The sequence below is a fragment of the Furipterus horrens genome, unplaced genomic scaffold (assembly GCF_987537825.1).
Source record: "Furipterus horrens unplaced genomic scaffold, mFurHor1.1.pri manual_scaffold_1, whole genome shotgun sequence".
In the NCBI taxonomy this organism is placed as follows: domain Eukaryota; kingdom Metazoa; phylum Chordata; class Mammalia; order Chiroptera; family Furipteridae; genus Furipterus; species Furipterus horrens.
The window spans coordinates 142,263,494-142,335,582 of NW_028327171.1; the positions used below are offsets into that span (position 1 = coordinate 142,263,494).

At 36.0% G+C, this 72,089-nt stretch overlaps 1 pseudogene; it reads left to right on the forward strand.

Moving 5' to 3' along the window:
- Positions 1 to 39,499: 39,499 nt before the first annotated feature.
- LOC150021992 (nucleoplasmin-3 pseudogene) lies at positions 39,500 to 43,887 on the forward strand (annotated as a pseudogene).
- The last annotated feature ends 28,202 nt before the right edge of the window (positions 43,888 to 72,089 follow it).

A 72,089-nucleotide genomic window follows, 5' to 3' on the forward strand; every position in this document is an offset into this window, starting at 1 on the left:
TTGTACGTATCCAAAGTAGTTATTCTAGGTTAAAGACTAACTGGTCACAATGAGGGAATTTAAGCTGCCTGAGTAAAAGGAGTTTACATTTTCTTTCCCTACTCTTTTGCAAATGAAATACTGGCTTTAAGCATGCTTTTTACCAAGAAGCATTTTAATGTGATATTTTAATTAAGTAGCTCTGTTTAGCCAACAACTCAATCTGATGCTTTTCATGGGGGATTTATTTATTTATTTTTTTTTTGGTATAAATATATCTCTAGAAGCAAAGGTATATTATCATTTATGTCAGGAACTGACATGAGCTTCGTACTTGTTAATCCATAAATAAGGATGTGTCTATCACAGGCAGAGGCAATGAAGGGGTAGGGAAAGAAACAATGCCTAGCAGCAGGGATTCTGTGTGTGTGTGTGTAGCAGAGCATGAGAAAATGAAGATGATGCTGATTTAGTTTTCATTCTAGTCATCACTGAGGTTGTGGAGATAATATAAAAAAATGGATATTGTCATTCCTTTATGTCAATATAATGCACATGCACTTTATAAGGTTTATAGCTTTCCTCAGGTTTTAAGGAAAGGGTTATAGAAACTTTAGAACACTTCTGAAATCAAAAGGGAATGAAGTCCCTGAAAAAATGGAGTGCTCTAATATATGGAATTGAGGCTAAATGCATACATCCTGCTTATGCACACCTGAGTTTTGATGCAAATAATGAAATGACAGGTAGAGAAATAATTACCATGCTTGCTCAGAGTCCCTGAAATGACATCTCCTGGATAAATCGCCCTGCCAGGGGAGGAACAGGCTAACTGGTATTTTGAGAAGGAAGAGTCTATAAACACTAGAGAAAACTTGGACTTTCAGCAAATGAGAGCTTATGAGAGGGGGAAGGGACAAGGATTCCAAACAAGATTGTTTGGATGAAAAGAAGCCAATAGTAAAAAGCACTGTTGAAGAACCTAATGATGTGAGTTTTAGTTGTAGAGAGGTTGGGTAGTAGTTGGGAGCATCTTTTACTTTTATTTCTTATGCCATTAAGAAAGAATTGAATTTTTAATAAAAAGTATTGTGAATAACTTCCAATTAAGTTGTGACAGAGAAGGAAAATGAGACTTAGAATAAAAGATCTTTGTATCTCGGGAATAAAATATGCTTCATACCCCCAAATGGACTTCAGTGATTTAGGGTATCCCCCTAACTGTAGAACTTCTCTAGCTGTTGCTCATTAGGTGATGAAGGGAGAGGAAGGCAGGGGTCTGACTGAGGGTCCTACTTGAGCCTCAAGGAGGCTACAAAAGACAAAATGCTATTGTATCTTGGCAACACTAGCAGTATCTTAAATTGACAAGTTCTCATCTAATTTGCTGCATATCCTATGTCAAGTATTATTTATTAAATAAGTGATGAATATACTCAAAAATTGCAGCCACATGGGCTGCACAAATGCATTTTCATATTATTAACATGTTGCCAACTTGCAGCTCTTCGAAGTCTGAGTAAATGTTTTGACAAGAAGAGACAGCGAGGACAAATAAGAAGTAGCGGTCTTGAAGAAATTCAGCCCCACTTTTAACAGCTTTAAAGTCTTAAGAGTGTTTTCACTGGGGCCGTACCAGATAAATTGCTCTTATACGTGCATGCAAGAGGCTAAAATTCCTTTGAAAGTTTATAATTTCTCATGGGAAAACACAACATAAAAGTTACTTTTACTCATAGAAAAACAAAACCATATTTTCCTGTCAACCTTTGCTGTTGGGAATTTCAAACTTTTTGCATTTTTTCCCTGTGATTCTTAGCTGGCCCAAGGGACAGGCGTTTACAACATAATTTACTTTCAACGTGTCTCTGTAAATCATTGTACTCCTCTATTGCTTGTGCAAAGTGGGGAAAAACCTCCCATTGAGGCTCCTTGTCCCACTTTCCCTGGACTCCAAGAGCTCATACAAGAGCTGAAACTTTCCTTTTTAATGTCCAGCCTCAAAGACAGAGGCACACACCAAAAAAACATCGTACAATTAGTACAGGTAAAGTTAAAACTATGGGCAGGCTTCCAGGCAAAAGATTTTATTTTAAGATTAATTGGAAGAAGGAAGATTTGCCCAAGGTGACGTGGAAATTGTCAAAATGTTCAAGTCATTCTAGTGTAGGTGGGTTGCCCTCAGCCAAATGACTTAATCTTTTCTCATAAAGTTATTTTTTTCATATTTTTCCCCCAAGGACCTAAGCATACTTTTGCAAAGCTATTAATATCAAGGATCATTCAGTCTTACATGAGAATTTGATGACTTATACCCTGGTTGAACCTTCACCTTTTACAACCTTAATGGGGATTTATTAGCTATTTCAGAGTGTGTAAATTTGAATCCAGGTCAGATGAGAAAGAAAAATAGGGCATATCTAGGCCTGAAGAATGATCTGAAAAATGACATATCAGAACCAGAAAAGATAAGGTGAAAAATTAAACATAATTAAAAGTGTCTTAAGCAGTCTGAGATTCGAAGACAGAACCTGATTACTTAGAACTCTATAGACTATTTCAGCTCAAATTCAGGTGGCTAGTGAGCCCGGTTCCTACACAAGTGTTGAAGATTAAGGAGTTAAAATATTGTATTAACCTGCTTCTGCTAACTGTTCATAACAGGAAATGTAACCCAGGTGGGTTTGATATTCACAAGATTAAAGCGTATGTCTACCATCAAATGGTCACCACATTAAAGCTGTTTTAATGAGGCCTTGGGAGATAATGAATGAATGTCGCTAATTCACTACAGAGAAGACAGCCTGACCTTCTTCTGACCTCCTTGCCGCCAGGTATCTTAAACAACATATTAGTTCTACTTAAAGCCAAAATGGGACGGTCTGCAAGATAAAAACAAGCCAAATGCTTCGGAGAATGACTTTTGCTGGTGTTAAAGCCAGAAAAAAATGTTCTCCCTCGAGTCCTTACAAAAAGAACACTGTGTAACAGGATGAAAATCATCCTCGCTGACACCTTTATCTCACACACAGCTCTCTGCTTCATCAGGTTGTTTCCTATAGTGATCAGGCTGTTTGCTATAGGGGCCCTCAATATTGTCCAGTGACACTGTGCCAGCAAAATACCACTAGGTTAAGGCATAGGTGAAGGACTATTATTTAAGGATATAGATCTTTGCTGGTTTAACTTAATCCTGAATGAATTTTAAAGGATTTTGAGGGAGTGCTTATCTTTCAGGTAAGGCTTAATAAATATCAAGCATTTGATAGATTTAAGAGAGCAGTGTATTAGAGATTGTACTTGCTAGCAAGTACTGAAGACAAAGTTGATTTATTGTGATTCCTCTTGTTTTTCCAGGAAGCAGGAATAGGGGGTAGGTCTCTATAGGACCTAGGGAACCAGTGACAGCTTTTCCCAAATAAAAGGCAACCTATCTCTATTAACAGGTGAGCTGAAGGAATAGCTAGTTATGATTAGGGAAGAAGGAACAGGCAGGAAATGCTCTTGTGACTATTTTGCTAATTGAGTACAAAACTATCCAATAAGGTAAAATAAAACAAGTGAGAATCTATTTATTTTACAACTTGACCAACATAGATATAGTAAGCACTTTAAGTTACAATGTTTTCAGATTTTTGGGGGAGGAAACAAAACATTTGGATGGACTTTATAAGAGCCTTGTATTGGAATAGTCTTTCTCCTAAATAAACTTATCAAGAAAGTTTACGGATACATTAAACAAATATTGTGATTTGTCTATATGTGTGCAGCCTCCATTTTTAAGGCTATCTGTAGTTTAAAATATTGAAGAAAACTAAAGCAAGGGGAAAATCCTCAAAATTATTTTTCAGGCCAGATTTATTTGGCAGTCACATTCAGGAAACTATGTAGTGTATCAAGTTTTGAGTATTATATTTGGACATTAACCCATAACTGTAGTCATCAGTTTACTGACAACCATCTGCTTGGACACTACTCCCATGCTCTAATAAATGATGTTAAATTAAAATGACAACAATTTCAACAGCAAAAGTAAAAATGGTGATAGCACCCTTGATCTCATACAAAGTGCTTTAAGTCAAATAGTTATCCTATTTCATTATTATCTAAATACATTTAGGTAAAGAATGCTATCAAACTCTTTCCATTACAACATAAGATACGTGAAAGGATGATCTATGTTGGTCTTCACCTTTTTTATTTCAGTCATGTCTCTACTCACAGCAGGTTTGCCTCTTCGGTGCATTTTATTTCTGAGTACTAGTTACCAAGTCAGTATTTTAATTCAACTGAGCCTTTAGATGTTATAGAGGGGAGAAAATGGCTTAGTAAATGTTGGGCACTCTTTTCACCTTTTGATGTTTTCTAAGTCCAGTTACCATATTCATTCTAATGATTCCCCAATATCCACAGTTAGCCTAGTCCTCTTGCAGGACGTCCAGACCTACAATGTCAATGACCTACAAGGTATGGTATTTTAAATGTTTCATAGATATGTTCAAGTAAAAATTCTCAAAACCAAACATACTGTTTTCCTGTACCACCCACCCTATATAACATCCATCTGTTTAGTTTTGTCAGAATCGCAAGAAAAAGAACCAGCACACATACCAAGTTGCCCATGTTAAAAAAAACCTAGAATATGTGTTAATTTATCTTTCTCCTTTCTTTTCCATAAACCAATTAGACACAATGTCCCGCACATCAGGTAACAAGTGAATGAAAATACAACTTAAATTTGCTTCAGAAAAAAAGAACAAAAATTCATTGGATCATTTACCTGAAATGCTGAGTCCTAAGTGGGTTCTGTTGCTGGGCCTTCTTAGGAGGCTTTCCACCTCTTAAACTCTTTGTGTTGTTTTCCTTGCTGATAAGTTCTCTGTTTAGGTGGCCACAAGTCTGCAGACAGCTCTAGATTTATAGACTATCCCCTCAGCAATTCCAGCTGCGATAAAGTGTCCCTCCTCAAAACATGCAAAGAAAAAGTCTGGGAATCTAATCTTATAGTCTCTGTTCTGCCAGAATTAGATCAAGTGCTTATTCCTGAATCCAGACAGTGTGGGTAGGAGGAGACATTGATCTGATTGGTCAACCTAAATTACATATCCACACCTGGAACAGATTTGAGGTTAATGCCATCTGAGATCCATGAATGACAATAGAGAAGTGTTAAGAGCACAGAACTTAGAGGGAAGTGGGTGCTAGCACAATATTCTAAGACTGCATATTTTTGTTTTTTTTTCCTAAACATGAACAAAATAAAGAAAAGTGTGAGTGTATTAAACTGTAACCTTGATATAATGTTAATTATATAGTAGGAATTGATGAAAAGTAGGCATATTTTGGAAGTCACATAGGTTTCCTTGGAAAGCTTCTGCCTACATTTTTCTCCTGAGCATGGAGCAATTTTTTATGTATAGCATATTATTTCACTGCTTAAACACAAATTCTGGATTTTCAAAATAGGTAATTAACTTAGAATTTTCCTTATTTAAATAGTAGAATAATAGTTCAAGGGAGAAACTAAATGTAAGAGGAGAAGGTGTTTTTTAGCTTGAAGAAAAAAGCTCAGGAATGACTTAAATTATGGACATTAAGTGCATAAAGATTTTTTATACTAATATTACCCACCAGCTCTTCCTTTCCAATGCAAATTAAACAAAGAGAAAAGCTTAATGTTCAGAAAAGGAATGTATATTAGGGACAAGGAGTCTGCTGTTTCCTTGCATATTGAATGCACCTTGGCAGGAACAGAGCCTCTGGTAGCTGGGGTGAGGAGTTGAGGGTGGCTGGCTTCAAGAGCACAAAGTTGGCTTCTCACCCTATGCTCCTCTCTGATCCTTTCCCACTAAGGAAGCAGAAAAGCTCTGAGTTGGGTTCTGAAATGCACTCACCATGGGAATGAAGATATTTCTTTCTCTTCTGCTACATTTCTATTAAGCTGTGAAAGATGCTATCTTCCCAGAATGGTTTGTACTGTGCTTCTCAAAATTCAGGAATTGGAATCACCTAGAGGGCTTGTTACACCACATGGCTTGGCCCCCTTGCAGAAATTCCAATTCAATAAAGCAAGTGTGGGCCTGGGAATTTTCATTTCTAAAAAGTCCTCAGGTGATACTGAAGGTGCTGCTTCAGGCAGTCCACTTTAAGAATCACTTGTTTTAGCATTGCCCTGTTGTGGCAAAAAGGACTTTGGGAATTCTTTCAGAACTGGGTGATTTTGAAATACCAGTGTCCAGGTAGTTCCATATACTTAATGAATTAATTATAAGCTCCTATAAGAAGTATTTTCTTAGTATCTTTTAATCAAACTGGATGCATTAAAGGTGTTTTCTTACTTTTTTTTTTTTTTTTTTTTTAGTTTTAAGGGACTGGGAACCTCACTTTTAGAGAACTCTGGCTTGCGGCCTTTTTCCCTGGTGATTGAGTGTTTTCTTCTTTCTTTTGTTTCCTGTCTCCAGCCAACATATTTCCCATTCTCAACTGAAAACCACAGGCCTTATCAAAATTTCAGCAAATGAGGCCTGGGTCTTTATATAAAGACCTCACACTCAGTGAAAAAAAAAAAAAAGTGCTCAATTGGCCCAATGTTTTTGTAGTAGGTCCTGGTGATTTAGTAGAACATATTCAACAGCAGTATAATATGCATATTCAAAAGCGTTGCATCTTAAGCAACTTAGATGAAAGTGGAGATAGGGTGTCTTGGAGACCTTTCTTTCTGAAAAGTGGTTCTAGTTCTGAGGAAGATTGCAATTAAAGTACCATACAGGGAATTTGAATAAACTTGTTTGATGACTTGCGGGCATGGGTTAAAAGCAGTACTTATAAATGGACATTTTAAAGGAAAAGTGAGTTTAAATAGGCATGAATAATAGAATTATAAATAAATTAGATATCAGAAGGAGAAAACAAATTTTTTATGTGAACTCTTTCTCTTGAATTATCTGGCTCCTCAACTACCTTGAATAGTTCACTCATGAACTCAAAAACCTCAAGGTCGGTCACAAATTCCAAAGCATGTAACAATGGTATAAATTCCAGCTAGGTTTGAGAAAAAGTGAGAACCCTTCAGCTTTAAGTTGGTAAAATTCTTTCCTTACTTTCTCTGTCTGATGTGCAATGGTTAGACTTTTGTCAAAGGTGCAGAAGAAAGAAGACCGTTGAGCGATTTAACACAATGTTTTCTCTTCTCTGTTTATTGATAACACTTTAGCAGTCTTTCATCAGTTTGGAACTAACTTGTTTAAATTGGCACAAAGAGATGCCCTGCTGCCCATTTTACACATGCGGAAATTAAGGCTCTTAAGAAAAAAATCAGTGAGCTAATGTATAGAAAGCACTCATTTCAGAACCCAGCACATATTAAGCTGCTGTTATGCATAAGGCATAGTACCTCTCTTCATAAGTTTTTACAAAAGGACATATAAAAAATCCATGGTGATAAGTTCCATAACAGTTTTAAGTATCAAGTGCAAATGAAATGGAGAAAAGGAAAAAACCAACTCAGTGTGGAGAGGCTACAGATGATAGGACTCCTGAAGCCTGTGCAGGAACTCAGCACATGGTTGGAACATCATATTTATCAAACAGATACATAAGAATCTAGATGATTTCAACATGAAATTTAGATAAAAATGATGTCTCATTCTGATGCAATGTAAGTAGATTGACTTCATCAGAACCATTTTTTTTCTTTTTTTTTTTTCTTGAATTCTACTGTGTAGTCAACAGTTCCCAAAGGGTGAGTCATCAAAATAAAGGAGGAGCAAACAATTATGGGACGGGACATTTACACAATGGAATATTACTCAGCTGTAAAAAGAAGGAAATTTTACTCTTTGCGACAGCATCGATGGGACTGGGGAACAGTACGTTAAGTGAAATAAGCCAGTCAGAGAAAGACAAATACCATATGATTTTACTCATATGTGGAATCTAATGAACAAACTGAACTAGCAAGCAAAATAGAGACAGACTCATAGATAGAGAGATGGCTGACAGCTCTGGTGGGTGGGTTGGGGGTAGAAGAATTGAGCAAAAAGGAAAAAGGACTCATGAACATGAACAACAGCATAGTGATTGTATGGGGGAAGAGGGTATAAGAGGAATAAATGGTAATGGAAAAAAATACAACTAAAAATACATTTTAAAAAATGAGAAAAGGCATATCCTCCTCAGGGAGAAAGAAAAAGAAAAAGAAATACAAATGTGAAGTACTTTGATAATTCCAATTCAACTTCATAGATATAAAAGAGGGTGGAGTAGAATAACAAAGGGCTATATATACTTTTTAAATTTTCCAGGTGTTTCTGGTTGTCAGCAATTCTGGAAACCATTGGTTTAGTACAGCTGTTTTCCTCCCTGTCTGAAAACTGGAATCACCTTTTTAAAATTAACAAACCTAAGCCCTGCCCATGTCTTCCCTCCTTTATTTTTTAAGTTCTCCAGGATTGTGAGAAGGTCTGGCCAAGTCTGAGGGTCACTACTTGAAGCAGATGAGTTACTATTATGCTTAGCTAACAGACAGTGGGTGGGGGGAAGGAGGGATTAAAACAAATGGTAGAAATAGCAAGACACTTTTACACTCTTATGCAGGTTTTATTATAAATTACAAGTATTTTGAATATACTTTGTTATTATTTTTTACCCCCTCCCAAACCCCACACCTTATGAGGACATAGTGGGAAGACAGACACCAGTTCTGATACTAGTTTCCACCAAACAGTTCAATCCGAATTGTTTCTTTCAGTGAGAACTCGAATCTTGCAGTGAAGAGAAATGAAGGCATCCTTCACAGCATCCCACCCTAGAATGGAGCACAGTGTCGTGTCGTTTCCCCAGGTCTTTTAACCTACATACGACAGCGTGTACGCAATTGTCCAGTGTGTAGGCAATCCTGATTTTCACTGTGGTCAAAAACACAGCTGGGGGAAAAGATCCTAAAATTTTATGTTTTACTCACAATGAAATTTAGGTAAACTAATGCTTTATTTCTTATTATATAAGAAAATAAAAAGAAAGACAGCTAAGGTGAGAGATGATCAAGTAATCAGGTTGCAAGTTTTGAAACTCAAGAGGATGACATATTTTGGAAGGGACCATAATTCACTTATGTCAGACATTTCTATTTTAACTATATATAGATAACCAACAAAGACAGGTCTTCGAATGGGGTGAGTCCTCATTTTGTTTGGTCTCATATAGTTTATTCATGGTTCTATGTCTGTTTCTTGCCACATAGTAATCCTTCAAGGTTTTGAATAAGAAGAGATCAGACATTTTATTTAAGAGTGTTAAGACCAATATTGAATTAAGTTTGTGGTTCAAATGCTACAATGTGACAAACACATGAAAGTTGTTTTCACATAGATGTATCCTCTATAATTCTGGGAGTTGAAAGAATAACCTTATGTAAGTGATAAAATGACTTGAAGTTTTAATATTAATGGTATAGTGATGTTTGTGACACTTTTCAAAGTGAATAATATATTTAAGAATTGTGATAGTTAAACAGTGTTTCATTAATCTTTCATTAATTTAGTATAAATATTTCTTTCATTTTTTGGAGCAAATTTGTCAGTGGTTTGTTCCTGGCATTCAGCTGGCAGAGCTTCAAAGTTAGAGAACCATCAATGTGTGTGTGTGTGCATGTGTGTGCATGCATGTATGGATTAACAATATGAGTATGTATTTATGCAAGGCATTTTGTTTTTCCTCTAAGCATTCTTTTTTTTTTTTTCTGTCTTTCTATATTCTGGATAACTTAAGTTTCTATATTTACTGGTCTAATATCACTATTTTAATTCAACTAAAATCTGAGATAGAATGACATTCTTTTGGCTTTTGTCTGAACTTTATTTTCATATTTCTGCCTAATGATCACACACTTTTTAAATTTTAAACAAAGAAAATACTCTTGTGTGCATTTTGCATTAAATGCCTAAAATCTGTGATATAGGTCATAGACTTAGCCTGAGTGTAGGCCATCAGTTACTGAGCAATAATATTTATGCCATATATCATTGATTTATAATATCTAAATGTTTTATGTTACATGGAGGTACAGTAGCTGTTTCCTGGTTTATCTCTATAATTAAATTTCCTACATGGTATTATAGGGTACGGAGCACGACACAACTCAGATGAGTAGAAACAGTCATCGCAGTCATGAGTTCTGTACCACCTCACCCCACTTAAAGAGAAGGGTTGATTTATTTTGCTTTCCTCTATCTATAATAACCTTAAAAGAGGAAGGCAAGAGAGAGCTCAATTTTTCTCTTCCTTAGCAAGCCCCTCGGATGGGGAAAGTGTACTTCATATTGGTCCTAAGATGCGTCTTTTTTTTTTCTTCAGTCAGTGCAAGACAATTCTGACGTATTGCCCCACATTCATATAGATAGATACATATGCATTCATGTGCAGGTGTTTGTGTCACATATAAATGCTTTGGATTTATAGAGAAACCAAAGATGAGGTAAACCTAGCAAGCAAAATGAGATCATACCACCCTTTCTGGTATTATCAACATTTTTTCTCTCAGAGAACACATAAATGCACACATCTTATCTGCCTCATATTATTCTAGTAGTGAGAATTTACTAGAATCTTAGACTCTACTAGAATCTAAGATTCTAAGATTCAATACCATTCTATGTGTTGGTTGATTATTATTATATTTTATAACAAGTTTTAAAATAATTAACAACATATAATTAAATCACAGTATCGTATCGTATATCGTATCGGCAGCCGTCCGTCTCGAGAGACGATGGTGTAGCTTCTTAAGAGTCTATCTGCACCGCCGAGAATGGCTGTGCAGTCCGACTCGGGAGTGACACGGTATCTGTCTCCTCCCGTGTTGAATCGACATCTTGCGATGGCGCTGGAGTGTCCTCTCCAGTGAAGCTGAAGCTACAGAGCCTGGGCAGGGTGATATGGAGGGTCTGCTGTTGCCCATGCAGCAGACCCCCCCTCTCTTCGCAGCTGAAGGGTCCAAGGGAAAGACGGAGTCAATACAGCTTGGCTTCAGGTGCGCCGCAGGAGTTGCCGGTGTTGACTACAACGTCAAACCGCCTTAGGGACTCCGGCTCCGGATTTTCTGTCGGGGTTTACTCCCTTAGCCTTTCCCCTGAAGAGGTATGCCGCAAGGCAGCGGAGGTTTTTTGGAGTCAGAGTTTTCCTTCTCTGATGTGCCCTGACTGGAAGATCGAACCAGCGACACTTAGCTCGCAGGCCGACGCTCAATCCACTGAGCCAAACCAGCCAGGGTAAAATCACAGTATATTGTTAATATTTACATTATACTTTGTGTATAACCACTTGGTTCCAAAGCTTGTGAAATTTATTAAATCATTTTTTGTCTGTTTAGAGATTTACTAAAATCACCATACTTGGGGAAAATATTATTTTTGCTTTAGTTGGCTATTTATTTGTTTGTTTGTTTGTTTTTAAAATCTTCACCCAAGAATACACTTATTGATTTTAGAGAGAGAGAAAGAGAGAGAGAGAGGGAGAAGAGAGAGAAACATAAATCAGGTGTCTCCCATATGCCCTGACCAGGGATTGAACCCTCAACATTTAAGTGCATGAGATGATGCTTCAACCAACTAAGCAACCAACTAGGACTGACTTTGTTTAAAATAAGCTGTTAACCATTCATGACATTTAATACCTGAAGCTTTACCTCTTTCCTGAAGCCTTGCTGGGTATTGTTTGTTCATGCACTCATACATTTAACAAATATTTACTAAGTACTTAAGCATGAACTCTGTGTTTTCCAGGTAAAGAACTTAGTCTTCTACTACTGATCTGTATAGATACTATTGCTTCTTCAATCAAGAGTCCTGGGAAAAGCAAACCAACAAAAAAGCAATAGCTTCAACATTCCATTTGTTGATTTTTTATACTATTATTGTACTACTTCTTGTTTTCCCAAGTTAACTACCTAATTATTCCTTTGGATGTCTACCACACTGTTAACTCATCTCTCTAAGAAGTTAAGGGGATAGGAGGTCCTTTATAAAGCCTTAGGTTATTATTCTCTGTCATTTATTTGTGCCTCTCTGGAAAGTGGACCCAGAAATCCATAATAATGGAAATTCCTAGTTTTAGTTTCCTAGGGCTGCTGTAACAAAGTACCACAAAATGGGTGGTTGGAAACAAGAGACATTTATTGTGTCACAATTACAGAGGCCAGAGGTTTGAGGTGTAGATGTGTTAGGGTTGGCCCCTTTTGAGACCTATGAGGATCAATCTGTTCCATGACTCTCCCTTAGCTTCTGGTGGTTTATTGGCAATCTTTGGTATTCCTTGGCTTGCAGGTGGATCATGTCTGACCTCTGCCTTCACATTCACATGATAGTCTGTGTGTACATGTATGTGTCTAACTTTAACCTTTTTATAAGGGTGCTAGTCATATTGGATTAGCAGGTCACCCTAACTCCAGTATGACCTTATCTTAATTAATTACATAGTACAATGATCTTTTTTACAAAAAAAGCATCACATTCTCAGGTACCAGCCCTAGGACTCCCACATACAAGGTCTGTCTAGAAGTTATTCAGGCATGTAATATGAGAAATAGAGACATTTATTGAAGAAGATACAAGAAACATTGTATAAGACAATGACACCTCAGTCCCCTTCAAAATAGGCACCTTGGGACCTCACACAGTTCTCCCAATCACCATCAGCTTCCCCATTGTATTTTTATGAATCTCATCAATGGTCTGAAATTTCCACCCTTTCAAAAGTGATGTTTTTGGAAAAGCCAGTAGTTGCAGAGCACAAAATCTGGGCTGTAGGTGAGGGAAGAGACACCTACCTGGCTGATTTGATGTTTTACCAAAAACTCTGCACAGAAATATTTAAGATACAGACTTCCAGTCAAGATGGAGGCTTAGACAGACACACTGCATTTCCCTCCACAACTAAGAAGGAATACAACTACCTCAAAACTAGAGACAACCAGAAGTTACAGAAAATCAAACTGCATGGAAGTCCAAAAAAACAAAGATATAAAGAAGAAATATTCATCCAGACAGGTAGGAGGGACGGAGCCAGGGCAGAGAGGATGCGGTGTGGTGGTGGCAGCAGTGGCAGCAGTAGCAGGTCAGCAGAGAGCACAGTCACATGTTTTAAAAGTCAGGAGGGACACCAGGTATTGCATTCCCAGCTCCTCACTGGACAGCACAGCTCAATGTCCCAGCATTGGGGAAAATCAAGCCTCATTGCTTCTGACTGTGCAAACCAGTGGGGGTTGGGATGGAGGCAGAAACTGCCGGTCTCTCAGCAGAGTCCGCTTGTTTAAAGGGCCCCCACAGTCCTAGAACATCCGCAGACCCACCCACTCTGGGAACGATGGCCAGGGCAATAGCTAGAGGGGCACTGGTCCCATATGGAAGTGGGAGAAGGCCTGGAAAAGGGACGAGTATGGGGCAGGCAGTATTGTTCCCTCTCAGGCCTTTTCCCCACATACAGTGTCACAACCTGGTGAAACAGGTCACCCTGTACTAATGAATCCCTAAGGCTCCACCCCTTACAACGAAACAGGAGCAACAGCTCTACCTAAGACACAGAGGCAAACAAACGCAGGAGCCTGCCAAGATGAAGAGACAGAGAAGTATGGCCTCAAAGGTGGAATGGATCAAGGTTCCAGTGGGAGAACTAAGTGACGAGGAGTTAGCCAACCTAACATGAAGAATTCCAAACACTGGTGATAAAGATGCTCACAGGCTTGACAGATATTCTTGGTACGGCAAACGCATAAGAGAATAAGTGAAGGCTATGCTAAGTGGAACAAAGGAAAATCCACACAAAACCAATGGTGAAGGGAAGAAAACTGGTGTTCAAATCAATGATTTGGGACATAAGGAAGAAAAAAAACAATCAACCAGTACAGAATGAGGAAACAAGAATTGAAAAAAAAATGAGGAGAGGCTTGGGAACCTCTGGGACGACTTTAAACATGCCAACATCTGAATCACAGGGGTGCCAGAAGGAGAAGAGGAAGAGTAAGAAATTGAAAACTTATGTGAAAAAAATAATGGTGGAAAACTTCCCAAATTTTGTTAAAGAAATAGACACACAAGTCCAGGAATCATGGAGAGTCTCAGGCGAGCTGGACCCAGAGGGGACTACACCAAGACACATCATGATTAAAATGCCAAAGATTAAAGATAAAGAGAGAATCCTAAAAGCAGCAAGAGAGAAGTGGAGAGTTGCTTATAAAGGTGTGCCTATAAGACTATCAGCTGATTTCTTAAAAGAAACTTTTCAGGCAAGAAGGGACTGGCAAGCAGTATGCAAAGTGATGTAAAGCAAGGACTTACAACCAAGATTACTCTATCCAGCAAAGTTATCATTAAGAATGGAAAGGAAGATGAAGTGCTTCCCAGACAAGATAAAGCTAAAGGAGTTCATCATCACCAAGCCATTATCATATGAAATGTCAACGGGAGTTACTAAAGAAAAAGAAGATCAAAACTATGAACACTAAAATGACAACACACTCACAACTATCAACAACTGAATCTAAAATATAAAAACAAAATCCAACTAAGCAAACTAGAATAGGAACAGAATCATAGGTATGGGGATCATTTGGAGGGTTATCAGATGGGAGAGGGAAGGGGAAGAAATGGGGAAATGGTGCAGGGATTAAGAAGCATAATCAGTTGGTACAAAATAGACAGGGGGAAGTTAAGAATAGTATAGAAAAGGATGAAGCCAAAGAACTTATATGCATGACCCATGGACATGAACTAAGGGGCTGTGATTGATGGAGGATAGGGGGGTCCTGGGCAGAGGGGAGCAAAGGGGAAAAAATTGGAACTACTGTAACAACATAATCAATAAAATATACTTAAAATTAATAAATAAAAATTTAAAAATACTCTGCACAAGATGTGATGCATAAGTGGGTGCATTGTCTGGATGAAGCTGCCAATCACCACTTGCCCATAGCTATGGCATCTGAATAGTTTTCACAGAGTAATATTCAAGCTTAATGCAAAATCTGATGCAGATTTGTTGTTCTACTCACTCAGGCCCTTTGAATGTGTTGGCCACACAGTACACATGCTCACTGAATGACATTTGCCTCCTCTACTGACTAGTACAGTGAAGTTGTCATTCATTGTTCATGCATTTGCATTCCAGCCCACTATCCTTGGCTTCCAATTATATCAATGTTAACCTTTCTCTTTATATTAACAATGGTTGTACATCTTCTAGATAGATCTTGTATGAACTTTGAGGGGTACACAATACAACCCATAGCACCTTCCTATCAATGAATAACAGAAAAAATAGAAGAGAGAGAGATTTACAAAATGATTTCTGTGTGTTTACTCTTCATAATGTCTTCCCAGTCTTCTCCTACACCCAACTGGGTCTTATATCTCGATATATATTTCTCCATGATTTTGAAGAGAAGCACTAGGACATACTTCATTAAGAAGAAAGGTAACTAGAGGTTATAGTTTATTTGAATAATAATAGTGCAGCTTAGGAAATATTGTAATGTTGGTTAAGAAGTATAAATTTTAATTCTATAATTTATGTTTTAATATACAAATTTCTGTTGGATAGAATCTTCCTTGTTTTATAATAAAACTATATATCCATGAATTAATATGTAAGCTTACAAAAATGTGGTGGTAATATACATGCGTTGTGATTATTGTGTGAATATTTCTGCCTAATTCTCATGGTCCTAAAACCTGCATGATGGGGAGAGGATTTAGGAACTCAGGGTCATATCACTGCCTTAGTAGCTTCATAGCTATTTGGAATTATTTTTTGTGACATCAAAAACAATTCTAAAGGTTTGGTGTTTCCTTTTCTAAATTTTGTGGGAATATTGGTTTATTCTGAGTGTTCATATCCAGTTAGATTTTAACTATTTTCTTTCTTTGACTTCCTTGGAGGTTCTACCATAAATAAGTACTCATTCAATAAAAATTATGTTTATTGTAACCATATATTTATACTCTTACGTCTACTGCCTCCGGTAGCAGCTGAGCATTTTAGTACCAGCTGATTATTAAGAAAAGTCAATTTCATATGACTTTTTTGGACCTTATGGATTGCCATTAACCCGGTGTGTGGGGGTGTGGGGGGTGGGGGTGTGTGAGTATGAGATAGAGAGAGAGTCAGAGACAACAAAAGAGAAAGAAAAAGAGAGAAAGAGAAAGAAAGAGAAACTAATTTCACATGCCCGTTTATTGAGAATTGCTAAAACAACAGAAGACAATTCTTCTCTATAGATTCTTTTGCTTGCTTTTGCACAAAACTAAGTTTGGTACATTTGGGATCTGTGTTCACCCAGGACTATAATATATCTAGTATTTATAGTCTACCCTGATCATAGCCTTTCCATGTAAAAAGGAGAGAGAGAGAGAGAGAGAGAGAGAGAGAGAAGGGAAGGAAGTAAAGAAGGAAGGAAGGAAGGAAGGAAGAAAGAAGGAAGGAAGGAAGGAAGGAAGGAAGGAAGGAAGGAAGGAAGGGAAATAAAGAAACACACTCAATTTATGAATGAAGTTACAGTATAGGGATTATTTCTTGCCTTGCTATAATGCAGTGATTGAAACCTGTCTGATTGGAAACATTTCAATAGACAATAAGGCTGCAGGTTTCTGAAAAAAAATTCACAGTACTTGATGCTTGGTGTGTAACAGTGGCTGTGTTGGGTGAAGATGTTAGAAGATACATCTGCAAGCAGTTAGTTCTTTCTAATTTATCCAGACAGACTGACTCATTACATTTTTGCTGTTGGAATGATTTTGTTTCTTAAGGTAAGACCCCACCATAGTCTAATACCTTCTTTGGCAGTAAGCAATCCATTTCTTCTCAATAGCTTTGGAGTTGGTCTTATAGTTGTATTTTATAAGATGTATTAACATGAAGGGCAAGAATTAGGAGAGAACTAGGAAATACATTTTGTAATATTGCACAAGGTCTTCTGGAAGCCTAAGAAAGCTAAGATAATACTCTTGTAAAGCTTGTCTCCCTGACCCCAAACTTCCTATTTCCATCCCAGTAAGTTAAACCATCAATTCTGAACTAAGCCTGAGGTTTATCGTTTTACTTTCAGCTTTTAAGATTTGCATAGTAAGATCTCTGATTCAAACAGTGAAAGAATAGAATGCAAGCTTCTTTAAGTAAAGTGTGCTCTGGGTTTATTTCTTTGTTTGTTTGCTAGATTTATATGGTACCTTTGACCTGAGGTCTAGGGCACTTTCTTAGGTCAGCTCCTTCCTCACCGTTCTAAAATTGATCACTTGAGTTGTAATCTGTGAATCACCCCAGTGACTCCCTCTATGCTCCCACTGGCATCACATACTGGCTGCTCATGTCAGAAGCACAGAAAACTACAGCATGTCAGATCTATGCAACACCAGCTCTCCATGGAGTGACATTCATCAATGTCTTATTCCAACTGATGCCCTCTCTGGGAAATTTTTTGTTGTAAAATTGTGGCCATGAGACTAATAAAAAAAAATCTGCACATATACAAAAGGTGCAATTAGTTGTTATTTTTGTCCAATTTTACATCCATCAAAGAATACACATCTTAACAGAAAATATACATTCACTTCTCTAAAGCTAGTGCTAAAAGTCACACAAATCTTCAAGGACACAGCTGATCCAGTTGAAAGCAAGTGAAAAGAAGACAAATCAGGGGTCTGGGAAGAAGAGAGGGATGGAAAAGCCAGTGCTGATCTACTTCTCAGGGCAAAGCTACTTTTCTCATGAGTAAGCTTTTCTCCAAAGCCCCTCAGTATAAAGAAGGGAAGGATGATGGAAACTGCTTTGGTTAATTGTCAGCTCACACCTTTCTTTAATGAGTTTCCTAGAAGTTTATGGGTGAGTTACCCTGGTGACTCAGGTAGGGTTTCCGTCAACTCCAGCTGAGGCTGTCAGAGAAACAAATTGGGGGTCCATTTTCTGATTAATGAAAATAATAATTATGTACAGAGGAAAGCAAAGAGAGAAAGCAAAGGGCTTCTATGTTACTTTAAACAAAGAAGAGTTAAGGCCTTATCTTAACTATGCATTGGCACTGCAATGTAAAATGGTCATGCAAAATTAATTTTTAATGTGTTCAATTTATATTAAAAATTTCTGCAAGTGTGTGAATTTTTTTTCCAGGCTGGAGTGCTACTTCATTTACAATATTCCCTGAAGGTGTTTCTTTCTTTCTTTCTTTTTTTTTTTAAAGAGACTCTTAAACTGAAGCCATTTTAAGGGTTTTATGAGACATTATGTGAGCTTTCATATGCAAGTTAGTCGTTAAGTACCAGATATTATATTCTGTAATATGCTTAAGTGATATTAGAGGCTGTATATAGCCTGCAGTAATGGCTATTGCTGCTTTTTTAATTTATCAAGAAAATGTTGCTTAAATAAGGAGCAAATCAATGCTGGGTTGTACAAAATATAAATGTAAGGAAGTAACAATATTTTTTATATACTTTCTACTTTAAGCTTCACTGACAGGAAAGAATACAACCTACTTTCAGAGCTTATATTGACATAAATTATCAAAAAATAAAATAAAATAGCAAATGTAGAATTAGAGAGCTGCAAAGAATACAGAGAATGACATTAAAAGATGGATTCTCTTAGCTACTTCGAGCTTCATGACAGATATAAAGACAGATTTTATGCCCTTAATCATTGTTTTTTATATTCTTTCTGGCATTCAGACAAAGTAAAATATCTTACTGGATTTAAACCCGTTAAGCCTTTGACTATTCTGCTTACACTGGAAAATATTTGTATTAAGCTGGATTCATTGATCAAGCTTTGAAAAGCATGGATAAAGCCCCCACTTGGTGAGTGAAATTGACTTAAAAAAATTAAAGGCAGATTCTGTGCAATGCTCCTCCCACCCACTCTGCTCCCAGCCACAACCCCTAGCACCTATCACAGAATGCTGATAACTCTGAATATGTTTAAATAGCCTTTTAACATGGTTCTAAAATTATTTTTTATTTGGCAGAAGTAAGACATGACCAGTTATTGGCAAGCTATGTACTGTATTCAGGGGCTTATCATTATAAAAATAGAAGTTAGGCTTAAAAAAATCATGTCTAATTTTTTTAAAAATATAAAAAAAAAATAACCCTAAGGAAAATGAAGTTTCCCTCAATTTGGCATATAAAATTTACTTTAAACTTTCATTCTTATATTAAAATCAAGTGATTCCTTAGTTGAGATCATTCCCTTGAACATCTTCCTCCACTACGGGCATTATCAACATATGCTTACGTATGTATGCATATACATATGTTAAATTTCTTAAATAGTGTCTTAAATATCATCAATGTGCTGTGAACATTTCACACAATGAATTCACATTAGGCAGGATACAAAAAAGAAAGTTCAGTTAGATTTTCCTTTACACAGTGTTTCATGAGACAAATGGCTATACACAAACAGCTTTTAAAGAATATTATAGGCTAAGTACATATAATATTTAGTCCTCCATATCTAAAATATAGATTAATCATTGTTTACTGATTATTTTTTATTTTTATTCCACAAACATTTACTAAGTTGCAAGTATGCTCCTGGCCTAAAGCTCTAAGGCTGTGAGAGCTCCTAAGCTGACTCACAATCACCAACAAGAAGTATATTATAGACTTCCGGCCAAGATGGAGGCTTAGACGGACACGCTAGGTCTCCCTCTACAACTAGAGAGGAATACAACTACTTCAAAACAAAGGATAACTAGAAATTCCAGAAAATAAAACTACACGGAAGCCCAACATATGAAGTTATAAACCAGCGGTGCCATTTGGGCAGGTAAGAGTTAAAGAGGGCAGCGCTGTTTGCGGTCGCACCTGGAGCTGCGGGGCGGCGAGGAATCCCGGAGGCAGTCAAGCCCCTGGCAGTGCGCGACCCGGCGCTGGGGAGAGCGGCCGCCGCATCGCCTTGAACAGTGAGGCCCAGGGGGGCGGGAGGACGGATCCCGGTCTCCTAGCTGAATAACTGTGTGAATCCATCTTGGACCCCCGCCCCCAAAGAAAGCACCACAGGGCTGCGAGATAGGTCGCGGACAAGCAGGCGCCGGTCGCTGATTTGTGACGCGTACACAGGCACTGCCCCCCCTACAGCCGGCCCAAGAAAACAAAACGCATCTGTCAAAATGAGGCAGACAACTATAGAAATCCCGGTGACACAGCTCACCAGGCAACAGATAGAGAACCTGACAGATGAACAGATAAGAAACCTGTCAGAGGCTCAGTTCTGGGCCATTGTTATCAGGTGGCTTACAGAATTCACAAAAGAGCAGGAAAAAGATAAGAAAGAAGCGAAAAACATAACGAAAAGAACAAAACCACATACGAGACAGATGGTGAGGAAAAAAAATCCAGAGTTCATTTCAACAAACTGGAATATGGAGAAGGAACAAGCAGTCAACCAATGCAGAGAGAGGAAATGGGAAGCAACAATGAGAGGATCAGAAACCTCTGGGACAGCTATAAAAGGCCCAACATAAGAATCATTGGTTTGCCAGAGAGCGAGGAAGATGAACTAGAACTTGAAAAATTGAGTGAAAATATAATAAAAGAGAACTTCCCAGACTTGGGGAAGGGAATAGACTTGCAGGTCCAGGAAGCAAGGAGAGTTCCCAAGAGACTGGACCCAGGGAGAACCACTCCAAGACACATTATAATCAAAATGTCAAAAATTAAAGATAAAGAGAGAATCTTAAAAGCAGCAAGAGAGAAGAAAAGAATTATGTACAAAGGGGTCCCAATTAGACTATCAGCTGACTTCTCAAGAGAGACCCTACAGGCAAGAAGGGACTGGCAAGAAATATTCAAAGTAATGAAAATCCAAAACCTACAACCACGAATACTCTATCCAGCGAAATTGTCATTCAGAATAGAAGGACAGAGAAAGTGTTTCCAGGACAAAATAAAACTGAAAGAGTTCATTAGATCCAAACCACTGTTATATGAGATGTTAAAGGGACTGGTTTAAAAAAACAGAAGCTAGGGAGATGAAACAAAGGCAAACTAAACAGGCAACGAGAGTGGAAAAGGAACTGTGGGTACGGGAAGCATATTGGGGGGAGGTCGACAGGGAGGGGGAGTGGGGAGAGGGAGGGAGATGATATAGGAATTGGGGATCATGGTAGGAGGGAATGGAATAGACGGAGAGAGGTTGGGAGGAACTGTATGCACAACTAATGGACATAATCTAAAAGGGGGGGACAACTGGAGGGAGGGGGGCCACCGGGTGGAGGGGAGCAGAGGGAAGGGAAATTGGCACAAATGTAATATTTTAATCAATAAAACACATTAAATCTGAAAAATAAAATAAAATAAAAGAAGTATATTATATACACTCTCATTTCAACGGTCCATGGACTTTTGGTTTCCTAATTCTTGAAGAATGCTAATAAGTTTCTTTTACATGACAGATAATTTCAGATAGTCAGAATGTTTATTTTCATTAGAGCACTCTATGCCAACAATTTCCTAAGATTTCTGCTGCTTTTTTAATCTTGGGATGAATTTTACTCTATTTGCTAACTATCCTTATTGTCATTTATTTTTAATGTCAACATAGGCAGGCAGAGTTTTCTATTTGCAACCATTTAGAGCTGTAGAATATTTTCATATAGTCACATGTTTCCTGGTCCCACTGGGTCCCAGGAAACCCAAAGCTGCACATTTAAAAGGAAAAAACGGTTTCAACTTAGTTCTCTGCCTTTTTTGGCCAGCTGCAGATCTCTCTCCATTCTCCACTTTGCATTATGATTAAATACATTTAAAATCAAAATCATCTTTTCCACTCGCCTTCCCTCTCCCAGCTGCTGATTCCCACCCAATCCTTCTTTTGGAGTCAGAATCAATACGAACATTTAAAATCAGAATCATCTTCTGTTTCCTGGTCCTAGCTAACAGCTGCAGAATCTACTCCCTCACGTTTCTCAGTCTGTAGTTTACCAAAGTGTTTCTCAAATAAAATAAAAAATATATATAAGAAGTTGGCTTTTGCTTCCAAAACGGCTAGTACTTTCATGGCCCTCATTTTAGCCTGTTTTATTTTATAAGGACCGTGACCATAATTTTTGCCAGAAGTTAAGTGTGTCAAATTGTGAGTGTTTGTGTCAGGGGGGTAAATTTGGTTTAGATTAATTAATGTTGGTATAAGATGGCATGTGGGGCTGTCTGTGCAATTCACTCTTAGGGAACCTATTCAAACATATATGTATATACTGTACATTTTTTACCAATATAGGAAACTAGAACTGAATTGAGTTCAACTCTACCAGATCTTTAAATAAACATTCAGGAGAAATAAGGTGAATAAGCAAATAAAGTTTTTTTGGCAGAGAATTTATTTATTTAGCAACAGTGATGCAGTTGCTTACACTTTCTACAAATGTTTTATCTCTTTTTCCGTAGCACCTGTCCCTGAGTGAATAGAACCACATCTGTCTCATCTTGGCATAACAAGTACACAGCTACATCTGTGAATGATGATTCCATTTTTGAAGGAAACCGTGTATACTTTTGCATTCCTGCAGTCTAGAAAAAAAAATTACACAATGGATTTTGTGTCTTGCAGGAAGGCTTCTAAATAGTGAATAGAAAGTTTAGAGCTTGTACAAAAATATTAAATTTGTGATTTAGGAAAGCTATTAATTTTACCTATATCTGGGTATGTAAGTGTATATATTATTCAATTAACATAAAATATTAGAGAAAGAAAAGATTTGCTTCCTAGAAGTATAATGCAGAAAAGAAGATGTTTTAATAAACTTTTCAATATTTTTCAAGATGGAAATGGTTTTCATATTGCTCCAAAAATATTCTTCTAAAGAAAAAGATTAACTTTACATAAGGAAGAATTAAGAGTCTTAACCGTTGCCAACTGTAGTCACCGATAGTGATAATTTGGGGCATTTTGTATTTTGCACACTTCACTTTTAATACAAATAAGCAATCTCTATGTAGAATCCTCTGACGATTAATGAAAAAGTTAAGGAGAGGAGGAAGATCCTGAAAGAAGTAACTTCAGAGAGATCCAAAGCAGAAGCTACAGTTTAGAAGATACTTTTTCTTTCCCCCAAACCACACTAATTTCTGTGGTCTCTATTTGAAACCACAAATGCAGCCATTCCACTTTCTCTTTTTTCACTCTTTTCCCTATATTTACTACAATCTCCTAGTTCTAGTTTATTTCACTCCCTTTTCCTCTATCTTGTTGCAATTTAACATAATCTCTTTTCTGAATTCTTCAAAAGCTTCCAAACTGACTTCTCAGCTTCATGACTTTTTCCCAACCTCTGCTCCCACTGCACTAGAAAGAGCATTTGAACTCACCTTGCATCTCAGATTTCCTGTCTTAAAATCTTTCAATGGTGCCTTTTGCGCTCATAAGAAAGCCCAAACTCACCACCTCACCTTGCTTAGAAGGGCCTCTGGAATGATCGTTGTGAGGCCAGTGCGGCCTTACCCTTTTCCACCTCTCTGTGCCCAGCCCCACTACCTCCAGCCCTTCGTAAATGATTTCCAGTCCTTGAGACTCTTCCCCTGCTATCTTTGTCTCTTCCTCCCTCCTCCTCCCCACCTTTGAGGTTTTTCATATGTTAGTTCTTGTACCTGCCACAGTTACTCCTTCCACCACCTTCCTGCAGGCCCTCCACATGGCTTCACTGCCTAACAGCAGATGAGAATGTTTGGAGCTGTGTGACAGGTTTGAAGTCAGCAGTGTAGGGATTGTGAACTCAAACTTCATGACCACCCCATTTTGTTTTTGTCAATTTACTGTGTGCAGAACACTGATTTAGGCACTGTGGGGAGTATGTTTAAAAGGCTACTCAACAGGTTGGCAATGTACTTAGGAAAACTAAACTGATAACAAGCAGAGTGTGCTCCTACACCAAGCAGAAACGACACAAGCAAGGTGCACAGGAAACATCAATTATTTCGCTGTTTGGTGCAAAGAATAAAGGTAATTTCTTTGACATATTATTATCCTTTGATCTGCCATTACCTCACATTCACTTTTTTTTTTTTTTTTCTACAAAGAATATAGCCAGGTTTTTGACATTGTTGATATAATGATTTGAGGCTTTCTGTAATCCTTTAGGTGATTCCATAATCTCCCTGGTTACAATTTCCCAGAGTTTCACAGGTCTTGCATTTCTAAATCTCAGCTTTATTCCTCCTGCTTCCTTGGAAGTCTATTTATTTTTTCTTGATCACTCCATGGTGAGAAGCCAGAGCAGCTGCTCTCACGGCTGTGTGTGTTCATATCGCTAAAGCGTCCGGTATCTCACCTATCTTTCAAATAGCATTAGGTTCTCGAAGGAAAAACTGTGCTTGCAGTCAGAACTTGGTTTTATTTTATTTCAAGGAGTCTGCCTGTCCCAGGGTGGTTGCTGCACAGTTCATCACCATCCCCTAAATTCCCCTGGAAACATTCCGAATGCTCGCTTGTTTTCTGTAGTTTGCTTTGTACCTTGGGTTGCAATTGCCTCCGTGAGGCTGCAGTGCTGACCATTGATACACACTTTCCTAAGTACTTTTTTGTTCTTTTTTTTTTTTTTTTTTTTTCCAGCTGAAGGAGACAAGAGCAAGCTGCATAATTTACCAGAACTTGCTGGGTGGCCACACCTTCCTCTTCTCTCCTGTCTGGCTTAACTCGGCTGCCATCTGTTCTCCTGAGCACCCAGGTTCTCCTGTGCTTGACAATACATTGCAGTGTTACATGCAGAAAAACAAGCTGAGTTAGAAATCTGAAATTCTTTCTCCATCACTAGTTGTCCAATTTCCTGTGTTTTCTTGGTTGCAACCAGTTTGTGTATTATTCTTGTAAGTTTCTTTCTGCTTAGTTTTATTTCGAAGAAAGAATTTTTAAAAAAGTCAACCAAGAATGTTATAAGATGTGTATTATTTACTGATAGCACTCTGTACTATTATGTATATATGTATACATATATGTATACTATATTCTATATTATATAGTACATATAGTATATTTATAGTATACATATAATAGTGTGTGTATGTGTGTGTGTGTGTATATATATAGAGAGAGAGAGAGATTTTAAAAACACATTATACAGTAACCCCCCCCCCAAAAAAAAAGCTGTTACAATTTGGTGGGGAAATTATATATTTAGAAAAATTTCCAAAATATCTTACTCCATCAGTTTTACTGATCAATGGAGTCTGAATGTAAATGTTTTAAAAACACATATTAAAAAAATATAAATTAAAAAGGATCTTATCTATTGAATATGTTCTTTTTCTCCTGTTAAACAATTCTGTCATTTACAAATTCTTTAGATTTCTCAGTTGATCCCTGCTGTTATGTTTGGAGTTCACATTATTATCTAGAAAAAAATCTGTAATAAACTACCTAATAATGAACAATGAGCTTTTAAGAGTTGCAGTAGAGTCTATGGGTCAATTCTTTAATAGTCAACATAATTTTATATCTGAGAGGCAAAGAATTCTTAGTGCCAATAAGAACCATATATACATATTCCCTAGTAAGAATTTTAACTCAAGATATATTAATCTCAATGGCTTTAGTTCTAAATCAAAATGTTTTCAAACCACAGAATTGATCTATCAAACTTCATTGAAAAAATATTGTGTTTAATAAATGTTTTATTATTTTTTGACAATATGGATAACTAGTAAAATTTTAGACTGATTGACAGTCAAGTTCTGGAGTCAGGAATATAATAAATAATCTTAGGCCCACTCTTTTTTGTTTTTTAGCAAAGCTAAGTTGTACTTTTGAAACTTTGATTTATATTTACCTCAATTGTCTCTAACTTAAGGAAAGGAATATGGTGAACTAAAAGAAAAATTAAAACAAAAACTAGGTCAGTAAGGGCTAGAAAATATCATAGTGTTCTAAAAAGAAAATAAAGTGAAATCTTTCTATTTGCTCACACATGAAATAGTCTTTAACTGATATATGTGCCATAGGTATAGGTGGAAATAGCTTATATCTAGAAGTATACACAATAAGGCATTTATAAACTAGCTGATACCATAGTGCTATTTGTTATTATGGTAAAGTATACAGGGTTTATTAGAAATATTCTGTATCTACTAGTTACATGGATTCTCAAATTTAACTGCACCTAGTTTACTTCTTCTGGTGACTGCATGGTTAACCAAAGTCCTCTTCCACTTACCAGGTGTGTAGCTTATTTACTTAACTTCTCTAAATCTGAATTTCCTCCTCTCTAAATGAAAATAATCTGTGTTTTATTTTGACCAAATCAGGAGTCAGCAAACTAGTGCCCACAGGCCAAATTTGATTTGTAGTCTATTTGGGAGCAGGTCAGAAGCTAAGAACGATGTTTATGTTTGTGATGGGTTGTAAAAACAAAAGCAAATAATAATAATAAAAGAGTATGTAGCAGAGACTCTACATGACTTGCAAAGACTAAAATATTCTCTATCTGGTTCATTCTAAATGTTTTCCAACCCCTAAATTTTATCAGAGAGTTGTTTTAAAGATTAAATGAGATAATGCATGAAAAGAGTCTGGCAAGACACCAGGCATATAGAAAGGATTCAATAGAAGTTACTTGTTATTATTTCTGGTAATATCAGTAAGAAAGTGATACTAAGATTCTTCTGAACTGGTTCATTTAATGGTCAAGTCCCATCTTATCTGTATTTGTATCATATATGTCTTATTGTGAATACCATCTCGTGCTAAATAAAACTAAAACCATCCTTTTCTGGAAGGATGTAAAAGATTCTACTTTTTAAAGAATATTTAACAATGTGCATTTTTAAAACTTATGTTTATAAGCTAATTAATCAGTGCTATTATTTGTTAATGTAATGCTGAAGTGAGAAGCTCTGTCTTGGGAGAAGAGAAATCTGGAGATGGGTTCATAAAAACATGTCAAAGATCGCTGGAAAGGAAATCAATGTTTTTCTTTTGTGTGTATTATTTTTATTTCTCTTGCAAAAAAATAAAAAGAATGTTAGTCATTTGACTTCTCCTTTTCTAAAGAGAGGCTTAAATTTGGAAAAATTGATGTTTTCCCAACGGGGGGGAAATTGGAAGGGAAGGCACAAGAGGGAAGTAAGTTCATTGTTCTGTTATACCTTCAGAGAATGCCCTGGGAACCTTACCTAAGCCCAGCACAAACTGAGGTTCATGTACGTAAACATGGCCTCCCTTCCTTAAGCGTGAGATTAAAATGAGGTAAAAAAATAAACCTTTGTCAGCAATCCTGAGAGTGGAATGCTGTGGATCCCAGCCAGGGGGCCTTGGGAATGTCACCACAAAGGGCCCCCGCCGGCTGAGGAGCGGAGCCCTGGAATCCACTCAGAGCAGTCTTGTTTGCACTCAAGCTGGGGTCCAGCTCAATGTGTAAGTTAAAAAAAAATTTAAGGATCCCCTTCATAAAAATAAATAAATAAACAAAGTAAGAAAACCAGTAGGAGTTCAAGTTAAAAGAAATGACCTTATAAACAGACTTGATATGGTCAGGCAGTATTCATGAAGGCCATGGCTGGGTGGAAATGAAATAGTCCATGAATCCCCCATCAAACCCCTGTGCAAATAGGATTTTGGCATTTCCACCAGGGCTTTCCTTGTTTCTCTGCATCTTGATAGCCGAGCCACAGGATTTGAGAGGCCTCACTTTAAAAAATTTATCACAAACTTATGAACATGCTGGACCCACATTTAATATTAAAGGCACCCGTTGGGCTCCCTATTAAAGCACTAATGCATGAACATTTTCATTACACACTTTCCGGCAGAAGGAAAGAAAAATGATGATGGTTTTGTCTAGGTTTGTAGTAATATACATAAACCATTGCATCTTTCCATGACTTTTGTGTCGGGACCACTTCTGAAAATGTATCACAGCAGTCTCTTAAGTCAAAGTGATGTTGAAAAGAAGCAAGATGATGTTGGAAAGGAGCTGCATGGGTAGAGATCAAATCCCTAAAACAGTGAAACAGACAGAAGGAGGAGACAGTCTTAGGCAGTCATACAGGGTGTTTGCCAGAAGGATGGAGAAAGATCCACTGTTAAAAAGCCCTGCTGTAAGAGGTTAGTCTGCATCTGTGAACTCTGATTTTTAAGGGACAAACTGAAATTCTTCAAACTGCTGCTGAATTTACCCATTTAGCTTCTCTGTAGACACAAGCAAGGTTCCTAAATTTAGGAACACATGCACATTTCTAAAGATTCAGAACTTTTCTACATTGCTCCATCCTGATCTAACTTACATGATGATTTTTATAAACTATGTGGTTCAAAACTATCACTCCTAAAGATGTTTTAAGATAGCATTGCTGATCACCTTGGTAGCAGTTATCTCTTATTTTTCTAGTCATTGTGTAGGTCAGCTAAAGCGCAGCTAAAGGGATAATGTTAGGTAATCTCATTTTGTACCCTGAATGTTTATTTTTGCCCACAATGCCATCTCTCCCAGATCCACCACATGGCTTGGAAATTATTAACCAAGATTTTTTCATCTAGGACACTCAAGGCTACTTCTCCTGTTATAAACATACAGATGGGGACAGAGTAAGGGCATTAATGAGAAAAAATGTCTGGTACCATTGTGCCCACCAAAGGCTAGAGGGCCTGGCCCTTTGAAATGGAAACATTTAAGATTCATTTCAAACCTATAGTAACCTCTAAAGATAGCTATATATGTTGTCTCTATAAAAAGAGAGTTCTGGGAAGAGTCTGGATTCATGTCAAACATTGTAGCAAAATAAATATTTCCTGTTAAGTCTTCCTTGGGAAGATGAATGTTTCTCCAGAAAAACTTCAGAATCTTTTTGTATAGGAAAACATCTTCCTCTACATGTGTCATTACATTGCTTTAATAAGTAAACAAATGTTGGAATATAACTGAATTCTAAAATGTTAAATATTGGGTTGTTTTGTCTTTAAATGTCCACATTTACTATCAGCTTGAAGGAAAAATATGGTAAGGGACTAGGTGTTCCTTCATATAACATCTGTGAAATGGTCGCATTGGCCAAGACCCTTGAAAACAAGTTGCTTATTTCTGAAGAATGTCAACTTGCAGCAGCACAAAGGGCCTGGCTGCAGGTACTGTCTCAAAGCTCTTGACAAGACAGTAGAGGCTTACTGATTTTCAGAGCTGCTTCCCTCAATGTACTGCATGCGTCCTTGTAAGTAACAGGCCAGGACTAGAGCAGTCTGCCTGTATGCTTTTATTTTATTTTATTTTTTAACTTTTTCCTTCATCTTTCCCTCCTGCTTTTCCTCTTCTTTTTTTCTGTCTAATCTTTCTCCTCATTAAATTTTCTGGGATTTCAAAGAGGAGGTTTAATGTGGCCTAGAAAAGATTGCTTTTTGTTGAGTTTCTTAAAAATATGTTTCATGTGGTCCACGAGAGTGTCACTGTAGGTCGGAAGGGAATGGAGAGAGAGAGCGCGTGCGTAGACATTTATTACCTGTTGGCTACAAACCAGAAACAGAGCTAAGCATTTCTACATACATTATTTCACTTAATGATCATACTGACTCTGTGAGATAAATATTGTCTTTCTTTTATCAAATGAGAGAAAAGTTTTAAAATTACAGATTTCCCAAGATTATGGAGTTTCTGAATAGCAGCAATGGATAGGAATCCAAGTCTGTCCAACTTCAAAGTCTGTGTTCTTTCAGGCACATAAAAAAATGAGGCCTATGTGAGTTTGCAGTGAAGCATATTGTAAGGAAATTCCATGAAATATATTACTTTTTCTTTCTTAGTATAATAAATATCTTAAACTTGTACTATATTCCAGGCTCTATGTTAACATCATCACTCTAATGTTAAATGTTAAGAGCTTACATCCTAGTAGAGTTGATAAAGAATGCGCAATTAAATAATTAATAATTTAATTAAAAATTCATTTCAGATTCCGGCAAGAAGTGAACAAGGTGAGATGATAGACAGTAACGTGGAGGGGAGGGTGGCCTACTCATATTAGGTGGCCAGGGAAGGTTTCTCTAGGAAATAACATTTATGCTGAGACCAAAGGAAAAAATAGCCAGCCTTGCCAGGACTGGAAAATAAGTGTCCCTGGCAGAGGGATCGGAAGGCCAGGTGGAAGAAACGTAGTAAACAAGGAATGGGGTGCATACAAAGAGATTGGAGAAATTGGTGGGAGTCTGATGATGCTAAAATGTGCTCTTTAATGCATTGTATTTATTCTAAGTGTAGAGGAAAGCTTTGAAGGGCTTGATACAGTTGAGTGATGTGATATGATGTACATTTTTAAACTCTATTTAGCTGTTGAATGCTTCTCTCCATCCAGTCCTTGAGGCAGTGAAAATGTATGTCATAGCTCCGTGTTACATCTGAGAAAGACGGAAGCAGATTACGAATTTCAGTGTTTTGTCCTTATCCTAAAGCTGTTACTTAATTTGAATGTCATTGCTTTATTTTTGTCCGTATGACAGTGGATAAGTAACAGTTTTATAACATTTGATATTACAAGATTTAGTTCAAAATGCCATTCTGTTTCTCTCATGCATGTGACAGTGGATAAATAACAGCAATCCCCTTTCCAATGAGAAGGAGAACCTGGGAATATTTAGTGCCAAGGTCCTGCAGTAAAATTTTTATTGATTAACATTATATAACATAGTTGCTAAGAGAATGGTCCTGGAACCACACTTTTATTTTAAATCCTGGCTCTGCTTATTACTAGCTAGGAATACTGGGCCGTGGCAGGCAGGGGTGAGTTACTTAACTTATCTGTGCCTCAGGCTTCTCACCTCCCATACGGAGATAATAATGGTATCTATCTCATGTGACTATTGTAAGGAGTAAATGAATTAAGACTTATAGCACCTGGAGCAGTGCCTGGAACATAGTAATAAGCTAATAAGTGTTAACTGTATCTAAAATTGTTGTATTAGAGCAATGATTAGGCTAACTCTTTGAGGTAATCTGCCGAGACTGGGCTATTTATCCCTTTACAATGGGGTGAAAAAGAAGACACTCCTTTTATAATATGTGTATTAATGTAGTATTTGTATGTCAGTGAGAATAAAGATATTAGGAGAGCTACTTGAAAGAAAGAGAAGAAAACCAAAACAGTACTCCAGATAATATCATCATTTTCATAAAGACCAAGTGGACTTTATGTTAGGAATACAAGATTGCTATAAAGGCCAAAAGCAATAGAGTCAGTTCACCAAATTAATAGACAGCAAAAACAAAAATAAAAACTTACAGCCTTTTCAATAGATGCAGATAAAGCATTTGATCCATTCATAATGAAAAAAAAAAAGTTTCAGGAAACTAGGAATAAAAAGAAACATCTTCAATCTGATAAAGAACATCTATATATTAGTAAAATAGTAAATGTTTTTCTGCTAAAGTTAGGAACAATGAAATGATCTTACTTTAGGTCAATTCAACATTTTATTAGAGATCCTAACAGAGCAGTAAAACAAAGAATAGAAAGTATGAGGATAGCAAGGGAAGAATCAAACTATCTTTCTTTGCAGGTAATATGATTGCATTGTAGAAAATCCTGAGAAGTCTATAAAATATTACTAGAAAGAAATGGTTTTAGCAAGAATACAAATCACTAAAATAAATCAATGCATTTTTACAATAAGTACAATTGAAATAGTTGTTAACAAATATTTGAAAAATAAAATGTAATTTGTATTAACAATTATAAAAAATATTTGAAATAAATTTAACCAAAAAACATGTAAAATCTCTAAACTAAAATCTCCAAAATGTTGCTGAGATAAATTCAAAAGGACCTAAAAATGGAGTATGACATGTTCTTTGGCTGAGAACTAGATTTTATTTAGACGCCACTTCTCCTCAAATGATTTGTAGACTAACTGCAATTCTAATCAAAATCATAGCAAGCTATTTTGAGAAATTAATAAGAAGATTCTAAATTTTTTTAATGCAGATAACTTCTCTAGATTATTTGTAAAAATCTTGAAAAAGAGCAAATTTATACATTTCATATTATTGAATTTTAAGAATTATTTTAAAGCCAAGCAGATCAAAATTGGGTGGATATTGCATAAGGATAGATATAGCAGTCAATTAAACAAAACAGACTTTAAAAATAAATCTGCACATAAATGATCAGTTGATTTTAGACAAAAGTGCCAAGGTAATTCAATGGGGAAAAGAAATTCTTTTCTAACAAATGGTCTATAGCAACTGCATGAACACAGTGAATAAAATTAACCTTACGCCCCCAATATAAACAAAAATTTTAAGTGGATCATAGACCTAAAATAAAATAAAATAAAATCTGAAGCAATAAACTTTGAATATGACCTTGCGGTATAAAAATATTTCTTAGCAAGGAAGAAAAAAGCAACAAGCATAAAGAAAATTAAATGTAAAAAATGGAGTTTACCAAAGTGGTTTTTAAAAGGTGTTCATCATGAGATACTTTTACAAAAATAAAAAGGGAAGCCAAAAAGTAGAGAAAAATATTCATAATAAATAAATCTGACAAAATATTTGTATTCATAATAAATAAAGAATAGCTATAAATCATTCATAAAAAATTAACTAGCCAATACAAACAGCCACTTGTAAAAAGATATGGCAAGCCAATGAACCCATTAAACAGGTCTCTACTTAGGGACAAATCAAAATTACTTCATGCCCATATGAAGAATTGAATTAATATCTGACAACACTAAATGTTTGTGAGGATACAGAGGAACTAGAAATTTCATACATTATCAATGGGGATACAGAATGGTGCACCCTTTTTAGAAGGTTATTTAATTCTTTCTTACAAAGTGAAGCACACTCCATCAATTCATTTTCCAGAAATTTAACTCAAGTATTTAAAAGAGAAACAAATTGTATGGTCATAGATAGCAGTGCAGCAAATGTTTATAGTAAATTATTCATAGTTTCTTCAAACTGGAAAAGCCTAAATATCCTTATGAGAATAGAAGATATGTTCTGATCTAGTTGTGTGATGGAATATTACTAAACATAGTAAAAGAAAAACAAAAACAAAAACACTGTATAACAAATGAAGAATGACACTGAAGGATTTAAAAAATAAGTTGGTTGAATGAAAGAATCCAGACACAAAAAGTATATTTTGGATTATACAATTTATAATAGATTTAAATACAGAAAAAAAAAGTAGTCTGTACTGATTAAGATCAGAGCAATAGTTGCCTACGAGTGCTGGGAAATGACTGTAGGAGAACAAAAAGAAACTTTCTGGCATGATGAAAATGTCCTGTTTGTTGGTACATAGGAGTGTATATTAGTTAAAAATCTTTGACTTGTACAATTAAGAAGTGCACATTCTATTGTATAAAAAATTTACCTTAATTTTAAAGATCTTGTCAAAGTTTTGCTAATAAATAAGAATAAGATGAACAGAAAGAGATAGTACCTGTATCAGAAACACTGACTTTTTGCCATTACCTAAATACCATATCCATTTCATAGTTCCTTATTGTCTTATTCTTTTCCTCAGGTCTAAATGGCCTTTCACAAAATTTCCCTTCCTTGTTTTGTATCCCAACTCCCTTATATGACAATCTCTACTTCATTTTGTTTTTGATATCTGTCTTCAATTCTCCTATTTCTCCGTCTTAAGACCCTTTCTCATACCCCTTATTCCTATTAAGACGTGAATGAGAAAGAGTATGTTAAACTGTTGACTCACAGCTAAATATTTCTTATAAATACCAATTGCTAGAACTCAGAGTTAAAGAAGTAGCTTAAAATATTTGGCATCATCAAAGCCAGACCTTAGAATTTTATATTTAACTTTTTAAAACAGTTACTTAACCAGTACTGAGTTTTCAGAGACTTTGATGCACCTGGGAATACACTGAAGAGCTTTTAATCTGGGAGAAGTGGGAAGACCTCAATTAAATAAGAACACATGAATGTGTATAAACAAAATGGCAAATGTTTCTAAAAGAAAGTGATTCTTCAAGGATCCATTACTTATTGTTTTCTCTTCCATACATTTTATTTTCTACTCTACCCTTTAACTGCTGAAAAGTCAATACAGCATGTCTCCATCTCTTCAATTCTGTCACCTGCCTATTCATCTTGCCCATGTCTGGCTGTCACTTACTTGTCCCAGGGTGGCCCCTTATTTACCTCTATGGTTCCAGTTGGGTCCAGTTGGTTCTTGCTACCTTTCCTTTTCGCTTTCACTCTTCATTCTTTTATTAACTCTCTCCCAATTTCTAGCCAGAATAACTGTAGGTTTGGAAATCCTATGCCTTAGCATAGACTATTTTCTTCATCTGGAGTAGGCACTAGCACTACTCCATCGTGATCTGAGTAGTTAACTAGCTCCTTTGGGAGGCCTTAGTCTGCTCTCTTGTGCATGCTTTCCTTTGATGACTTTTGTTTATTATTGCACTATTGCATGTTTCATTTGTCATTTTACTTGCTAGATGGTAAACTCCTTGAGGAAGGCATTATAATAATCTGTGCATTCTCATATCTAGACCAGTACCTGACTCATTGTAAGCATTAAATAGTATTTTTGACTGTTTCATAAAACATTTAAATGGAACTAAACTTTTTGCTTGTTTGAAATATGTGTAAGATTGCTTCATTTTGTTTTGTTATATTTTTGGTATTATTTATTTATTTACATACAAATACACACATGAAAAACCATTAACAAATGTTGCTGCAGAAAGGTGCCGAAAGAAGTGACATATACAGTGCTTCTTTAAATTTTAACATTTTTGTCTTTTTTTTTTTCATGAGATAGATCTGAAAAAATGGTCCTCATTGCAAGAAACTAATAAAGTAAAAACTGGCTTTAACATCAGAAACCATATTTGTAAAAGCAAAATAGAAAAACTAGTTAATATTCTTTTTAAGAGGATAACTTTCTTTTTACTTGTGTACAATTCACTGGCCCACTTTTAACATGATGAGGATAATAGGTAGGTTTCAGATAGAATCAAAATTAAAGTTTAAAGTCTGCATCTAAATTACGAGTTACTTGCTTGTGAGATATTTCCTAACCGGGACTGCTTCCAAAAACACTTCACTGCAGCTTCATAGAATTTTCTCAACTGTTTTATTTGTTCCTTCTCCACACCTCTTCCCTGGTGCATAGAAGCACATCTGTCTGTTTTCTGCCTTATCAAGCATGCATCTACATCTGCGAGGAAAACTTCACTTCCTCAGCTAAAAACCTGTATCTCATTGTGGTAATAAAGCTCTACTTCCTCAGTTCAAAACATACATCAGACAAGACCAATTACTTCAAATGACTCATAGTAACAGGCAAAGCAATAGTAGTCTTTTCAAAGCCTTTGAACTTCTGCTGCTTCAAAGGTGTACTAAAATGTGGTTATGAGGCGATTGTCTAAAATTGCCAAATTACCAGTTTCCAAGCTCTGACATTTGTTATTTTGCATAAGTAGACAAAAGAAATCAGTGAGGTTACCTACCAGGAGGAAAAGAGACAAAAAACAGGATGGGGGAGACATATAAAAAAGTAACCATGATTTAGGTGAGGCTGGTGGCTATGCCATAATGCCTATTAAGCAAAAGACAGGAGAGGTCTTCAATGAACTATTAATAGAATTAGGATTTTTCTTAAAGGAAGCCACTGTCCGGAAATATCTTGCAAAGAATTTCATCATGTTCATTTGTGTGTTTGAAGTGTCAATAGTGATGAATACTAGTCAAAACCCATAATGCCTGCCAGTTACTTGGGGACTTGTGTGAATTGAATTCATGGTCATACGTGTTCCTGTTCTTTCTCTGGGAGTGAATTTAACCTGACTTAATTCAAGGAAAGTTTTCCTATATGTTTCATGCATTTTCAACAGCATACAATACTTTTAAAGTATCTCATAAACATATTTTAAAACATCTTTTATTATAAAACATTTTGGTAGGTTACACAGAGAGGGGCAGCAGAGTATAAAGGTTATAGGCAAGTTTCCTAGAACCAGATGCTTTGGTTCAAATCCTGACTCTGTCCATGCAATCAGCTAAGTTATCTTGGGCAGATTACTTACTTTTCTTTCTGTCTTAGTTTCTTCTGCATCTATGAAATAGGGATGATATAATGGTACCTACCACAATGAATTTGCTGTGAATATTAAATACATTAATATTTTAAAGCATTTCAACCAGTACCTGGAACATGGTAAGCATTACATGTGTTTTGTAAAATGTTTTTTCTAATGAGGATTTACATATTCAGTTCATACTCTAGAGTTTGATTAAATTGATAGCACAATAATTTTGTTTTTAAAAAGTGAGAAAATTTGCTGAGGAAGAATTTTGAAACCCAGAGCCTGAGCTGAGGAGCAGTTGGCAGTTGGACCTAACCAGCATCTTCTGCAATCTGCATCACACTTGAACACTAAAGGTGTACCTAGCTCAGAGTTCAAAGGTCCTTACCGATCTAGTATAAGCATTGACTCCAAATACCTCTTCTTATTTTCTGAGACTGCCATCCCTGATAAAACAAGGAACAAAAAAATTCCCAGTTCTTGAAAACATACCTTTTCTTAGCAATTTTATGAAGTGATATTATTCACACTTTATAAATAGCTAACAGTCAGGCAGGCTGTTCATTGATTCTTAGAAATTTAGATCAACAGAGGCAATTTAGGTTATTTAGTTCAAGTCTCTCAAAGAAGAAAAAAGAGACTTCAATGAAACAACATACATAGGTTTTCCAAGATTATGGTCATTACGATGGATTTCAGCTGTACTGGTAGAAAGCACATCTACTGGAGCCAGGAAGTGCTGAGTATAATTTCCAACTCTTTCACTTCTGTACCACTGAATACATCTGAAGCTCTGTTTTCTCAATGTTAGAAAAGATAGTGAGACAATATTTATAGATTATATCATAATTATAAAGCAATTAGCACCCTGGTTGGCCTATAGCAAACTCAATAAATAATACCTATTTTTATTGTTACTCTTATTTCCTAGACTTCGATGTGTCTTCTAAGATAAAAACTAAATAGTAGATATTAAAATAAATACCCTATGCAATTTGCTCCCCTCATAGTCTGTCCAATATAAGGTGTTTGATCCATGAATTCCCAGTTGGCACCTTAATTTGCCAGGAAACTGGGAACTGAGTCAAACTTTCATACTTATTTTTAAATATAGTAGAGATCCTGTATATAAACTAGTGGAGTCAAGTTTTATCTTGTCCACTTTGTGTTATCCAGCTCTTGTACAGGAAATGGAGTGTATTTAATATTGATGACTCTGTATGTATCATTTAATCGTCTCTATTGATTAGATTTCATCTGAGTGTGGGGCTTGGACAGAGCTTTGATTAGACTGCAAGGATTCTTTACCGTTTTCTTTTACCCGACACCATATCAATGTACCTTCTGGTGTGATATCACTTTCACAATCAATATCTGAAAAAAGCCCTGCACACAGACCTCCAGGAAGAGAAGGCAGTGCCTCTAAGTCTCCTTATGCACATAGATTAAACCTCTCCAATTGAAAAAGGGTTATTGCATGTTTTAAAGAAGCACCAGGAAGAAAAAAGAGCTGAAGGAGTCTCCATAGATTTCTTGTGTAATTTGTGCATCATTTTTTATTTAAAAGTGTCAAATTCTCCCTTTTAATGTTGGTTGACATTTGAGAATGGATCATTTTTATCAGTGAAATTTTACAGTTTCAATCTAGTGCTTTTTTCCTCTAGATGTAATAATAGTCCATAAATATATTATTTGGGCAAATTGATATCTTAGACAGGCTATTCTTGTCCAAATTCATTTTGCATGGATTTTACTGCTGTGAAAAGTCCACTGGGCCTCCTGGACTAATCTTCCACTGAAGCAAAGTTTATTTCTCTATTTGCCAAAGTTGTTCCACCACAGATTCACAGGGCTCAGGCTCCAGATTTAAATAACACAAACTAAGTGGCATTAAGCAGCAATGTGTCTCTTTATACTAGGTTCATGGGTTTTGTCATGGTGTCTTGATGTTAACTGGGAAAAGGGCTGGGTAAAATGCTAATTGATCTTTTTTCTGAAACATGGAATTCTCCCAGAGGTCAGTTGCTGGGATCTTGGTGGTCAGGTTGACTGAAAACCCTGGAGGTAGATGAGGCAATTTTAATAATTTCAGACTCTTTTAAGTATCAAAACCCTGGGGTTTAGGAATAATATCAACTATCTTGTAAAATGTAAATTCTCAATAAAACTAATTACCTGACATAAGACACCCGATGTTACGTCCCGTGATGCAAGTTTTCTGCCATAGAGTGGCAGGGATAAATGAATAGAAAACATGAACTCCATTCTTTACTACCACTCTCTTGTTTCTTTCAATATCTTACTTTCCGTAACTTTATCATCTCTTCCTGCAGCTTATTTTTATCCTTGTCGTGTGTTCTTCCTTTTGTCATATATTACTTTAGAAGAGAGCTTGACAAACTAAAGACCATGAGGCAAATTTTTATGTTTATTGTATAGATAAAGTTTTATTGAAACACAACCACACTGGTTTGTTTAAATCTTTTCTATGGCTGCTTTCCCATCACATAAATGAATCATTGTTACAGAAGCCATTTGGCCAGCAAAGTCTAAAACACTTGCTACCTGTCCCTTTGCAGAAAAAGTGTGTAGGTGCCTTCATCATACAAATTTGCCCTGTGTAGTGACAAGTTTTATGTGAAACAAGTTGGAGGAAAATTCAATTTCTCCCCCAAACATGATCCTGTTCTTTGGTAATAATTGTATTTTCTGTATCCTCTTTCTAAAGATGTAAGTATTGGACTATCATTTCTACTTACATTTTTCATGTAATGTTTTCAATATAAGGAAATATTAAGTTGCTGAAAATGTATGTATGTACATTTTGCTATTGCATATTTCATGACATTGTAAATTTTCTTAAAAATTCTTCCTAACTCCTTCACCCCTTCCTGCCATGAGATGGTTAAAGTGTATTGTTGCTTCTAAAGAGAGAGAAGGTATTTATTCATTTCCTGACTGTTTAAAAATTCATTGATTTTAAAGAGAGGAAAGGGGAGGGAGAGAGAGAGAGAGAGAGAGAGAGAGAGAGACATTTGTTTTTCCACTTATATGTGCATTAATTGGTTGATTCTTTTACGTGCCCTGACCAGGAATTAAAGCTATAACCTTGGTCTGTTGGGACAATACTTTAACCAACTGAGCTACCCGGCCAGGGCTATTTTCTGATGTTTTGAAATTTTTTATAGTCATGTGTACAAAGATATATTTTTAAAACATACTTTTAAATTAATATTTCCCAAAGTTTATTCCAGATCTTGGTCATTACACTGTATTGAGTATATTTTTTCTACATTTAGCAAGATACTATATCACATACAAGTCAGTTTATAACAGTAATTTTCATATAATACATATTTAAATTTTTCCACATTTATAATCAATGAATCACAGGCAACCAAATTGTAACTCAGTTTAACTAAATCAAAGATTCTGAGGCATAACATTTCCCAAACTTCTTTAGAACTTAATAGAGGTAACCAGTCCCTGCAGCATGGCTTCCAGCACCACCTCCACCACCACCACTTTAGCGTTTCTGTGTCAGGAGAGCTGAGCCCTGGCTTTGGGGCATCTGGGGTGGGGGTTGGGGACCGCAGCTCCAGCCACAATATTTTCTTTGGCAGTAAGCTCTTAGGCCTCATCCACTCTTTCACCTTCAAGGTAGAAGAAGAGGATGACGTGGGAACATACACTGGCTTGGAGCTTGCTGACTTTCACCGTGCTCTGCCTCACTGAGGGGCCAAGGCGAGTGCAATGTAGTAGAATTTCTGGCTGGCACCATGTCTACCGGGAGATTGCAGTCCCTGTGGCCAACCTCAAGCTATCCTGCCAACCCATGCTGTTTGGCTGACTTCTGCCTCCGATCTCCGTAACCTTCCACCTGAGGTCAGATTGAGGCCCTAGGTGGATTACTGAGCTGCAGCACCAGATTGTTGCTGTAAGCAATCATGTTTCTTAGAAGTAAGGGAACAAAGAAGAGATGAGTGAGGAGGCAGAAGCTGAGATGTGTCCCAGCATGCCTGCCTGCCAAGCAGAGGCGGATTTAACGGTGGACGCACTGTGCACAAGCCCTGGGTCCCGACTTCTGAAGGGCCCTGCAAAACCATGTATTTTTTTTATTTTCTCTGCCTCTCTCTTTTTTTTAAGGGGCCCAATATTTTCTTCTGCACCCGGGGCCTCAACTGACCTTAATCTGCCTCTGTTGCCAAGAAGCAGGGGGGGATGCATTAGCCCTCCTTGGTCATTTAGTTGCCTGCCACACATACCATGCACCATGTTACTATACAAGTATCAAATATTTTAAATGTTTTATTTGTTGAAGAGGGGGGTGGATGGAGCCTAGTGCTAGGAGAGAGGCAGGTCCGATTCTCTACAGGGCCTTGGTGTCTGTCTAATCCCATACCATGCCTGAAGCTTCCCTTTTCTTCAGGACTGGGAGGAACTCTCTACTTGCCTGTGAGGTGGGAGGTCAGGACTATACATCTGAAGCTTAGAACTACACATTTTTACACTTTATTAAAAAAGTAACCACTGTTTATTGAATATTTACTATCAAGTATCTTAAGTATAAGAATTCAGCTACTCTCCCTACAACTCGCAGGAGGGCTGGAACTGAGGGGACAAAGGCTCAGAATTTAGTCAACTGGAGAGTCACAAGCAAGTGTGTTGAGTCTGTAGCTCAAGGCTCTTCCACACCAGCAGGTACTTCTAACTGAAGGAAGGTCTCCATGCTCTGCAGGCTTGAAATACCTGTTGGATACTGATTTCTCTAGCAACTGGGGAGAGACAGACCCACACTCTTTTAGAGTAGCACCAGTATCTTTGGCTATTTCATTAAAAATATAATACAAATTGGGTAAAGTGTTATTATTTTGCATTCCTTAGGTCCACCAGGGCATGCAACTTTGGGAGAAAAATGTCCACTGCAATTCATGAGAGGGAAGAAATTATGTTTCTATTTTCAGAATCTGAGCACAGATTCAAAGTGCTCACACTCTTATGGCTCAGGCTGGAAGTCGTCCATGGAGATGCTGTTGCTATAATATACAAAGAGACCCAGTAAATATGTCATGAAAGCTCGTTCTTAAAGGGCCTAGAAGAAATGGAGCATACATTCTTGACCTGCCTTCCTGACGTGAGGTTAATTTTGCTAAAACTTTTTTCTGAGTCGCTTCCCTGCTCACCAGCTTTCCAAAAGCAAGAAACCAAGTTAAGATGATGAGTGCTCTCAGGCAAGCTTCTCCTTGGCCACGTCTTTCACAACTTTTCTTTTTTCTAAAGGGCAAGAAGGAGGTTGCCTGAAAGTTGAGAATTTTGAAGTGTAATGGCAGAAGTCGTTACCTAAAAGCTAAAAGTTGTAGGTCAGGCATTTTCTTTGTTTGTTTAAAGAAATCTGTCTAAATGGGCTATTTCTTTATGCAAATACACAATGATATCATCTTCACAAACATCCAATGTGTCCTAGACTTTTTGAAGAAATTTGTCTTCTCTTTCAGATCTCCGAAGGTGGGTTCAGGGCCAAGGTTTAAACACACTAGAACTCTCCTGGTCGTGGATCTGGGCTGAGTTTTGTCACCTACAGAAAGACTGGGATCCAAGTGGGTTAGTGTCAGGTAAGGCCCTCTGACAACGGATCCAATCTGCAGGTTTGAGAGTGGCCATCAGAGGAAGCAGTGGTGACTCAGTGCTGGTCTTCTCTGCTGCCATCTTCAAACCTGGAGGAAAGTTGGGATAAATGGCAGATTAAATCTGCTCTTCTACAGAGAATCCAGAAGAGATCCTTCTCTGCATTTAGGGTATGTGGTGAAAGGCACACAGTATGTTCTCCTAGGTTGGAGTCAGGAGTCCTAGGGACAGCATCTGGACAGGAACAGGAGGACACTTAGGTTAAAGTACATGAGAGCCCTGATCCAGAGTGGAGATGAGACAGTATTTGAAGAAAATAACTGGGAGACATTTTTAAGTGGAAATCAGTTTCTTTTGGGACATACTGGGTCTCAAACTCACTCTAATTTGTGTAATTATCGAATGCATCTAAGTTTTTTAGGAATAGGATGGTACTTGAGAGTGGCCACCAGAGGAAGCAGTGGTGAGTCAGTGCTGGTCTTCTCTGCTGTCATCTTCAAACCTGGAGGAAAGTTGGGATGAGTGGCAGATTAATTCATAGAGTCAAAGCAAATGAACACTAACTATACATCCCCACATTTTCTGTCACTGAGCTTTTGCTCCCAAGTTTTTTCTTGCTCACCATCTGCTCTTCCTCACTTATCTGCACTTAATGCAAATGATGTGTCCTGTGAGGTCCAGCTAAACTGCCCATAAAATCTGAAAACTTTTCTTGATTTTCCCAATCTCAATTTCTTTTTCTCTTGAAAGTACTTTGTCTTTACCTCTGTTTATGTCTCTTTACACTACATTTAGAAGTGTGGCTACTTTTGCCGATATCTAAGTTGACTTCCTTTGTCTATAAGGATTAGAAAGTCACTTAGGTTATCTTAAAACTTTTGAGTTTCTCTTTGCTTATTAGTATTTCTATAGAAGCAAAGCTGAACACCAAAATCTTATGGGAAGCAGGGACAGTCCTAGAACAGAGTTTCCCAGATGGAAACAAAGTTAGAAATTAAAGGAACCTATACAGCTGTGGGTGTGGCAGTCATCTTCATTGACTGATCAAGGCTAACATATAAACCTTGCAGAAAAAAACCATGACAGGACTCCTTCATCTTTGTATGGATGCAAGCTAGTACTGCAAACACAGTGTGTGTGTTTTTGTGGGGGTAGGGGGCCTTAAGTGTATGTTGCACAAATGGATTGAAGTTTTCCTGGGTTGCAGAGTGAATGTGTTTCTTAGAGGAAGATACCATTCTGTTAGCAGACTCGATGAATGCTTACCCATATAGTAATTATTACACTTTTCCCCTTGGTTTCTCTACTCTCCAGAACTGAAATCCTCCATTGAAAACTTTATCTTTATGTATTATGACAATGTTTGTTTCCAGACTCTCATACTCTAATCTCCAACTTACTCTCTGTGTGTCTCTCAGAGCAAGAACCTTGGCACGTAGTAGGCTCTCAATAGAGTTGAATGATAGGCAGCTGGAAACCAGCTGTACTATTCTTCTGCATATACATTTTATGTAAGCTACCAGGCTTTGAGGATTTTTTTTCCTTTAGTTTGTATTTTTACTAAGAGAAGGAGGAGAGTCATTATTCTTTGATGCATGATGCTCATTTTTATACAGGTTAATTGCCTGTTCAGAAAAACCAGTACATAATTGTACTGAAAATATAACTCTATGACTCATGAGTGCTACTTTATTATCTGACAAAACTAATTCATGTAGAAGAAACTAGAAAATGCATATGTAAATATTAAATAAATATCTTACATTGAATCAACTTCTTGGAGAATATATAAAAACCCTTCATCTGGGGTCAGGATGAGGATGAAGGGAAAGCTGATTTGCTGAAAGAAAAAAAAATTAGGAGTATGTAGTATGTTGTGAAGTATAATCTTGAATTGGCATGAAGAGAAAGGTAGGATTTGCCTGCTTCTTTGAACATTAGTTCATATCCTTCATGTTCATTATACTGTAGATCATTAAGCTATTTTATGGGCAAGAGAGAAGTTCAAGTACAGCATGAGTTGCCAAAAGGATTATGAAGTTCATTTTGATTGATCAATAATTAACTGTACCTTGTGAAATTACAGGCTTGACTAACTGTGGAACGTATTGTAGTGAACAGCCCAAGCTGCCAGAAAGAACAGAGAAGACAGAAGAAAAAGCAATGGAAACAGAAACATCTGTCCCCTTTATGCTGCAAGAGCTGGTAACCAAGATCTTACTGTTTTCTTCTCTATCTAAAGAACAAACAGCATAAAGCAGGGATTGGATTGATATGGGACACTACAGAAGATGTTTACTTATAATTATTTCTAGCACTTTTTTGAAGCTCAGGGATAAAACATTTCCAATTATTCATCACGCTCTTGGAACTCATAGGCCTTTATAATAAGGATTTAGCAGAACAACAAATAGCATACAAAGATACAGATGAAAGGAAGAAATGTAAAGGGATTATTACCATAAAAAAGCAAATGGCTATTTGATGGAATTACAACAATATAAGGAATGAGAGAGAGATGAAAAATAATGCTAATTGATAAAGACATAGCTGTTTAACATTAATTTGAATGATATCATGTTTGTAAGATAAATAATACCTGTCATTTTCTTTACACACATGCACTCACACACTTTAATAAAGATAACTGTTCTGGACTTTGTATTGTCTCAGTGGCTACTAGAAAATCTGCCCATTTTCTTTAGATCATTGATAGTTCCACTTTTTAAAACATTGGTGGAAATTCCCTTTTCTAATACCTGACAGATTTAGTTTATCCCAAATCCATGTCTGTTTGCATTACTCATTTATGGTTTGTGCCTACCTACTTCTAAATAGGTTTTGAGTGTTGCTTAACATGGGCAAATGTTAAAATCTAAAACCAAGCATAGGACTGACTATCCCTGTTGCTGTTCTGTAATTACCCTCCATACTTTTCCTCCTTTGTTAGTAGAGAGAAAAGTTAAATTATCTGTAGAAATTAGCAATTTTAGCACAAATATGTTTTAAAGTCACCTTTGGTAGATTTTTAGATCCTAGGTCATCTCAGTGTAGAAGGGAAGGAAGGTGAAATCACTTTTTAATCAGATAGCTGAGTCATCTTTTCAACAATTTCAGACTGGGGAATAAATTTTCTTCCAAACATTATTGAATTAAGTTTTTAAAGTTACCTCTGATTAGATTATAAATTTATATTTATTTATTAATAAAATAAAATATTTGAAGAAAAATGTACCAAAGCAACCTAAATTAAATGGCAAGATGAGCTCTTTAAAACTCTTATTGTCTCAAACTATAAGAACACACCCATTGGCTGTGCCTTACAGGAGTGATGTTAAAGAGCACAGTGGTCCGTTCCATCTTCAACTATGCTTGTTCTTCAGAAGGCAGAAAGCCATTCAAAGGTACTATGCTCTAGGCATATTAGGTCTATGAGGTTTTGTTTTTATGTATGTTTTTTAAACTGTGCCATATGTAACTCAAATTATTAGTTTAAGACAGAAATAGTGTATTTGCTGGAGTAGTCAAGCACGTAAGACTCATGATGGCACATAATAATAAAATAAATCAGTTTTTCTACCCACTAATATTGTGCTTTAAAAAATAGGAAGTTAAACTTGCAGTTTAGGAAGGAAAAAAATTATAAATTAACATATACCTGCCACTGATATAATATTAATAAATATTAACTCTACAAATCTTCATAATCACAGTTCTAAATGCAAGAAATGCTTCGGTTCATTTATGGGGGGAAAAATAAAACGGGTGAACTATTACAAAATCCTGGAAAAACTTAGACTTTTAGAATACCAGACAGGTCAAGAAATATATTTCAATGAAATAATATTTCAACTCTTTTTGAACAGGGAATGGATTTATAGATTGGAGTGCGGGGAGTATGGTGGAGAATGAAAAGGTATCTAGTTATTTTCTATGTATATTTCTCCTGCAACTAGGAATAGAAAAAATATTTCAGTTTTATACTGATTTTCTTATGGCTTTGGGAAATTATTTATTTACATTACACTAAAATAATACTACAATAATGTTTTTGTTTACTATGATTTAAAGTAAAGTAAATGTTTTATGACCAGAATTTAAAGTTACATTTGTGACTGCAAATAATTCTTAGAAATGAGTACGTATTTCTTTGTTTTGCTCTTATACCAAACAAATCTGCAGCATGTTACTTTAAAAATGAAATAAAGCTTATGTTCATAGTGACAGTCAATAACACTACAGCATAATAATCAATTGCTATTTGTAGCAGCAGGACTAGCAGTGGGGGTAGATCAGTGCAAATTACTGTCACTGTGTGCTGCCATGTATGCAGCCAGCCCATAGAACTCAAGACAAATGATGCCCTATGCAATGGCATGAGATAGTATTTAGTCATACCTGCACAACAGCAAAGGAATTCAGACTGGCACCAAATGCAATAGGAAAGTGAATATAAACCTAGAACATTGATGGATAAGAAAAATAAATTAATCTAGCTAAGAATCCTGCTCCCAAGATTCAAAGTTAAATACTTATACTTTTTTCTATAGCTGGGATTTGGTAGATTATAAATGTCTAGGGATCTACCAAAAAGTTAGATGGCTGTTTGGTAAACATCAGAGAAGTCTGTGCTGTACTTTACTCTAGCATTGCAGAAAAATGACTCCAAAACCAGATATTCAGTGCAAATCACTAGTTATGGCCAATTCTAATGACAAATTTAAATGAAAATTTATTTCACATACAAATAAGAAACAACCAAGAAGGGGCGCAACCAGGTTTGTCAAAATCATGGATCACTGAACTATTTTTAAAACTCATTTCCATTGCTATGTTTAATTCAAAGAAAGAAAGGAAATTGCTGGTCTATCTTTGGAAAACCCTTAAATCTTGTAGCAAATCAATCAGGAACTACTGACTTTCTACCTCAGTCTGTTTGCTAAATCAGGCCACTGGCTTTCTCTTGTAAGAGAGGTAACACAGAGAGGAACTAGAGAGAGAAGAAATGGGTACATTCAAATCCACAAAAAAAAAAAACCTAGTTGAGCAAATGACAGCATTCTGATCCCTCTATTTCTAACACTCTCCAGTAGTTAATTAAGTTGGCAGGAGAAAAATTCTTTAAATAGTACCTTGAATGGAATCAGGACCAGCTTCATACTGTATCTTTGCTCCAGAAGATGCACTTTTTCCTCCCCAAAAGTGGGGGGGAGAGGGAATGTCTGTGTGTCTTATGGAGTGAATATATTGTGTCACAGACCGTGATGTGTATTACCTGACCTGTCAACGGTGGCAACAGCTGTTAGAAGAGGAAGCGGTGGGCCCACACGAAACCCCTGGGTACGCTTAAATGTCCCACTTTGCTGCTGAATCTCAGGGTGTCTGGTCAGTATGAAGATAGCAAAAAAAGTGATATCAGTGATGGGAGCAACTGAGCATCATAAATCCTGACAATAGTGATGACGAGTTCTTGGGGTCCCCAGAAAACTAGAAGAGTACTTGAACCTTAAGGTCTCTCATTTGTTAATGACAGTGATGATGGTTCTTAATACCACTGTTGACTGTTCACTTTACATGGTTGAAATATTATTCTGTTATATTTTATTAAATATTTTAGTACACCATTTGGTTCAGATTTTTTTTTTCTTGTTTTCCTCCTCTAAACTTAAGTGACCTTTATGGTCAGGTGTATCTTATAGAGTAAAAAATACAATAATTTACTGCACCTTAGTTAAACAAAACTGTGGTGCCTCTTGTCCAAAACTTATAAAGTTTTGAGACCATGCCAGCAGACCACTAAACCAAATGTGGAGCTCTCTAACTGAGGGACCTCTTATGACTATTACAATCTTACATCCATGAAGTCAGCCCTCAATGAGATAGTTTATCTTTCTATGTTTCAAACTTGCCACAAACATTAGTCTACTTTGGATTGTTACTTAATCAACCCTTGACAAATTTATCTCTAAAACAAGGGCTGCAGACAGAGTCTGCATGCTGAAGTTGACCCAGAGAGATATTTTGTTCACTAGGTAAGTGACTGATATGGGTCAAGATTGAATGACAGCTGATCCCTTTGGATGCGTCTTCCACTCTTAGCCCCTATTATATTTTACGCTTTTATAATGAGTCATTTCCACCCATTATATTACCTGCCTCACCCTGTTGACATTTGCCTTCAATAAAATTGTAATCAAAATCTTTAGCCAGCTTTCTCTGATCCTAACAGCAGTGCAAATAATAATAGTCAAAGCAGTGTGCTGATAAAGCTATGTGGATCTTAAGAAAATATTATTTCAAGCACAAATACATTAATAGTATTGATGAAATCCATATTCTGTAAACTATTCTTTTAAGAAAAAAAGCTTATTAACTCAGTACCCCCTTTAATGGAAATTTGTTAGAAAGAAATGCTAGTCCCCATTTCACCCTGTTTACTTCACTCATCTAGATGGAAAAACCTCAGAAATTCACTTACAAAGATGCTGAGCCACTTACAATTCTGAAATTATATTAAAAGCAACAAACAACTACCAAATGGAAGGAGACAGGGGTGGGGACAAACACAAGTATAATTAAAAGAAATTGAAATTACTCTATGAAGAAAAGTGTGATGAATGGAAAATAGAAACTCTCTTCATAAGAAAAATGACTTTATCAAATAGAGATGTGACAATCACTTGATTATTAAGCCTGCTGCTGATAAATTGTAGTTTTTCAAAAGAGACTAAATGACTTAGAAGATAATGCCCCCAAGAGTTAAGAAAACATATATTTTTTTGCCAAATATAACAACGCTTTGAGTTCAATATGAAGATTTCCTTATTGATAATCCATGTTATTTAATAGCTTAAAATATAACTCTGTCTTATAATTCCATCATGGGAAGAATCCAACTACAATTCCAATGTGCAATTTTATTGGTTTCAGCTTGCTCAATTACTTTCAGGATAGAAAGGCTATGCTGATTTAATTGTGATTGGACTTAAATTCTGGGCTAAACACACATGTAAGAAGATAAACAAATCTTAGAACATTTTTGTAAGTCATCACATTTGACTACTTCTTGTACTCCCTAACCAATGAAATGAAGAACTTAACATAAAAACGTTGATCTCTGCTGTATTTTACTAATAAGAGCTCTTTGCCTTGTTTGAAGCATTTGAAAAACAGAATGCGCATAGCAATACCCTTGAGTCAAACTCATGCCACAGTCAGCCACTCTTTCTGAGACGTCAGGTCTATATAACTTTGTATTATAGTTTTTTTCTTAGTTCTGACTCTATACCCAAAACTGTCATTTCCTTCAAATAAATGTTTGCCAGGTAAACCAGCATAGATTAAAACAGACCTTAGGGAGTTGTTTTTAAAATATTATTGGTGTATACCCTGACAGAGGTTATATAAGGCTACTGCTACCGTTATCATAATTTTCCTGAAGCCTTTTATAATGATGAAAACTATGTAAGGACTTTGGCTCAAACCTTAAACTAAGTGGATTAAGTATGTGTTGTTGTTGTTTTGTTTGTTTGTTTTTAACAGAATAAACTTAAAAGAGAGCACGGTGTGCTACAGAAAATGTTTCCCAAAGACAAATCTGTGTCATGAGGGGGTAATTCACTTGACCCTGAGAGACCATAAATCTAGCACTACTAACCCAATTTCTGAGTTGTTTTCTCTTCATGAAGTAGTCAAGGTATTATCTATTCTCCCTTGTTGACTGTCATTTTCCTACACTGGTCTCCTTTTATAATCAGTGAATTACATTTCATGTTTTCTGTAATTCCCATGCCTCCCTAGAGTAAGAAATGTGGCTTATGGAAATAAAATAAGACTTGGGCTTAACAATGGATTAGCACCAAACAGGAACATGCTTTGCACACATTCTATCTGAAACAATGTGGCCCAGGAATGAGGCTGGCTTTGCAACCCTATGGTTGACTCACCTGCACAAAGATGCATGTCTGCTAACTGCCAGGGCAAAGATTCGCATATCTGGTCAAAGGCCACAATTCTTTCCATTGTGCCCTGCTGTCTTCCTTCAGGCTGTACCAGTGGTAGACCTCTGTGCCTTAAAGTCTTATTAATAAATGACTCAGAAGACTTATTTGAGGATTTTGTTTAGCCTGTGTTGAAGGCAAAGTTTATATGACCGGGAATTTAAATTAAAATGGGCTCCATTTCCTTCATGACTCCAGAACTAAATTAAAATTCGAATCATTTTTTAGTTTTATATTCTCAAAAAATAAGCAAGTACCTTATAAACAAGTTGATAATAAGAATTTTTTTCAAGTGTCTTTCCTATGGTATCGAATAATTCAGTTTGCATGTAATTGCATAAAGTTGAAATTTAGTAGAATCGTCTAAATCATGAGATAAATACCAAGCTTTATTCTTTATTTTTCCCAATTTTGTTTTTGCCTTTTTTATTGTTGTTATTTTATAGTCATCCCAATTTTCCCCCTATTGCCTCCCCACCCACACACAGTCAGTCTCCACCCTGTTGTCCATTCCCATGGGTCATTTACCAACCTTTATTCTTTTTTAATTTAATTTATTTTTAGAGAGAGGGGAAAGGAGGGAGAAAGAAAGGAAGAGAAACATCAATGTATGAGAGAAACATCCATCAGTTGTCTCTTGCACTCCCCCAACTGGGGACCTGGCCCACAACCCAGGCATGTGCCCTGACTGGGAGCAAAATAGTGACCCTTTGGTTCTCAGGCCAGCACTCAATCCACCGAGCTACACCAGCCAGGACCCAACCTTTATTTTTTATATTATTAGTGTTAAGACTATTTTTTAGTTCTAATCTTAAAAACCAGTTATTTGGTCAATGAATGTGTGTGAAGGCATAGTATCCATAGAGCTATGAATGACAAATGTCCTCTCCTCAATTTGCTTATAATGATTAATAAAGTGCCTGTGTAATATTTCTCAGTTACCTAAAATTCTAATTATGTAGTTATAGTCCTAAAAAAATTCTGAGTACATGGTTGTACAGAGCATTAAATATAGCATGTGCAGAAAAAGACACATTATATTAAATAACAAGTACAGATATTATTCTCATGAATATCTTATATATATAGTTTCCTTGTGTGTGTGTGCACTTAAAAATAAAATGAAAACTCGGTGTTATTACAACTTTGTCAATTAACTAAATTTACTCACTTTACAATCTGTAGTTTCATCACAAACTTTCCAAGTATTATAAACACTAGTTATTTTTGATGCCCTTTCTATGTTTTGTGTAAACTCCCATGTGAAATAAATAGCAGCATATTCAACTTCATCATTCATTGGTAATTCAGTTACTTGTAAATAGAGAGAAAAAAAGGAACTCTAGCACAGCCCATTTATTTTATGTAGCATGAACATGATAAAGAACACACCGAGATTTATATTAAAATAGAAACTCACATTGAATATTTGCTTGCAGTGCTGACAGTATGCTCACAACTGTCGGTTCCAAAAACATTGTGAAGAATTTTAATGATCTGAATAGAAAGAAATGCAACTAAAGGTGGTGAAAAATCTCTGGTTCAAATTTGTAATACTCCCTCCCCACCCTCTTTTAACCATTTTCTTTTCTTACATTGGATTTTGTCACAAGGATAGATATAGTTATGGAGAAATATGAGGCTGATTGGGTCAAAGAACATAAAATAAAGTTAATGGATCTGAGAGTCAACAGTTAACTAAATTAAATATGCTTGATGTATATTTTTATTAAGTAAGAGAAAACTAAATAGAAACCAGTTGTTAATATCACACTATTTAAATGTGTAAATATTAAAAACTGTAAAAGAAAAATAGTTCCAGAAATTGTATAGTGCTCTTCTTTCTTACAAGATGGTGGTAAGAAGCTAAAAACAAAACAGAAACTAAAATGGAGAAACTTGAAGCAAAAAAAAAAAAAAAAAAAAAAAGACTGATGCCAGTGGCAAGGTTAAGAATTACCTCAGGCACAAATGCCCAAGAAAGGAAAACCAACTACAGCTGATATCTTGTATTAGAGAAACTGGCAGGTTTTCCAGATGCAAGGAAAGGCATGTGCAAGAGGAAGTATTCAGCAGTTAAATCCAGCATTGAAAAAGGGGATGGTTCTTGCTACTGTCTCAAGCCAGTAACTGGTGACAAGAATGGTGGTACCCAAGTGTTTAAATTTGGCATTGTGCCTAGTTATTATCCTACTGAAGAAAAAGCTGCTCAGTCACTGCAAAAAAATCCCTTTTGTCAGCATGAGAGAATACTGATAGTGTCAGTTCCAGGACCATTCTGTTCATCCCTATTGGTCACCATGGAGCCAAAATGTGGTTTTTTTGAAGCAGCTGCAGAAGCTTGCTACTTGCGATTGAACCTCTGGTCCCCAATTTAGTTTCTTTTTGTTGAATACAAAAGAAATTTATCATCGTCACCTCCAACAAAACTGATGTGAAACTTCCCAAAACATCTTATTCAATGGATGCTTCAAGAAGAAGCTTCATAAGTCCAGACTCCAAGAAGATGAAATCTTTGACACAGAGAAAGAGAAATTCCAGTTAGAAAGTAGTGCAAGATCCATCAGAAAGCTCTGGACTCTCAACTTATGCCAAAAATTAAAGCTACTCTTTAGCTCCATGGCTATCCGTGTTTCATGTTCTCTCTCACAAATGGAGATTGTCTTCACAAATTGATCCTTTAAATTCCAACAAAGAACTCTAATTAAAATAACTGAAACATTAAAATATAGTATTGCTTTAAAAGCCTTTCATACCAGTCTAAGTTTCTAGTTCAATTTTTTTTTAATCTCGAGATTTTCGTACATAGAACAAGTTTGCATTTGTCCCAAAATAACCTTTTTAAACATACACAAGTTTTAAAAATCTTTTCTGTTAAAATTAGATAATACTTTTTGTCATTGACAAGTTGGATTCCATATGCAAATTCTAACAGATAATGAATTGCTTTTGCTTGTAAAATAAGTATTCAATACAAATAATCACGTGGTATTATTTTCCCACAAATAAAAATGAGGGTTCTTTTTTTCTTTCTTTTAAATACAATGCTACCTAACGTCAAAATGGTATTGACATATGGAGTTTTCAATAAACCTGGATTTTATTTACTTATTATATACCGGGTGATATTAATGTGAAGATTAACTATTTTAGGACATTGATTTAATCTACAGAAATAAAATTAAACACTAATAGATAAATGTATATACTTCATATATAAGAGATTTGTATTATGTTATTTAATAAATAGTAACATATATTAAACTTTTCTTGGTTTGGAGAAAAATCTGGATTCTAGAGAACATAAATATAATGTTTGAGAAACAGTAATGCCCTGCTAACAAAAAACTCGGAGGGAAAAAAAAGTGTCTGATATTTAGGAATTATTGGAATTAGCACACGGTTAGTTCATGAGTATTTCAGTGTAAAACATTAACAACCATGTATAAAACTTACAGAAAAATTGACAACCAACTGTCCTACCACTAGAAAAGTTACTCATTTCTTGAAGACATCTCACTGAGATATTTTGAAACACTTAAGAGTCATCAATGTGTAGCATTAGTTATATGGGAAAATAGCCTTTGATAATAACCTTCTCTCTTAAAATGGTGGCAATTTCCAAACATCTAATATAATTTGGCAAAAAGTGCCTTGTATACTTCAATCAAGAGCTGATTTAATCTTATTACAAAAATTATAATGGTTTTATTGAGCTCCTATCTAGTTTATATTGGTCTAGTCATGTTAATGGGAAATTACTTCTTTATCTTCATCATCATCTTTTTTTGTTGTTGTTGTTCCTTTAACTTAAGATGATTTGGAAAAGAAAATTAAAGTTATCAAGATAATGTTTTAGTTGATTCTAACAACAGCAACAAAAAATCTTTGAACTTAAAGTAGGTTAGTTTGGGAATTTCAATGAGTTGTCCATAAGTGATTAGATGTTTTGTGCCAGTTATAATGGGCAGAAAGCATCTAATCACTTCTCCCAAAGATAGGGAAATAGTATATTTTTCACATCATCTTTGACATCATCATCAAAATGTCCTTGTGCACACAATAGTATAATTCACATAACTCCAGTCTCAGACACGGTTTTACACATTTATCTGAGAGGTTGACAAACCAAAATAATAATAATAATAATAATAATAAATAAATAAATAATAACTTTGATGAACATTTAAACTCTAAATGAAAAAAATGCACAATTTAAAAGTTACATATGATGCATACATAGTTGAATTTTTTTTTAGATACAGTGAAAAGTGAACTGTAGAAGCTGAATGCCAAGTGAGGATGAATTTTGAGATTTTTTTAAGAACTTATTTCTTAGCTTTCCCTTTGTGCAATAAGAAGGACTTGAAGAATTATGGATTAATAGAAAAAAATCTGGTAGGTTTAGATTCTTTTGCACACAAGTTTTCAGTCCCCATGGTTGGCTTACTAAGCTCCAGCTTCAGTCACAAAATTGGCCTGATCTCTGGAGCAAATCTGGCTGAAAAAATAGTGTCTCAGCATCATATGCATCTTATTTTTGTTCAAATATGTAGCTCTTATAATGAGGCTTAAGACATCTTTGATATTAAGTTTTTGTCTTATATTTCACTTCTTAGGAATTCAGTGTTTGTTGTACAAAAGTACCCAGTACCCTATTTCCTCTGTAAAAAGATCTTTCTCTTTTTGTTGCAGTTCTCTTAGTGTTTAGAGACATTTTTTTAATCCTCACCCAAGGACATATCCATTGATTCCAGAGAGGAAGAGGAAGGGAGAGAGAGAAAGAGAGATAAATATAGGTGCTAGAGAAACATTGATCAATTGCCTCCCAAATGCACCCTTACATGGGATGGAATCCACAATATAAGTATATTCCCTGACCGACAATCAAACCTGCAACCCTCTGGTCCACAGGACAACGCTCCCGCCAACCAAGCCACCCCAGCGAGGGTAGAGACATGTTTTTGAATCTTCATCTTTTTGACTGGATTCCTTCTACTCATTCTTAGATATACTGATCCTGACAAGGTCCCTGATTAGAATTTTGTCTAGTTCATGAAAAATTCACTGGCTTTTATCATTGAATCACTCAGATGAAATTAACCAGCTAAAATTAATTTATTGAATAATCAATAGGGTCCAGGAGCTGGGCAAACTGTAGGAATACAGTAATTAATAAACAATATTTTATCTATATCCCTGGGGATTACAAGCTAATGGGGAAAGGCTAGCATTAAACATATGATCAGAATGGTAATGGATGCTCCAAAGAACTATAACAAAGGACTATGGAAGTATATGTCCAGATATCTAGCCTCGCCTGGATGATCTAGAAATGGTTTCTAGTGAAAAGATGTCTAAGCAGAGACCAGAAATAAGAATTGGCCAAGTGAACATGAACAGAAGAACATATAAGCAGAAGGAAACACATACCTATATGAAGACAGTAGCATATGAGAATGGTTGATTAGAGAAAATAAAAAATTATGATGCCTCGACTAAATGGAGTCACACCTGTCTGATTTTTTTCTTATTGCCCAGACCTCCCATAATTGCCTGCTTTGACTTATTTTCAGGTATATTCACCTCACTGTTTTCTATCACATTGATGTCTGAGGGCATGATTTGAATATAAGGCTATGTTGAGGATAATCAGCAGAAAAACAGGAGTTAAAAACAGAGTGCAGGGAGAGTCTATATCAGTTGTTCAGAGTCAGGATTAGGTGCTCTCTGGGATATGGTCTACTGAAGATTTAGCAGTAGACCTTCATTGTGAGGAATAGAGTTGGGAATGATGAAAGTTTAAGAGAACCTACAATTAGTCAGGTTAAACCATGCCTAGCTGAAACAATTAGAGAAATGAATAGACCAAAACAATTGTTTTCAGTTAGATTTTTATTTTGAATAGAATGTTTAAGTTTAACATTCATGCTGATTTTCTTAAAATGTTACAATTTGACTCAATATTCAGTATTCTTCCTTGTTCAGAATCAGCCACAAATAAGCACATGCTGTCACACTATGCTTATGTACCTAAGTTCTCCAAGTCACCAAGAAGTAGGAATGAGAGGCAAATGTGGATTTGCTGTTTCAAGTCCACTTGAGGATTACCCAAAGTGGAACGGAGGATGCTGCCTGGGGCCAACGGGAGCTACAGAGCAATGGTGTGATTTCAATTATTAACATGGAGAGAAAGAATGGATGTTGGTTAGAAAAGGAGACAACTTGAAGGGGTAGTAAGGACAGGTGTTAGCCTCTGAAATGACCCTTTTGTAATTAACTCTCTTTGGGTAGACCAAGTGACTCACTTCTAACAAAAAGGATATTGTAAAAATGTTGGGATTTTTTAATAAGACTAAAGATGCAATTAACAAGCAATTACACCACCTAGCATTTACCATAGAGAAATGGGAATTTATGATCATACTAAAACCTGTACAAAAATGTTCATAACAGCTTTATTCATAATAGTAAAAGAGGTGGTTAGCCCAGATGTCCTACAACAGGTGAATGATTAGACAATGTCACATACATACCATGGAATACAAGGAACAAACAGGAACAAAACATGGATACACTGAACTGGAACTAATCTCCAGAGAATTAAACTGAGTGAAAAATATTAGTCCCAAAATGCTACAAACTATATGGTTCCATTTATATAATAATTTTAAAATGAGAAAATTACAGAAATGGAGGACAGATTAGCGGGTGTCAAGGATTAGGGGCAGAATAGGAGTGGGAGAAAGAAGTGGGCATGATAATAAAAGGGCGACATGAGAGATAACTGTATTGATGAAACTATTTAGTATCTTGACTATTGTGGTAGATACAGAAATGTACACATGTGATAAAGTTGTAAGGAATTAAATTCACACTCAAGTTCAAGTGAAACTGGAGAAATCTAAATAAGATTGATGGATTATGTCAATGTTAATATCTTAGATGTTGTATTTTACTATAATTATGTATGGCATTACCATTGGGGTAAATTGGGCAAAAGGCACATGGGCTCACTCTATAATTCCTTACAAAGGTATGTGACTCTATAATTATCTCAATAACATCTGAATGGAAAAAAAAATACTGATGGGATGTCACTTACAAGATTAGCTAACAAAAATACCTTTTTTTTTTCTCTCTCTCTGTTTCTTGTCTCTGTCTCTGCCTCTCTTCTCCTTGTTCTAGGGAATGCCAGCTGCTTTAATATGAGTAGCCCTGTATAAAGGCCCAGACATCAAAAATAAATAGGTCCAGCCAAGAGGCAGCAAAAGTCTGAGTCCTATGAACACTTATGTGTGTCACCTTAAAAATGGGTCTTCAAAGCCTGCTAACAGCCATCTCAGTGACCTTGACAGCAGATTTTCCCCCAATCAAGTCCTGAGATGATTACAGCCCATGCCTGTGCTTGAACACAGCCTTGTGAGAAACCTGAAACATAGGCACCCAGATAAGAAAAGCTTGGATTTGTGACCATAAAAACTGTGAGCTACTAAACATTTGCTGCTTTAAGCTGCTGAGTTTGGGGGTAATTTGTTAGATAGCAGTTGATAACTAAGGGAACAATTACACATTGACAAAGAAAGACCCTAAACATTGTTTTCATTTAGTTCCTAGTGTCTCACAAGATGACAGTGCCCTCATTCTCCTGGCTACCTTAAACTCCCACTACTGCCACTGAAATGAAGAAACAAGCAAGCTACAGCCCCGTGGAATACCTATCTCTCCACCCTGTTGTTAGCTGGCAAGGCTGACAGGTATAGATGCCCTACCCTCATGCACTTTGTTGGCTGGACCAATGAGATGTGGTCCCTGGAGACTGGAAGTAAGAAGGAAAATAAAGTTAGGCTTATATTTTCTACCTACCTCCCTCTGGGGTCATCGAACTATATGACTATATCAATTGACAGAAGGTTCTATCCTTCTTAAGGCAGCCTGGGTCCCAGATTCTGGACTCCTCTGCTTGTATTCTGCTTCCTTCAGGTCCAGGGGTGAATTACATCTCTGACACTGTTGGTATAAATTTCTTGTACTATTCCTGCCAATCGTTCTACACTCCATCCACACCTCTGTTAATAGTCCCAGGCAAATTATCCTACTGTGATAATGATCTCTGATACTTTATGAGACTTGTTTTTCCAATTTACTCTCCATTCTCTTCTCACACACCTTTTTACTACCTTCAGGGTCTTTTCTACCCAAAAACCTTTGTTTCCTTTTACTTTCCTTTTTCTGCATTTACCTTGATGCTCTTTCTAATGTTAATCAATTTCTCTTCTCCGATTTTCTTTCAGGCCTCAGAAGTACACACCAAAAAGATATATTACTTAGAAGGTAGAAACTGGCATGCAGTTGCAAAGATGTTATTATTTTGGTCTCCAGGACCACCTTTTAAAGTTCTGCAGGTTTTGTGTAGCAGAAAAATCTCTAAGCAGAGGGATAAAATGAGGGTTGAAATCCAGACTATACCATGCTCCACCCACTAGACTGAGAAGCAGGGCAACCCCTGACTCAAGAAGGTGGTACATGTATTTCCATACAAAGGCACCTTCTGGGGGCCAAGTAGTGCTCCCAGCAAGGTCTCCCTACTGTCCAGTGGGATCCCTCTTTCTATATAACACCAAGGGCATTCTATACACTCTGAGGCTCTGCTTGGTCTCTGTTACATGAAGATTATCATTTATAATATCTTTAAAATATATCCAGAGCCTCTTGAACCAAAAGGGAACAGTTTGAGGATCAAGTTGGTTATTTTCAGTAATACAGAGCTTAAGAGATCATTTGTACTCTGCTTAGGTAAAAACAACCATTGTATTTGCCTTTAGCTGGCAAGTTTACCTTTGTTTATAATATCCCTGTGTTCATCATCTGTGATTTCTGTAACCTGTTGAATGGTGGCCAGCATGATTGGGCTTCAATGAAAGTATGAAATTAAGCCTTAATGTAATATACTTTTATAGCTAATTTGGCACCTCACTTTTACCAAAGCCCTGTGTGTTTAGAGTTCCTGTCAGCTGAATAATGCATCCTTATGATTTTTCCATTGAACAAAATTCCAATGCAAGTGATACACACAGTCTTAACACATACATGGAATGTCACCTCTGAATAGTGTTAAGGAATTTGGATAAAAGCTTATCTGTGAATTATTCAGAAACTGGACATCTCTCTTTCCTTCTTTTCTTCCTTCTTTCCTTTCTTCCTTCCTTCCTTCCTTATTCCCTTCCTTCCTTCCTTCATCACATGACCTAATTTTTATGAAAGATGCTCATTAAGTTGCCCTGCGACATGGCTCTGTTCATGGAGCTGAACCTTTCCCTATGTGGCTTCACCAAACAGTCCTGGGAAAGTTTCTGGGCAACGATTTAATTTGGTATGACTATGATAATTAAAATGGATTCATACCAACTTTCTTTGAGTTTAAAATATGGCACACTTTTACTTTTACTAAATAGTCTCTGTGTAAATTTTTAATTCCTTGAACTTCTAAATGTTAGGCAACTTACACTTTCATATCATCTCTGCTATGTCTTGATATGTGTGTCATAAAAATATTGAGTTTAAAAAAATCTAATCTATTGCTTAAATATCTGACTTGTAAAATCGATAATGAGAAGATGCCATTTTGTGTATTACTGTTATTTAAGTAGCATTTTTTTTAATAAATAAATATAAATGGGAAATGGGGTAATTACTGAGAGTAAGATGTTTCTCAAATACAATATAATAAAGCTCCTTCAAAATATGTGGTTTCATCCTCTTCAACTAAAGAAATGTATTCTTTCTTATAAACATCTGGCTTTTCAAAATAATATAATGTAGCAGACAGAAAAAATCTTGTGCACATAGAGCTTTTAAAATTTTTATGAACATTTATAAATACACACAAACATTCTTTTTTTGCTGTATTTTCTCCTTGTTAGCCAATTGCAAACTGATCACTTACAATTGTACTTGAGTGCTTAGTGACCAGAAAATTTACAAATGCTGCTGCTGCCAGAGAAACTGAAAGTGCACAAGCAGATTGAGGGAAATACTACAGGCAAAAATTAGCCATCATTAGTTACCCCTGCTAATATTGCAGAAAATTGGAATGCTTGCCTCACTGAGAATTGGAAAACGTTTCTGAAGTTTATTTAGAACAACCAAAAAGATATTTGTATGAACATATATATAATAATTTTAAGACACTGTGGTGTTATATTTTGCAACTATATTTTAAAATTTATTTTTACTCATAGAGCTACGATTTGTAAAAAAAAAAGTTATAACTTTCATTTGTGTTTTGTGACTATATACTTAAAATCTTATTTAAAGACAAAAGTTTTAGGGCAAAAATGCTAGAATTTATTACTAGTTCTACTTCCAATAGTTCCTCACTAGTACAATTGTCATATTGATATTCTAGGGTAACTCACAAAACTGTTTCAATTAAAATCTTTTCCGTGAACATATTCTTTCTATGTCAGCAATAAACCTTTACACAATCACTGCTTTCTTGGTAAATTAACTAAATTTAGAATTACAATTTAAGATTGACTTGAGAACTATATTGAATACATATCATGTTCAATGGCATTATTTTAGGTCTTATATGAATTCAGAAATAAATTAGAGGAATTATTTTATCTAGTGAGAGAGACATTCATGTCAATAACCAAAATCCCAAGCAAAATGTTCTAAATGTTTTAATGGAGGTAAATGCATTCTGACAACATTAAAAAAAACAATTATTGAATGTTACTTCATGCATTTCCTTCATCTTTGTAAGTTCCATTTTTTGCCATGTAATGACTTCCCTCTGTCTCTGACCTCTCTCTATATATTTGAGAATGATGAGGGGGAGAAAAAGAGAAAGAGAGAGAGAGAGGAAAAGAGCACAGTGAGGCAAAGCAAAATGTTGTGTGTGGCAAAATAAATGTCTTTTGTGTGTATGTGTTTGTCTTTTGTTGTTATTTTTGTTTTGTTGGGGAACACAGCTAATTCATCCTATGTATTGTTTTATCTCTTCTCATGCCACTGATGACTATATAGTTTTCTTGATATTTTTAGTGTTTATGCTTACAGATGACCTTACTGTCAATATCTCTGTCTAGTACATTTCCTCAACACCTGTTATAAAATGCTACAGGCTTCCATGCACATGTAACACCATATTGGAATGATCCAGTTCATTTGACATAATGCAAATAGGTAGAGTACATGTTGCCTAACATATTTAAACTGCATTATATTTTGATCAAGGGAGATTTTGGGAAGATTTTGGATAGCATAACACATAATGATTATTTCAGCATGCTTAATATTGAAACCAATTGACCAAAGAGATGTTATTAAAAAAATAGGCCTTTCTTGGTTAAAGATAATGCTGAGACACATGATAAAAGATGTGTAATTAAGTTAGAGTCTTCACATAGTCATCACACATATATCTATAAATATAAGTGGGTAGGCATATTATTTTTAAAACACATGGATATTTATTTAAAACACGTGGGTATTTATTTCACTCTAAAGAGTTCTGAAGAGATTTTGATTTATAGGTTTCCTTTAAAAATTAAAATGGACAAAAGGAAAATATTTTGTTGGAGTTTTTTATCTTTGAAGCATGCATGTCCTGTGTACAGCAGAACCATGAAGCATTTAGCACCACTAGTATGAAGCTGATTAAAAGTTCTTTCGCCATTGATTTTTCAAACTGTTAGTGTGGAACAAAGCTTAATATAAAGTAGAAAGAAAATTTCAGATTAATTAAAGGACTTCATTTATTGAATAAAAATGTTTTATGTGCCCATTACATGCAAATTTTTTTTGTGTTTGGCCTTGTTGATGAATAACTAAAACCCAGTTTATCTCTTCCAAGAATTTTTATTACAGGGAGAGAGAGAGAAAAAGAGAGAGATGTCATCTAGCAAAGATTTTTCTCCCAGTTTGGGCATATGGTGGTGACCTGGTTAAGGACAGTTATTTGAGGGAGAGGAAGTTAAAAACAAAACAACATTGCAAAAGTCTTTTTATTCCCTATTTTTAGAACTACAATTGCAATCCCTTTTTCTTAACAGCAAGGGGAGCCCAGGAGACAGGTGTGATGCTCAGGTGCTTAGGAAAAAATGCAGACCATTTAGAAGCACCACTAAGAATCAGAATGGCAGGGATATAAATGTCTATATTGTTGCAAGCTACTAAGGTAAGTACGTATCACAGTATTACTTTCAGATAGACCATATGAAAAACACATGTTTTACCATAAACTTTATATGTTTCTTGAGTGTAAAGCCATAATTGTTTTACCTCTGTATAAAATGATGATATATGAACATATTTTGGTATAGTTAAGTGCTTGCTTTGTATGTAACTAGATTTATTTTATTTTATTCATCATCTTCCTGGAATAGTCTGACTTTTGCTTTGTATTGTTAAAATGTAAGCTTCCAGTTTGTAATCTTATTTCAACCAATTATTGAAAAAATGAAATTTAGAAGTGTACTGCATATAGTTTTATAAAGATTCTCACCTGTATAATTTATTGCTTAAATTGTAAGTTTATGATACTAAGAACTTATTATTTATTTTTTATTTACAGAGGTCAACCCAAGTAGATTGTCAATATATGTTTATTATCTATTTATTTTCTAATAAATGTGTCTTACCATCAAGTAATTATCATGAAAGGAAAACCAGCATCTACTGGAAATACACAGCTCCACTGTAATATCATATACTCCCCAGGCATGGTTAATTTTTTATTTAGTTTTTGAGACTTAACAAAAATGCATGCATGACTATAATACATATCAAATAACAATTGAGTATCAAGGAACATAAATAATATTGGATTCATAAGCTGTGCTGCTATCATTGTTTATACACAGGACTTAGACTTGATTAGGTGGCACAGGATAATGCAAATGGCATAACAAATCTCTATTAATTGGGAAAGATTTCTCAAAGGATGTGGATTAAAAACCTCTTCTACAGAAGTTGAGAAAGAATGTTGAAGAAAGAGACTTTTTCAGGTATGGTAACTTGTTTCCATGAAGGAACAACAACAACAAAAAGGTATTTTAAAGAGAAAATGCACTTTGGGAACTTAGTGGTAGACCCTGAAGCCTATAAACAACATTAATGTGCATATGCTGTAACCAGAGTTGATATCAATTAGGGTTTGGGAAACCAGGTGGGTGGCTGCTTTGATGACAGCATTATTTAAGGGGAGCAATTTGAGATGGAAAGCACAGTGAGATGGCAATAAAAAGGGAAAGAACTGGGGTAATGATCATGGTGCTGCATACATAACTACCTACATTATTTCTACATATGTGGATCTCAGCTTATAAAATTCTTTCAGTTTTTTTGCTTTTAATTTTCACAAAATCTTTTGTTTAAGGCATTTAGTAAGACCTCTTAAAAGATAAATAAATAGGAAATTACTTATGTCAACGATTCGGAAATATGTAATGGAGAATAGAACTGAATCCAGATTTTCTGATATCTGATCAAAGGCTCTTTTTGGAGAGAAAATAGCAATGCTTGCTAATGAAGCAGCTGGGTAAGATGATTTTTCTAAGGTTGGCAATTCATTTATTTCTGCATAATGTGATTATCAGCCAGAGAATGCCTTGCTGTCTTTTAGGCTTCTTGATAGTTCTAATTCTCCTATTGAGAAATCTGACTAGAAGAAAAGTAGGGATATCTTAATTATCCTCTTGAAGAAAAACTCAGGGCATTAATCAAATTTTCTACTTCATGAAGTTGTTTTTGTCTATTGGTATAAACACTATTGCAAATGTGCCAGTTGTATGTGTTTTTACCAAGAAAAGCCTCCTAAATAGTATAATGACAACCTAATTGTGTTAAACATTAATGGCAATGGGAGCTTTGCCTGAGTGAAGATTATAGAGTCAGGCCCAAGCTCCTGAGTACAGAAATTATAATTGGATATTTTAGCTCATGAAAGACAGAAAGAACATTAATGATTTCCATGTTATATATATCACCATTCCAAGTAAATTAATTAGGTATGCCTGGAATTGCAGTTAAATATATGGTCATAGAGACTGTCTATATGCAGCTGCATTGGGTATAAGAGAAGAGAGATTGTCACTGAAAATATGCTAACCAACAGTTTCTATCCAGAAGAGTTTTGCTTTTATTTTTGTTTATGATTTTATCATCAGAGAAACTGATAACTATGCTTTCAGACCTATCCATTCAAGAGAATGATGTTCTTACTGATTAGGTAGGTTGCAAAGAGATTTGTTGTCTGTTCTGAGTGTCAGCTGTGCCAGCCTTGGAATATTTGGTGTAGTGAGAACAGTACATGGTTTATGGGCTCATTCTAATGGTATGCAGTTCCATTCCTCATTTTCCATTGATAGTTAAACTATTAAAGAAACAGTTTACAAGCACAAATTAAAAGAAGTGCTTATAAGCTGCAGTGCATATAAGCCATTTTGGTTTCCAACTACAATTCATTCAAATGGCTAAGAATCAAGTTTAATTTGATAATTGGAGAGGAAGTGCATATTTAGGGCTATCTCCCACTACTTAGACCTTTAGTTCAGTAAATATCATCTGCATATTCTGGCAGACACTATCTGCAATGACGCCCAAATGAGAAAAATCCCCCTAGTCAGTCACACATTTACTAAATGATGTTATGGCAATTGCCGGGTTCTTCCCATTAATCTACTTCAAGAAATCTGAAAGAAGACTGATTTTTTTTAGGCTGAGAAATATAAAATAAACTAATTATTGCACATGGAATGACCAAAAATATTACAAAAGCATGTCTTGCAAACCCAGAATTTAATAGGGTGTATTGTTCATTATAAAAAATCCTTGTTCTGACAAACTTCCAAAGTTGTGTAAGGTCTAGGATACTTATGTTCACAATCACAGCCCTTCTGTCGTCCACCATAAGTTTAGTGCTATGCTAGTCTTCTGGAACATTTTTTTTTTATCATGAAGTAAATCCGTTAATCATTTATATTGTAGTTTATTGAATACTAAATCTCACATTTTGCTGATTATAGAAGAAATATTTAGTAGAAATAAAGCATTTGTAAATGGAATCAAAGCTGAACAAAAGACAATAAATAACATGATACAAATGATAGGATTTTTAAAATTCTAAAATATTCCTCTTAATATTGTTCAAAAATTGTTCTGTAATGACTCAGAGATGCTTAAATATTCTTATGCATAATCAAAGCTGTTTATTTTATATCAAAATATGAGCTACAGATGATTTTACACGTTATTTTTTTCTTCTAGACATTTAACAAACCTGGTCAAAAATAAGTTTTGGGGAAGAATATTTTTCTTGTTGGTGATTTAGATTGGATCTGAGGAAATAAAAGGTAATTTATAACTTTAATTTACTAAAAGCATGTGAATTGAATATGCTAGGATTCAATAACGATACTATGATGCTTAACTCCAGCTGTATCTGTTTTAGTGAATGGTGATTAAAAAAGGCAAATTTGCTTACATCTTTTCTTGCTGACACTGAGGTCATTGCTTTATGAGTTTGCTTTCATTTGCTCATCTATAGTAATTTCTATTTTTGGCTACTTCTGCAAAAAATTAGATGCCCTGGATCAAAATAGATAAAGTGCAGTTGCAGCACCAAGCAAAATCTATTGTATATGAAAAGAACAGGATGAGGAATATGGTCAGATTTATCATAAAACATTACCAATAATGTTATTATATTTAGCACAGAGAAACCATTTTACACATTGCTCTTTGTTACCACATAAAAATACCTTAGAGTGATCATTTTTTACACGAGGTCTTTATAAAAGAAATAATATATAGCTTTACCTATAACTGAAATAATGCCTAAATCATTTTTAAGAAGTCTAGTAACTCCTTCGGAGTAAATCTTCCACAACTTGCTATAGTGCTAATCGTGAGCATGTTATACAGTGAGTTAGCCTGAAGCGAAGTTAAGCAAGCAGATTAGGACTGCAATATAGTATCAAGACTCATAAATCAAGCGTGCTTGCAGATTTCCTTTCACTTACTGCTCCTTCTTACAGTTCAGACAAGTCATAATTACACATCAGTAGGCATTGTGAACAGAGGAATGAGCTACAACATAACGCACAATAAACCCTGTCATATAAAAGGAAACTGGATAAAATAACAGAGGCAATACTCCATTTTACAACATCACACTAAAGAATTACACCACACCATTGTGTATTATTCTGATCAATCATGAATCCATCCACAATTGACAGCTCAGTGGGCAAAAATTTACCATTGAAGAATAGTTTGCAGGGCTTTTTTTTTCCTCTTGTTTGATTATACACATTAAGCACATGGCTGTGCATGATTCTGTAAAGCCACAGGTACATAATATAACATTGCCCTGCACACATTGCAATTAAATAAATTCTGCTAATGCTCTTTTAAGGCTTTCTTTTATTAGACATGGTTAAAATAATTTATACTGGATGAACTGTAAGTGGTTCTTTATTCATGTTTTATTAGTATTATAATTTTGAGTAATTATTCAGATATTCTCGTTACCTTAGACCAAAGAGATGTTGACTCTGAAGTCTTCCCTGTTATTTTGAGGCTTAGATGATATTACCACTAAGCTCAAAAGACCATCTTTTATCACTAGGTTTGAGCCAAACATTGAAAATGGGATTTAATGAAACATGAGCAAATATTGGTTGTTTCAAACTAATAAAACATTTAAAAGAACTAATAAAGGAAAGGTAATTGTTGAATGCTAATTGAAAATTGCTACTACCAGTTATATTTTATAGTTGGAACTCAGCAGGTGTTTGGGGGATATATTTTTCACATTATTCATCAAATATAATTTTGAGAGGCATCAAGGTGTTTTTACCTACTCCATATTCATAAGAATTTAATTATGATTAATATACTAATGATATAGGAAATATAGAGGAAATAATTTTAAAGCCAATGGGTGAATTATCTGCCGCAGTGGAATTTCTTTCCAGATGTTACTGGGTCCACATTTTAACTACTACTCATGAGTACATGAAGGGGATTCTATTGAGAAATGAGGACTTCGCACACTACCTTTATTTTAATTATTTTTTATTATTATTTTTTTATCCATACAATACTCTTTTGTGGTTACCAGGATTTAGAGAGAAATGAGAAAAGATGACCGGAGAGAGAGTGGAAGAACTAAAGGGAGTGCTTTAAGCATATTCTATGCAAATACCAGTAACCTTAGAACCAGAAAACCTGAGTTGACACTTAAGTAGACCTAGACTTCATTATGTGTTTAAGAGTAGAGCCATATTTTTGATTACTATTCATAGAACCCAACACTGTGTTTAAGCATAGTTTTGATTTTATCCAGAAAACAATTCCCTTATACCCTTCTGCTCCCAGAATATTCTGTGCTAACCTCCAACATAGCAATTAACTTGGTGATTTATAATTGTCTTCTTTTTTTTTTTTAGGTCAAAAACTGAGATTCATTTAATATTCTATAACCATGACTAAATGATAGAGTTGATTGGCACAGTGTTGAACCTTAAATTTTTGTTGTCTTGACTCAATAATAATGTTATTAATAATATTTATTGATGGTATACTATATGTGATATATGCTCTATATAATAGATCTCATTTACTCTTCAGAAGAAAACCATATATATTTTACTGTTAGCATTGCAACTTGGTATATGTGGAAATTACTCAAGTAAATGAAGACCCAGAATCTTACCCCCATGGTCCAACTTCAGAAGCTTTGCTGGTAACTAATGCCTCACTCCCTATCATTTTCAGTCAGCTTCTTAATCATTTATAATTTTAGTAAGCTAAATTCCCTTCTCCATAAAGAGGTTCCTATGAAAGGGTTCAGGTCAAAGTCTGATTCTCATTTAAGGAAGGCCCATACCAACCAGGGTGAAATCCCATAGAAACCTGTACTAAAACCATCTTAACAGAGTGACTTGGCAGATTTACTGGAATCTCTTCTAGGAATTGCTTGCATCTCTCCTTCTTGGCACTGAGGACATTGTTCTATGGGTTTATTTTTATTTACACTGGGGAACATAATTTTTGCTGAGTTAGATCTGACCTTTGTTTTTGAATAACTTTTGGCATCTGAATTCAAAAATGACCCCAGTTTTTCCCTATCACATCAACTTTTTAAGGTATAGGATACCCTCATTTTGTCCCCCAAATCATACAAAATGTACATACAAAAGAAAATAAAGAAAAAATACCTGATTGTACTGTTTATTTAGAGTTATTTTATTCATATAAACTTTATATATTGTTACTGTAAGTCAAATTGTGTACAAGTAGTAAAGTTCTGCTATCAAACATACATATTAAGGTATTTTATCTTTTCAAATGACATGCTAGGAAATGCCAAAATGAGATACTTGAAACAGTCTCCTTCAGTTGGCAAAGCTTTAACAAATTGCTTCATGAGGCCCAGTTTTATGTGCAGAGGTGGGAATGTAGTGTTCTTTCTGTCAACAAATGGCTCATGTAAAATGTTTGGATAACCAGGTTTGAGATTAGATCTTGGAGGCCAATTTAACTCCACCAAAGCTTCTCACGAGCTCTGCTGTCCCACACACACAGAAAACAGGGATGCTTGGTGTATCCACGTTGCTGATCAAGAAGGAAGCAGACCATTTGAAGGTCAACACAGATGATCCAGTTGTGCTTGTGATATTGAAACAGATCAATGACTCTCTTTATGTCTTCATATTCTTCACAAAAACAAACTGAATGGCCAGTTGGGACTGCACCAAATCAATTGCCATTGTGGAGGAGGACACACTTCAAGCTCTGCTTCGAGCTATCAATGAACAGTCGCCATTCAGTCGTATTCTAGATTGGAATTCCCAATAACTCCATTAAACCATGTATGTTATGGCAATACACAAAGCCACCGTCACTTTGAAAGTACCTCAGAAATACATGTTCCCTTGATCAAGAGTAGGATCCTTTTGCTCCTTTTTCAAGCAAGTTTTTCTCATGAAGTCTTGATGCTAAGAGTTCTGAAGCCTTTTTGGATGGTCCCAGATCTCATGCCAAATAATTCAACTGATGCTGATCAAATCCCTTAAGAACAGACTCATCTTTAATTAAAAAATCTTCATTCTTGCTGTCTAGTTTTTCACCATACCCCTGTTTTTCAAAAACAGGGTAGTTTTCGAAAGAGGGTAGGTTGTTCAATGAAAACTGGCACTAGAATTTCAGCTGAATGAGGCACTGGGTATATAGCTACTGACAGAATAGGATACTCTATTTTACATTTATTTTTCTTGTTATGTCCTGAGGTTTCCACTATACAAAAGTAACAGTCACTTGAATGATCTCTGGGTTCTTGTAAAACCATAGGTATACAAAATGGCAATTTATCATGTGTTCCCTTCATCCACATCCGTAAACTCTTGACATACTGCTTGCACACCTTCTTAGGGGCCCAAGACTTATCTTGATCACCAAGTTTTACTTTAAAATAAGCAAAATAGGCTTGCCTAACAAATGCACTGATGTTTGTCCTTCGACTGGGGATGGTGAAACTGACACAGATATAACAAACTGAATCAAAGTATTTCAGGCACTTACAATGAGAAATAGCAGAGGCAGAAATAATCTGAAGGAAAGGAAATAATTACGTATGTAAATAAAAATATTAATTCTGCTAACTCCTTGTATACAGACAAGAATTCGGACTACACTTCGGAATATGATTCACTATATATAGTGGCATACAGCCTCTCACTACACTGTCTCATGTGTAACTGAATAGCTTAGAAAGGTATGAGCCTGTTGCAGGTTTCCAAGGTCATCCCCCACGCCTGCCCACTCAAGGGAGGTTTTCTCTCAGCCAATAAGAGAGCACTAGTGCTTCCCTCAATCCAGGGTTGACCCAACCTAGAGTGGTCGCATTAAGATAAGCTGTAGAGGACTTCCAGCCAAGATGGAGGCATAGACAGATATGCTGCATCTCCCTCCACAACTAAGAAGGAGGACGGAAAGATCAGTCCACACGTTTTAAAAAGTCAGGAGGGACACCTGGGTAGCCTTACCAGCTCCTCACTGGACCTTGCAGCTCAGGGTCCCAGCCCCAGGGAAAATCAAACCTCATTGCTTTTGACTGTGCAGACCAGTGGGGGTGGGGTGGAGGAAGAAACTGCTGGTGTCTCAATAGAGTCCGCTTGTTTACAGTGCCCCCACAGTCCTAGAATGTCCGCAGACCCACCCACTCTGGAAACAATGGCCAAGGCAGTAGCTGGAGGGGCACCAGTCCGGTGCGGATGTGGGAGAGGTGCCTGGAAAAGGGGACAGTACAGGGAAGGCAGCATCATTCCCTCTTGGACCCCCCCCCCCACAGTACCACAACATAGTGAAACAGGTCACCCTGTACTGACTGACGAATCCCTAAGGCTCTGCCCATTACAATGTAACAGGAGTGATAGCTCGACCTGGGACTCTGAGGCAAACAAACACAGGAGCCTGTCAGAATGAGGAGGCAGAGAAGTATGGCCCAAAAGGGGGAATGGATCAAGGTTCCAGTGGGAGAACTAAGTGACAAGGAGATAGCCAACCTCACAGATGAGGAGATAGACAACCTAACAGATGCAGAATTCAAAACACTGGTAATAAAGATGCTCACAGGTTTGACAGATATGCTTGAGTATGGCAGATGCATAAGGGAAAAAGTGAAGGCTATGCTAAGTAAAATGAAGGAAAATTCACACAAAACCAATGGTGAAGGGCAGGAAACTGGGGCAGGAAGGAAAAAAAAAAAAAAAAAACAGTCAACCAGTGCAGAATGAGGAAGCAAGAACTGGAAAAAAAAATGAGGCAAACTTCCCAAATTCTCTGAAGACGATGGACATACAGGTCAGGGAAGAACGGAGGGTCCCGAGCGAGCTGGAGCCAGAGGGGACCACACCAGGATGCATCATGATTGAGATGCCAACGGTGAAAGATAAAGAGAGGTTCATGGGAACAGCAAGAGAGAAGCAGAGAGTTACTTGCAGGGGGGTGCCTATAGGACTATCAGCTGATTTCTCAGAGGACACTTTGCAGGCAGGAAGAGACTGGCAATCAGTATTCAATGTGATGAAAGGCAACCTGCAACCAGGATTACTCTATCCAGCAAAGCTATTATTAAGAATGGAAGGGAAGATGAAGTGCTTCCCAGACAAGATAAAGCTAAAGGAGTTCATCATCACCAAGCCATTATAATATGAAATGTCAAAGGGACTTACTTAAGAAAAAGAAGATCAAACTATAAACACTAAAATGACAAAAAGCTCACAACTATCAACAACTGAATCTAAAAAATAAAAACAAAATCCAACTTAGCAAACCAGAATAGGAACAGAATCATAGGTATGGGGATCATTTGGAGGATTATCAGCTGGGAGTGGGGAGGGGAAGAAGTGGGGATATGGTGCAGGGATTAAGAAGCGTAATCGGTTGGTACAAAATAGACAGGGGGAAGTTAAGAATAAGATGAAAGGGTGGAGCCAAAGCACTTACATGCATGACCCATGGACATGAACTAAGGGTGGTGGGACTGCTGGAGGGAAGGGGTGTACTGGGCAGAGGGGAGCAAAGGGGAAAAAATTGAAACTACTGTATCAACATAATCAATAAAATATACTTAAAAAAAGATAAGCTGTAAGAAAAAGTTGGCGTGATAGGAGAAAACTAACTGCACTTTTGAAATCAGCATGCCTGTTTAAGTCTAAAACAGCTGAAAAATTGAACTCAACGGGAATTATGTTAAAAATTGTTCCCCTGTGAATCATCTAGTGCCTGTTTGTATCATCTTGTTTGTTTTTGTTCAAAGGTTCTAAAATTTATACGTAGCAGTCCAAAGGCCAATTACCTATTTTTTCAGTATAAAGGGATGAATGGTTTCTGAGTTCCATAGGTGAAGACTATAGTGATTTTGGTAGGATTAGGCCTAAATAATATCTTATATTATTGGTCTGCTTTATTGAAAACATGGTCATTATAGCACCTTTCCTACCCCAGATAATATTTAACTGTGTTTGGATAACTACTCCATTTTAGGCTCCATCAGTCAATTAAGTGGGAATAAGGGTGAAAAGCTGGTAACTAGACACTGTGCCCAAATTAAAATATTTGGTTGATCAAGAATTAAACAGCTTAACTCTTGGTTTGTTATTGTTGAAATGTAACCTGGAGGGAGTGAGGGAATGCACTATGAAAGCACAGAGCAGACTTAGATTTAAGAGAGGCAGAAGTTTTCAGATAATTCTGAATAGGATTTTTTAAGTATGTATAATTAAAGTGTTTTATAATCCTAACATTTTATTTTAGCAAGTAATTTTTACCTCTTTTCTATTGTAAAATTATTTTAATAACACTTTCTAGGAAATTAAATGCTAGAAAATACTTCTTAGGAAATGGTAACTTTGTTATATATATATTTTCTTTGAATGGTGA